Here is a 60,948-nt window from a genome sequence, read left to right as displayed (position 1 = left end):
AAAAGTGACTCTGGGTGGGGTACTCATGGTGCAGACTACACTGTTTGAATCTTTGAAAAGTTTTTTAAATTGTCCTTTGGGGGGGGGGGCAAGTACTTTTTTAGTGGGTGCATCATTGCTCTTTGGTGGTGGCGGGGGGGGGGGGGGTGCACCGCGTTAAATAGTGCTTTTTTATGAATAAAACAATGCCCCATTCAAAGATCAGCACCCTGCCCTTTTTTCCTCTAGAGAACACTACTCTCCTCTATACTGGTGCAAGAGATAATCCTAGTAGCCCTGGTAGGTGCTGTTATACAATATGATTTAGAAAAACTTTTCAATGAAGGCCTATCTAGGAATGGAACTTTAAGTGTGTGTTACTCAAAACTGAAGCTGTCCACTTACATACCTTTGCTCCTCACTGTATCATTTATTTCAGAGAAGAAAAAAATCCTCGCGTGAAGCATTTTGAGTAAAAAAAAAGGGGGACCGGGGGGGGGGGGGGGGTTGAGGAGAAATTTCCATGGCTACTTATGAAATTGCACCAATCAATTACCAGCCACTGGCGAATATAGAATTCCCCCAGTTTTTCCCTTGGTCTGGTCACTCCATTTCACAGTTTCCAAAAATGGTAGAAACATATTCTGCAAATCTCAAAACATATCTAGTCATTAAATTTGAAAGAACTCATGAATTCAACTTTTTCCAGTTCCCACAATGAGGGTAGAGGGGGTAAGCAAGCTCGGCTCATGTATTCATTAACTTTCTTAATGGGCTTTTGTTAATTTTTCTCCTTCAAAAGTCTCACAGACAGGGCAGATTTATAAAAATGTTGAAGAGTTAGTCAAGAATCGCTATTTGCTTTTAACCATTCAACATTTACTGAAAGTGAATATCTTCAGTAATTCACTTATTGTGGTAGAGTCCAGAATAGAGTAACTGCTTTTAACGAGGGTTGACAGTAAACACAAACATAGTGACAACTTCAAGAATTTAGTACAGCTGAACTATGCGCTCAAAATATATTTGTTGGGCACCGATAAATATTTTGAGAGCAGGGTGAAGAGCAGTGCACACCTTCAATAAGTAGAAGAAAAAAGGAAATAAACAAAGAAAATCTTAATTTTCTTTCTTTTTCTTCAATAGTACATTGTAACTTAAAACAATTTTAGTTAGTTAAGGGCCTCTAGGCAATGGCCTAGTTGGTAATCAAGCCCTGGGGGGAAATGGCCATGGCACAAATTGCACCATTAATTTTTAGAGGCATTTATCTTTTCTTTCAGGGAAGATCACCTGTTATCTTCTATACATTAAATACGAGAAAAAGTTACAACTAAGTTGAGAAATGAGCATGGTTACCTCTCCCGTTCCTTTTTACACAACACTGTCTTACATTCTTCTCATTTTTATACAAATCATGATGGTTTTCAAAATGTTATTCTTCTTACCAGAGGCAAAACACTTGGTAAATAATCCCTTTTGATAATTTTAGGTGTGGTAGATATAAGTTGCCATAAAGCAAAAATTTATCTAGAAAATGAAGTCCTGAAAACTTCAAGAAATGGTACAACCAATTAATAATCCTACAAAAAGGACTAATTTTCAAATCCACTTCTTAAGCATAAACCCTATAGCAGAAAATGAGCAAGAACAGTAGTTCAAAATTCAATATAAATGACAGAAAATTAAGTTTGAAAAGACATTTTTATTCTGTTGCATTATTTGAATTTTACATAAAGATTTGACAGTACAATTAATTTCTTGAAATTGGTTGGCTTCTAAAAGGCAACATTATAAAAAAGGTTTTTACATTAGATGGTTAGAATACATACATGGCACATTATTTTTTGAGTGATGGAAGTACAAAATTTAAATGAAAATAAAAATAATTTATATTAAAACTATAACAAAAATTTGAACGAAAAAATGAATAAATAAATAAATAAATTAATTAAGAGAAAGGCTTTCTTCCTAATTCAACAAAAAGATAATTGGAAATAACCACAGGTGGAGAAGAATGGGAGGAGAAATTTGACAGCTGAAAACTTCAGAAGAAAAAAAAAAATTATTAAATTCAAATAAATATTTCCAGTTACTAATGTGCAAATCCCTTGCGAAATTAATGAGATTCAAGGTGAATATGGATCATAAAAATAACTAACTGAAGAATTAAGTCATTTAGGAAAGCATTCTTTATAAAGATATCAATAAGAATTGCTTGTGATACATGCAATATACTGACAGCCCGGTTATCCCATCTAAAGACTGCAGTTTCATCCTTGTTATGGACTCATCAGTCTGGAATAGGGAATAACTGAGCTGGAGGCAGGTGTCATCTCATTGAAGCTGAGTGTGCCAACAAACTGAGAGATTAAAGTAAATTTATCTCACCAGCGAGAGTCTGCGACATATAAGGTTCAACTCGAAAATTGAAGGCAAAGCTTGGGTATTAAGCAGGGTGGTAACTTACTGTTTATTGGTAGTGCTGTTTTATTTTGTTCTAAATAGATTGATAAACAATATATATGTATGTAATTAACAAAACAGGATAAAAGAATTAGGTGCTCAAAGCAGCTTTTCAGATTATATCAAAAAATAATATGTACCGTAAAACCTCGATTATATGCTAATAATTGCATGTGGGACAGACTGCTTTCGGACAACCAAAATTGTCTAATAATCAAGAATGCTTAGATTCTGAAATTATGTACAACCATTTTGTTTTTTATTACTTCTGATTGAAAGTGCTGCACTAAAATAATAAATAAAATTACTCAATGACATTTTATGTTGTCAGTTATGGCAAAGAGTAATTCAATCAACATTTCTTTTACTAATATGGCAACACTGCTACTTCAGTCATTCACAACGTTTGAATCATTCCAGGGCAACCTTATTATAGGAACACACCACTGCCATGGTGTTATGTACACAAAAACGATAATTTTGCACAATTAGGAATATCACAACTTGGTATATGCATCTGGATTTGAATGTTCAAGGGAAGGGCATTTGCACCGGGCCCAGGCTTAAAAAGAAGAAATTTCTTCAAAAATGGATTTCAGCTAACCAAGTTTTTCAATTGCAAAAAAAAAAAAAAAAAAAAAAAGAATTAAAAAATTAAGAGCAATCCTGCTTAAAATTAACTTTGTTTAACTGAGAATTTTGTACAAAAGACACTCAGATAAATGTATGTATCTACATATATAAACATACCAAATGACAGAATGTAGAAAAAATAACATATTTAGAGTATCAATTTCTCGTAATTTAAAATAAACAGTACTGAAAATTTATGGGATTTAAATTTTAATAAGTAAATATTCACATGCATTCCAATTGAAACTTGACAGAAAAAATTATTTTTATCATCTGCTTATGTTGCCCTAAAGCCACAAAAAAAAAAAAAAAAAAAAAACAAATATTCGGAAATTTGAAATGCAACAGAAAATTCGAATGTCACGTACTTAGCCATGTATCCCCAGGGGGACATTATAGGACCAAATCCTTCTCCTCAGATAGAAAGGAAAAAAAGCTAACAATTAAGGTTGAAGTAAAAAGAAAACTTTAATGAATAAGAACTATTTAACATCAAGAAATGAATTACAAATTTAAATTTAGAAAGTATGTATCCAAGCAAATGTTTTGCCACTTTCCCCCCAAAACAAGAAGCCTAGTTATTTCTCGAGTATATTTATTACGATAAACAATTCCAAATATTCAACAAGAAAACAAGATAAATATCAACTAAAAACAATTAATGTTAATAAAAGCTAAAAAAGAAAAATTATGTATATATATATATATATATACATATATATACACACGTTTGCTTTATTTATTTAGCTATGGTTAACTCCAGATTATCTGCGGCACTTGTGCCACTCAATTCCGTCAATAATCAGGAGTTTACTGTATATACATGTATATAATCTTTTTAACATAAAAATAATCCTTTTCTGTAAGGATAGTCAATAAGGTCACAAAAAATATATGTTTTACAGATTTATTACCCACAGTATAATCTCATTACAAACACGAAATACAAATACTCTTTTTTATATTCAATCTTTTATTACTTCAATCAGCAATCTAAAAAGTAATTTTATATTTTATGCAGCTTGAATTGTGGATTGAAGTTTTTAAACTTATGTTCTTACTTTCAAGAAAATATTTTTCAGCTCACAAGAAATGATTATTTATTTTTGAGGAAAGCACCACAAAAGCATTATGATGCTTTTCAAACCTTCACAAATATAAGAACAGGTAAAAGTACATCACAGATAAAACAAAAAATTGATTTTATTTTCAGATTTTTAACAAACATTTTTAAAAAATTGCTGCATATCCTCAGTATATACTTTACTTTTAGATCTTAATGTGATTTAAAAAATCAATATGTTTTTAACTACTTGATTGATAGCAACTTTAACTACATTGAAGTTTTTACACCCAGAACTAGTTTTATGTTTCTTTGGTTGTTTGATTATTAAAAATATTTTCGCTAAAAATCAGTTTTAAAAAATCACATTAAAATGTGAATGAACAAAAATATGTGCTTTTAAAACATGACACAGAAACTTTACTGAATGTATTACTATTCTTGAATATAAAAATAAAAGAATCTTGGCTCGATAAAAAAAATTTCAATATAAAACTGAACCACTTTTTTTAAGGGAAATAAAAATCTCTGTTTAACATTAAAATATTTCTAATACATTTTAACCAACTAACAAAAATCCATAACTCATTGCTTTTGTTTTTCATAATCAAACAAAAACTCAATAGATAAAAAGTAGAATTAGAAAAAAGCAAGATTTGTTCAATATAGAATGGGGGGGGGGGGGGGGGGGGGGGGGCGGGGATGCCAGGAAAAAATAATCAGGAAAATGGCTTACTACCACTAGTGAAAATTAAAATTCACCCACAACATGAGTAGAAAGTATGTATAATTAAGCCCATATAGTTTTATAAAACCAGAATGCAATAACTTAACTACAAATGGGAATATGTTTCTCAGTAAAAAAGTTTTAAATTTCTGAAATACTGTGGAGGAAAAAATAGAAAAAATACAAAAGAGACGATAACATTTCCTAGCAACCAGAAAATATGGAAATAAATAAATTGTGCTTTTATAAACTATTTAGAAATATGAAACAGAAACAAGTGTTTTTGTGAAAATGAATCACAGCAAAATGACCAGTATATATGACTTCTAAATCATCTAATGGTCACAATGATTTGGAACTTAAAGAACATTCATCTATCACATTTACTAAATATCATTTTAACATTTCACCAAAAGAGGAAAACAGCTTACAATTTTTCTAACACATTTGCCTAAAAAATGCAACAAGATTTACAGTGAAACATCCCATGAAAGAATAAAAAATTTACATTATAATAAAAATTAATCTGTTTTCTTTTCTTCAACCGACTTTTCTTCGTTAGCCACACAAACAGTTCCATTTGCTTCAGAACGCTGAGTCTCAATTTCTCCACTAGTCCCAAATTCATTCATTCTTTTTGGATCAACACGATAGATCCATCTTTGGTATAAATAAATGAAGAATACTATATCTGAAATACAATGAAAAATAAATTTAAAATTTTTTTTCTTTCAATTTTAGAATCAGAAATATTTTAAGAATTTTAAGGAAAGATCAGATCAATTGAGAGAAACTATAGTTCTGATAGGATTCAACAAGTTTAATTTTTTCTTTTTGAATTTTGGAATAAAAAATATTTTTCGAAGGAGATCTCCCAAACCCCCCACTCCTCTAACAGTATTTAAAATCGCCTACGATTGGGTTAATTGAATTTCAATTTTGAAAATTTTTCAGGGGAGGACTTCGAATCTCTCCACCCATTAACATTAGCTTATAAAAAATCTTCTAAACCAGCGTTTTCTACAGATCGGAAATTTTTCGAGAGAATGCTCCCCCCCCTCTCTCTCTCTCTCGCGCCAACATCACCGAAAAACGTCTTAAATCTCGTTTTAAGTGCTTCAATTTCGAAACATTTCTGTGCGCGAGTCCCTTCAATACTCCCCCCCCTCCGTCTTGAGTGAAGTGAAGTAAGTTCGGGTAAGCTTAAATTACGTTTTTGGAGCTTCAGTTTCAAGAAACTGGCGGTGCACTCCATTTTAACAAAAAAGTCAACCACATTTTAAAGCTTTCATTTTCAAAAACTTTTGGAGGGATGGCGTTCGCATCTCTATTCTCCTTAATATCACTATAAATCGTCTAAAACAGCATTTTTCGCACTGCAATTTTCAAATTTTTCCCGGGGGAGAGCCCCGGACCTCCCTTTACCTGTCGCAATCAGAAATAATTTACAATTAGGTGCTTGGAGTTTGAAGAAGTTTGAAAATTTATCAGAGGATGACTTCGAGTCTCTTCCTCCTATAACATCACCATAGATCGTCTAAAGCCGAGTTTTTCAACTAAAAATCTTGAAAAATCGCTGGAGGAGAACCCCCGGACCTCCTCTCATAATCAAATACAACGTATGATTGTGTTTTGGGAACCAAAATTTCTGTAAAAATTATTGGATATATTGGACCTTCTCTCTACTTACTTCCTCTCCAACTTAAAATAGATTCTAAAGCTGCGTTTTTATATCTTCAATTTCGAAAAAATTCCAGGAGGTAGCACTTCGACACCCCCTATTTCTGATTGAATATTCTTCTTACAATTAAATTTATATTACTTGTATTAAGGTCCAGTAAAATGACTATCCCTGCTAAACCAGAAGCTAAATCCCTCTCTCTCTCTCTCTGCATATTGGAACATGCGTTTTAAACAATTAAGGGGCAGCCAAATGCGTACGCCCCCTCCCAGTTTTTTGACCTAGCGACGGCCCTGATCAAGAACTGCGTTTTTACGTAAAGCTACAGGTTCGAAAATTTAAGTGAAGCGACACTTTCATCGACATTATTAAAGATCGTCTTAAATTTCATTTTAGGGCTTCAATTTCGAGAAAATTCCGTGAGAGCTTCCGAAAACTTTTTTTCTTAACGTCACAAAGGTCGGCTACAATTGTAATTTTAGAGGATCAATTTCAGAAAACTGCCTGTCCCCTAACCATAGATAGTCTAAAATACGATTTTAAAGACTTTTATCACAAAAATTTTCCGGGGGCGAGCCCCCGAATCTCTTTTTTCCCTAACATTACCACAGATAGTCAAAAACTGCGTTTTTAGAACTACAATTTTGAAACTTATCGGAGGAGAGCCCCCAAACCTGCCTTTCTTCCTAACACAACGGTAGACTATTTACAATTGCGTTTTTGAAGTTTCAATATTGAAAAATTACCGGAAAGAGGCCATCAAACCTTTTATCCCCCAAACATCACCAGAGATCATCTAAAACTGGTTTTAAAAATACATTTTCTAAAATTTTTCGGGGGAGACCCCCCCCCCCCCCCCCGTATTCTCTAGCTAACTGACTATTATATTTCTGTTTCAAGGTTCATATTGCATACATCTAGTAATCACTCCATCCCTAAACAGAAAGTTGAATCCATTCTCCCTGTAACTATTCATATCTTTGGAAAAAAAAAGGGGGCAGCAAAACTCAGGGGCCTCCAAAACTTGTTTACTCAAGGTCCACGTTGCAAATTTTGGGAAGGCGAGGCGGAACAATCCAACAATATTTAAGTTCAAATGGTATTTGTTAGCGCAACCCCCCCCCCCCACGGGAATTCGACTGGAAATTAAATACTTTTAAAATTTATGTTTAACCCGATTCAAAAGCGAGAAAATTTTTGGGGGGGGATGGGGACCCCTGGCTCATTTAATTCCAAGGCATGACCAAAGGTAATTTATTGATTCCAGAAATGCAATACTTGAACGGCCTTCTGGCACCAAATCACCCCTGATGAGTATGTACGAGGGCTGTCTGAAAAGTTTCCCACCTTGATATGAAGATGGCAGCACTAGTAATTCAAAGAGGGGTGTTCTTATTTAGGCGTTTTTCGGTAGCTCGGAACCAAAATTGGTGCCAATTTTAGATCAAATTGTTTGTTCGACAGCTATTTTTTTGAGTTGATACGACAGTTTTTGTGAAAATGGAAAAAATCGAATATCAAGCTGTCATTCGCTACTTGTACTTAAAGGTGAATACGCCTGCCCAGATTAAAGAGGAGTTGGATGGTGTGTATAGGGACTCTGCTCCATCATCTACCATAGTGAAATTTTGGGCAGTAGAATTTAAATGTGGCCGTACAAGCTTGGGTGTTGATGAAAGTTCGGGTCTGCATAAAACTGCTACTACTGATGAAAACATTGCCAAAGTTCATCAGATGGTGCTGGATGACTGTAGTTTGAAGGTTAGGGACATATCAGAAGCCATAAACATCTTCAAGGAACACGCTTGCCACATTTTGAATGAAGAATTGGGCATGCGCAAGCTGGCTGCCGCATTTGCTCCCTTTGAACCAGAAATGGATCCAAATAAACATTTGCAGTGCTCTGTTGGCGCAACAAAACAAAAATTTCCGACGACTGATCACTGTAGATGAAACATGGATCCACCACTACACCCCTCAAACAAAAACACAGTCAAAACAGTGGACTGCAAAGGGAGAACCAGTTCCAAAAAAGGCCAAGACAGTTCCTTCTGCTGGAAAAGTGATGGCAAGTTTTTTGGGATAGCCATGGAATAATATTCATAGACTATCTTGAAAAAGGTAAAACCATTACAGGAGCATACTATGCCACTCTCCTTGAGAAATAAAACCATGAAATTGAGGAAAAACGGCCTCATTTGAAAAAGAAAACTCCTTTTTCATCAAGACAATGCTCCAGCACACACCTCAGCGGTTTTAATGGCTTAAATTCATGAATTAAAATATGAACTGATTGAGCACTCACCGTTCTCACCAAATCTGGCTCCAAGTGACTTTTCTTGTTCCCTAAGTTGAAAGAAGTTCTTGGGGGACAAAGGTTTTCTTCAAATGATAGGTAATCAACTTTGTCAACAGTTATTTCCAGGAAAAAGACTCATCGTACTATTTGGATGGGTTAAAAGAATGGAAGCATTGCTGGATCAAGTGTGTGAACTTACAAGGAGACTATGTTGAAAAGTAACAGTCAGCTTGGATGGTGAATATCATTTTTCTTTGTTAGGTTGGAAACCTTTCAGACAACCCTCGTATATATGCATGTAGTTCTGTGACTTGCTTAGGGCCAAAAGTCATTTGGGCAATTTTCATGAAATTTGGCACAAAATTAGTAAGGAGCCATTGGTGTACCACTTAAGTTTTTTTCTTTTTACTGTATTCTAATTTTTAGAACACTTTTCACCTATATTTGTTCATAAGGCATTTTTGCATATTTTAATACAGTTGAACCTTGTTATCACGACATCTTTCGGACTGTCAACAAAGTGTCATCATAGCCGAAGCGACATCATAACCAGAATAGTTTAAAAATTCATAATTAAACATTAGTTAGCAACAAAATTTGAATTAATGAAGAAATTTATAGTGTTTATATGTTTTTTATTAGATTAAACTAATGCAAATTTGAACTATTGGTAGACATAAGAAAAATTATTATAAAAAGAAAGCTGCATTCTTCTTTTTTTCCCCTCCACAATACTGAAATGCTTTCCAATAAATGTTCGCTAAATTTTCAAATAACATTTTTAACACTCCTCCTTTCCACAAAATTATTTGCAAGAAAGGAACCAATTCAAGACTCTTCACTTTTGTCCGCAATTTAATTAGATTTTGACGGCTAAGCCCCACTTTTCAAAGGTGAAAAAAAAACCTTTGTAATTCTTTTATCCACTTTAGAGTCGTGTGTCCCTTTAAAATCTAATGAGGAGCTCTTATCTCTTTTTCTCTCATGAGAGAAGCTTGTAGTGACCACCTACAGCTTCAGGTAGCTATGGTCTTTCTCTTCTTCTGCTGTTTCCCTCGTCCAGTATCACAATCCACCTGTTTTGAATTCCTTTCTGTTGTCCCTCATCTTGTCAAAATCTGAAACCTGTACCTTTCAGAACTTATATACTGGCCCACCGTCATTCTTGAGGTGAAATGCCTGGTCAAATCTCTTGTCAGAGTCCGAAGTTCTTACAACAAACATTTCCAAGTGTTTTCATTATTTTACTGAAAATTTTTCAGTTGCGAAGAAATATTTGATCCAGTCTCCGCAGCTTGAAGTGTCGTCATAACAGGAGTTGCACCAAAAAACTGTCGTAAAATCCGGAGCCACTTAATGTTAAAATAATATGGCATAAGTTTGGGACTTCGAAAAAATGAAGTGACATCTGAAGTGTCGTGAAATCCTGGTGTTGCGTTAATGAGGTTTGACTGTATTTCAAATAAAAGCTCTGATTTCTCAGTACAAGAGGATATTTGTTCCAAGGTTCCAAGCTAGTTAGTAGAAGAGTTTTATGTGTTTTTAGCTAAATTTTCAAGGCTTTCCTGGATCAAATTCCATCATTACAGTTTTTCTCCCCCCCCCCCCCGTTTTATTACATTCACCAATAAACACAAATTTAACCACTACTTATGTGGGAATTTCAACGTCTTTGATTTTACATTTAAATTCTTCCAATTTTTATATTTATATCAAAGGAAGAATTTTTTTTTGCCCCCTATGAAATTTGTTCTAAGTCTCTAAATTTATAAGAGAGAGTCATAATTGCTTTTAGCTTGATTTCTGATCCAAATGAATACTTTTTTCTTTTACAAATGATTTTTTTTTTTGTATCTTTTTAATTTTTTTCATGTAAATGTCATTTATGAGCATTTTGTTGGAGTATGGAATTGGAACTAAAGTTCGTATGGGCAGTTTAACCAGGAGCAAATACAGGTGGAGGGTCATGGGGGTCACAAACTGTCAATGCTTTTATACATCCACATAATGTTCAAAAAATTAATGAATAAAATGCAGGATTGCAGTATCTTCAATTCATAACAAAATTTTAAATGTAAATATTTGAAATACAATATCCCTTGTTATTCAGATACATCACCCTTTTCCTCTGTCTCCTGAAACATTAAAAATGTGAAAAATACCTTGCTTTAAGCTTGAAACCTTTCATGAAAACATATGGTATTACTCAGAAAAGGTCTCTTTCTTCTTTATTTTGTCAATGAACAAATCAATGAAAATGCTTCTAGTCTGAATTCGCTGGAAAAGCAGCGGCAGAGTTCCTGTTATCTAAATGTACATATCCGCAGAATATTTTAGTTTAAGATATAGTTTGGAAACTACTTTACATTTCTTTTGTGTTGATGCTAAGGCCTTTACAATGAGTGAGAGTAATATAGGCAGGTCGAAGTAGAAGAGAATACACTCCCTGCTTTGGCTGCCTTTCGGTACCGAAAATATTCATATTTTGTTTTGCACAAATCAGAATTTGCATCCAATAAAGGAAGAATGACAGGGAGGGGTGAGGGGCGAAAGAGTTTTCGGGAAACAATACAGTTACTTTTAGTTTTCACATCAGTTCTACAGCAAATCGAAGGGATTAGTAAGTATTTTGGAAATACGAGGGTATTGGAATGTTCACTCTTATCTCACGGTAGCTATAAGAAAGAACATCTTCATTCGCCATTTGATGTTTGTACCTTTCCGACTCTAAAAATTTACTTAAAATTCAATCTTGTTTAAATTTTAATACGTGTGATAATATATTTGTGACGATATATACATCGAAACCATTTGAAAATCATGTCCAAAAGAACAAATGCTAATTTACTTGTATGTTGGATGGATAACTTTTTTAAGGACTTCGGTTATATCACTTTTTCTTTGTCCCCTGAAAAGCGCAATATAACACAGGGTTTTACTGTGCTACTTCTTGACTCATGCTTATGAAATTAATAAGGAACATTTTTGCCCTATAAGGTACATTATTCCAGGCTGATGATTTGGTGCCAACCCTCAAGCAGTTTCCGAAAGTTTTCACATCCAGAACTGTAGGTTCGCTCTTAGGGGGAAGGGGAAGGGTCGCTGCAACACCCCCCCCCCCCAGTTAAACTATAATATCTGATTCTTGTTCAGGAAATATTTCTATAAAACGTTATGACTTATATAGCTGCAATGATGGTACAATTTCAACTTGAAAGAGAGTTGGAACTCATTAGTCAATATTAAGGCAAGAGTAACCTTAGAACAAGCACATAAAAAATTCATTGAACTATAAACCTTTAGCTATGCATACTTTATCTGTTCCACAATATGCCTATCATAACAAAAAATGAATGAGAAAGAAAGGAGAAAAGAGAACATACCATCTCGAAAACAGCCTAATCTGTACATTGTTGGCATTTTAATCACAAATGCGAAGATATCATCAATAAAGGTATTAAGGAACTTATAGGACAACATTCTCCAAGGTAAATGGGCTACAGATTTCAATTTATAATTTATAAACAACTGAGGAGTCATCATGATGAAACCTAAAACACGAGAAACAATTAATTACAAAAATACATGTATGAATTCATTTCTAACATCATATAAATAATTAGCTTAAAACTAATAACTTTTGCAACACCCTACATTTTAGCATGAAGCAATTGCAAGTTTATCATGCACTGCTGCATAGTACTGGAGAAGTGGTCATTTCTTCCCATGCTGAGAATTAATCTCAGGTCTTTTAGGTAAACTACAGAGGTCTTAACCACTAGACTACACCAGACTTCATATTTTGAAACAGGCATGAAAGTGCCAGCTGACAAAAAAAAAGCTGAACTTTTTGCGAACACTAAAAATATCACACCGAACACACATACTATAAAAAATGAGCATACAGACATCAATAAATGCATTTACAAAATTACCTGTGTAAATATAAATCCAATAAGACAAAAAAAAAAAAAAAATGCTTACTTTTATTTCCAGAAATATTCCTCAATTAGAACAAAGTCTTTGGGTTTGAGAACCATTTATTAATGATTATTTCAAAATTTATGTAAAGAAAAATTTGCTAAACATCTTGAATGTATTATAGTCATAAAACACACTAAGTTTCCATATGAATTTTTCCCTTATGTTGTAGAAAGAAAATCTTTAGAATAAAAACACTTAATGAAGACAAAAATTCTTGAATATGAAAAACAACCCATAAATAATGATGGAAGAGATAAATGATACTTGTGAAAATTCATAAAATTAGGGACAATTTATTGTTCTCTGCACAGTTCGCATTTCGCTTTGCCGCTAACATCGATCTTTTGTATGCAGTCCTTCAGAGTAACCTCATATTCTTCATCTTTTACTTTTTTTTTAAATTTATTTTCTAACCAAGAAAATTTAAATTTATTCTTCTCACCACCATCTATTTCACGCGCTTTATGCTCTTCATTAACTGTTAAGATATTCATGATGATGGATAAAGGCACATGCTCGTTACAGCTTCACTTTATGAACAAAAACGAATAATTAATCCCTCCCACGTGCATGTGCACCAACACAAGCTAAGCAATCACAACATCGCACTGAAAGTACAAGTTACAGTTATTTATTTGAATGGACGCTCTTGCTAGACGGCTATCGCCTTCGAGACTTTGCCGACCTCGGCCGGTAGCTACCGGTCGGTTGATCACAAGACAGCTAATGACGTCAGCGCATGCTAGAGCAATACAGCGACGTTATTCAACCGACTGGTAGCCACCGGTCTATAAACGAATGCAAGCCTTCTTCCCCTTTTGAAAATGCGCAACGGGAGAAGATCGTCATTGGACCGCACGAAAGTAACCCCGCCTTTGCTCTGTACGTGAGCTGCACTTATCGCTACGAGATTTACAGCGGTGGCATCCGCGATACACGGAAGTTAGAGATCGTCTTAAGTCGCAGACCCCCCCCCCCCCTATTTCCACTCACGAGTTCTCGACGGATTTGTGTTAGATTTTTAATTTAAACTTTCACAAAACGTGAAAGAATCACTTAATTTGAAAAAAAAAACGTTTTTGCATCATGCAGTATCAATCCTTTTTCGATGTAAACATTGCATCACGTTGTGACGTCATGTGTGCGATCGGTTGCAATGACTCAGTCAAGTGAATGAACTTTTGGGTGAACCGAGTCACCAGTTCATTGTATCTTATAACCGCGAGAATTTTTTTGTAGATTGAGTTACTTTTTGATTGGCAACATATCTTTAACTTTCTTGCATTGGCAACACATCTTGTATTTTGCATATTCTTAATTTGAAAGCCATGTGAAGACCTTTAAATACTTCGAGCGATTTTTTTTCGCTCTCTCTCTCTCTCTCTCACCTCACATAGCCGCAAAATGTGTTGTACGTGATTTCGTGATGTCTGCCAGTGCCCTTTACTCCTGGCAGGGCGTAATACAACGTGATGTCTATTTTAAAGTCTTAAAACGCCTTTAGGCTTATTTTTGTATGTTACGTAAATGCCATATATTCCTAGGAATCAGCATGTTCGTAAAAGCTGAATGTATCGTTGTATTTTAGCGGCTAATCTTTGTCTATTCGTCTAAATGTTTTTTTTATATCAATGAAGATGTTGTTCGTCAACTTAAGTAATCCTTTGTGGATAATAAATACAGATTTTCCATGAGGAAAAATGCTTCACGTGTTTTTCTTTCCAACTTCAGGCTATGGACATTTTTATTTGCAAGTTCACTTCTACTAGCGGTGTAGTAAGCCTAAATTTCACTACACATAATGCTCACAATTTGCATCGATCTCAGAAACAGCGCGGAGAGCTTTCAAAAAAGCGGAATTCCGCGAAAACGCGGGAAACTTTCATGCCTGTTTGAAATGATTCTAACATAAGTATCCTTCAGACAGGCAATCAGCAACTGGTGGACCGCAATTTGGATCTGGACAGCAATTGGTCAGAAATTGGACCATCTAAACTATAACAGACACAAATAAATAATTACTTTTAAATATTTCTCTGTAGATAACAATACCTTCAGGTGCGAAGCGGTCATTTCTTCCCAAGCTGCTAATTGATCCCGGGTCATTTAAGTGAACTACAGAAATCCTAACCACAAGACAACACAAAACATTATATTTTAAATTGATACTAACACAAGAATCCTTCAAACCAGAAATCAGCAACTGGCGGACTGCAATTCGGATCCATGTCGCAATTGGTAAAAAATTGAACCCCCTAAATTATTTTAATAGTATAACTGAACAAATAAATTACTCTAAAATATTTTTCTGCAGATAACAATACCTTCAGGTATTGTTCTATCCCCATCATCTTTTTAAATTTATTAATTCACTGATTTGAGCCATTTACTTTGCTTTTACGTAAGGTCCACCAGGTTTTCGAAACGTATGTGGACTCCACATACGTTTCGAAAATTTTAATGAAAAAATATTACTCAAAATATATGGCATCCACCTTCAACACCACTCCATACATAAACAAACTGCTCCTCTTGCATGAACCTTACTTGCAAAATCTCAAGCCAATAAGTGCAATTTTCTACCGTTGATTTTTGAATACAAATATTTAATTTTAATTTTTGAATGAAAATAAAAATGAAAAAAATTATAAGTCATGCAATTTCCCCCCCCTGAACCTCGATGAAATTTTTAAAAAAAAGTATCCATATTCTACTTCAAATCACTTGTTGACGCCTCCTTTACGCCATATCAGTCAATATCAGTAAATGTAATCGAAGCAAAACATAAATGTGAAAAAGAAGCCAAGTTCAATTGAAATGAGGTTCGGGGTAGACGGTGTCACCAACAAAAAAAAAATTTGGATCTAAACAGTTACCAAGTTCCACAGAAGTTCCTCATAGATGCTGAATTTTCCGATGTTCTTCAAAACATTTAGAAAGCAATTTTTTACTTTCTTTGATAATGAATTTTAAACTTGCGGCAAGTTTTAGTCCTTACTATTTTTTTTTTTCAAGCTAGCCAAGTTTTAAATCTAATATCAAAGAAAGTAAAAAATTGTTTTCTAAATGAATTGTAGAACATGGGGAAAATCCAACATCTATGAGGAACTGCTGTGGAACTTGGTAACCGTTTGGATCTGAAATTTTTTTTGTCAGTGACACTGTCTACCCCGAACCTCATTTCTATTGAACTTGGTTTCTTTTTCACATTTATGTTTTGCTTCAATATCATTACTTTTTGAAAAGCTAAATCAAAGGTTATGTTCTATTTTAGACCTTAAATTTCATAATAAAACCATAAATGCAAAAGCATATGCAAATATATGATTTCCTTTTTCTCCTTGATTTTAGGGTGCACTGGTTTGCGGTTTCTTTTTATTAGAAGTTTTGAAGATATTTCGATAACTGGGGACTTGGCGCTATCTCCAATTTTGGGCAATAATCGTCTGTTTTTCCCATTTATTAGCAAGGCCAAAGTACATTAGCTCTTGGTCTTTGGCGTCCTGAGATTTGCCAAAATTTAGGAAAATAGCTAAGACTCATCTCAAAATCTATACATTCGTTGTACAGATAAATATTGTTCGGGGGGATTATCATAATGTAGATCGTAAATTATGCAGAATTGGCGAAAATATTTCTCAATTGTTGAAATTATTGCTGCCATTTTTGCTCCTCCTGTAAAATTTTGAATTTAATTGAGATCTAAAATTTTATAAAATTTAAAGCTGGTTATTTTTTATTTTAAACGCTTAGCTATAGATTTGCAATTTCAATTATTTGATGATCATTTTTCATTTTATCGGAACTTACAGTACTGTTAAAAGCCTCATTTTGGTTAGAAATTAAATTGTTAATTTTAAAACTAGTAGTTTTTTGCTACTTTAATGTAGTGGTTTTGACTTTTTAGATTTTCCTCTTTATATATGCATGAAAATCTATCTTTATGCCACATTTCAAGTATTTGAGGCACTTGGAAGTTAGTAAACATTTTGATGAGTGAGTCAGTCAGTGAGTCAGTATTAAAAATGACTTTTCAGATCTTAATAGTTCCATAACTATAAGAAGTACATTCATGAAATTTAGGATTATAGGTCTTCTATGCAGCTCTATTAGACATACAAAATTTTAAGCATGTCGATTTAATAGTTTTTGAGATATGAGGGGGTCAATAGTAGCTTGAAATAATTCGTGTAAGATATACTGGCAGATGTGTCGCCTGATTTTCGAACTTGGCTGATACACTGCCGTGTGTCTAAATAGCATTTCTCATAATGAGACACTTTGAATACTTTTTATTCAGACTTGATTGTTAAAACCCTTCTAGTTTCTGTCCATACAAAACCGTTTTCCTGATTTAAATGTTGCCAGGTGCCAAATTTAGGGGAATTCCTGCCAGAAATTTTCAGATTTACTCTTTGAAAATGTCAGTGCAGAACTGCATAAAACTCAGAAGGAAATCTCCCTTGACCATCTCCTCCAGTGACTGAAACTGAAAAAAAATTTAATTTTAGCTCCAGCTTTGAATATTAACTTTGATCAAAAAGTTTAAGGAACATAGCACCATAGTTATTTTTGTGTCCATCAAAAAAAAAAAAAAAAAAGGAAGACTGTTTTCACTGACTCATCATTAAAAAGGAGGTTATGATAAGGTTGAAATTTCTATACTGAAAAGGTTAGAACTCATACTGGTAAATGTAGTTCTGGAGCTGTTCAGAAAGGTCATTTCTAAGAGGCACAATGCAAATCCTATACTTTCTGGGGTATACCAGATTTTTTTTTGTTTCAAATGGGGGGAAAAATGCAAAGGCAAATAATACAATAATACTACAATACATTAAGCACTATACAAATCATGTTCATATGATATTTAGATGTAACAGACTATTTCATTGCACACATATGTAGAAATGTGTGCCTACCATATTGGAAAATTTCAATTGTAAGGTTAGCAAAAAGATATTTACACGTTCTATTTATGCATTAAAAAATAAACATTCATACATTGATTTATTAATAGTAGGTTTATATGGCACAGGTGTTACTAGGTTGTCATGAAAAAATAAAGAACAAAATCAAGTAATTGTAGTTATATTCTTATTAGAATAACTTGATACGTTTAGAGGCACAACAAAACGTGGAAGTTTGATAACCTTAAATTCAAAACCCTCACCATTATTTTACAGCTGTTTTGTCTAATTTTGTACTAACTACTACACTGTCTATTTTTTTATCAAATTTAATAAGAAAGAAAATTAAAAAACCCAATGTTTATAACTGAAGTTGTTTCTAAAATATTTTACTATAACCAAGTATGTTACATATGAAACATTAAATGATTCATACAGACGTTTTGTATTTATGACGTAGTATCAGTAATTTAAATCACGAAACATATTTTATAGCAACTTATCATTATACATTTGAGTCATTCCACGTCAACTGACCTAATTTTTCAAATCGTCCCCACTCGACCATCTCCGATTTGGATGAAATTTTATAGAGGAGTAGAGATGTCTTTGAAACTAATCTATACAAATTTTCAGCTTCCTAGATCCAAATCCTGAGGATCTAGAATCTCCGAAAAATGTGATCCAAGATGGCGGATCAACTTTTTGTGCCAAAGTGCCAAGTTCACACCAATTTTACAGGAAATTTTATTACACTGGAAGCTTGAAATTTTCGGCGCTTAAAGTATAGTTAACCGTTAGTAAATTCAAGTATTTTTGTGAATTTGAGCTCTTTAGATTTTGTGTAGCATGCGCGTGAACTTGTGAAAAAGCGCGATAGGAAAAACATTTCCTGGATTTTAGGTTGTCATAAAATCTAAACAAAAATAATTCAAAAGCTCGTACTGCGTGATTCCATTATAAAAATGCTTGTTTTTAATGGGTTACAGTTACAGAGCTTAAATATGTATTTCCTGGAAGATATTGTGATTCAAATTGGCTCTCATTCAAGTGAAAAATAGCCTTTTTTCACAGCGCTATAGCTCAAGTTTGTCACCTCGCATCTTCTTTTCGTTTATACCATTAGAAAGAACACACTTTTTCCTTTCGAAATAAGTTTTTGCAACTGTTATAAGTCAGAAATAGTTTTTTATTAATCATTTAAAAAGTTCTTTTGTAATTGAAATATGTTAGAATCAGAAAAGTACTTTGTTCAGGAAGAGGACTGATACACTAAAAAGAACAAGGTAATTTTCTTTTTTTCATCATATTTCATTTGCAAAGTATCTTTTTAAATGATTAATAAAAAACTATTTCTGACTTATAACAGTTGCAAAATCCCTATAAGTTGGTTGTCACGGCATTCACCATTCTTTATTTATTTAAGAACGAGATTTTCTCGCTAACGACAAATAGTATATCAGGCTCATTTTTTCCCGTTTATCTGAAAGAACACCATCTAAAAGAAAACCTATTTTTATAGGATAAAATATGTTCTTTCTCATGGTACCAACGAAAGGAAGATGCAAGGTGACAAACTTGAGCTACAGTGCATTAAAAACAGGCTATTCTTCATGTGAATTATTTTGACAGCCACTTTGGATGCCAATATCTCTTAGAAAATCAATATTTACGCTCTGCAACTATAACCCATTAAAAACATGCATATCGACAATAGAATTACAAAGTTCGAGCATTTGAATAATTTTCGTTCAGAATTTATGACATTTTAAAATCCAGGAAAAAGTTTCTCTGCTGCGTTTTGTCAAGACTTTGCATACGTGCTACACAAAAGTTAATGAACTCAAATTCACAAAAATACTAGAACGTGTTGACAACCAAAAGTACTTTAAGATCCTAAAATTTCAGGCTTCCAGTGCTATAAAATGTCCCGTAATCTGAGATTGAACATGGCAATTCGTTACGACTGACATAATTTCAAGCTCGTTTTTTATCCTTATTCGAAAGAACACCATCAAAGAAAAAACTTATTTTAAAAGGAAGAAGTGTGTTCTTTCTAATGGTATAAACGAAAAGAAGATGCGAGGTGACAAACTTGAGCTATAGCGCTTTGAAAATAGGTTAATTTTCACATGAATGGTTTTGATAGCCACTTTGAACCACAATATCTTCCAGAAAATATATATTTAAGCTCTGTAACTGTAACCCATTAAAAACAAGCATTTTTACAATGGAATCACGCAGTACGAGCTTTTGAATTATTTTTGTTCAGATTTTATGATAACCTAAAATCTAGGAGAACAATCTCCCATCGCGCTTTTTCACAAGTTCACGCGCATGCTACACAAAATCTAACGAGCTCAAATTCACAAAAATACTTGAATATACTAACGGTCAGCCATACTTTAAGCGCCTAAAATTTCAGGCTTCCAGTGTAATAAAATTTCCTGTAAAATTGGTGTAAACTTGGCAATTCGGCACAAAAAGCTGATTTGCCATCTTGGATCACATTTTTTGGAGATCCTAGATCCTCAGGATTTGGATCTAGGAAGCTGAAAATATGCATTGATTAGTTTCAAAGGCATCTCTACTCCTCTATAAAATTTCATCCAAATCGGAGATGGTCGAGTGGGGACCCCTAGGTCACTTGACATGGAATGACTCATTTATTAAAAGACGTTTAAAACAATTTGCACATTGATAAAGAACAGAAATTAAATTGAGTATTATAATTACGTACCAAAAGTTAAAAGGAAACCGTATAGCATGCCTAAGACCCATGAATACCATCCTTTATGTTCCAAATAAAGGAGTGAATAGACAGCATAACACCCTATTAGAGGAAACAAGGCCCAAGACAAATAACGGAACGCAAGCTAAAAACAGAAAAAGTAATAAGAAAACTGGATTAAGAAGGAAAAAAAAAAACACTGGAAATATTAATGTTTTTGATAAGTACATATTAAACAATTCGACCATGCAGATAAGAATTTTAAGGAAAGATTAGCTAAATGGAGAGATAAAACACTAAAACAAAGTTCCAACTAAAGATTTTTATAGGTTTTTAAAAGAATTCAGCTGTATGCATAAAGCTTTTAGATTAAAATTCTAGCGATTTTGCATCATTATTCATAGGTTATAGTATTATGAGTTTTAACATTGTGTTAAAGAAAGTAAGGAAGTCATTTTAAGCAAAATATTTTAATTTGATGGTGCTACTTGCAAGTACATTAAATAACACAGTAGCAGCTCATGACATATTTGCTGGAGGATAGCAAAAATGAAATGCATTAAAACACAAAATTTAACCTAGATTACTGAAAATAACAATTAATTTAATGATGAAGTATGTCATACATTCACTTTAAACTTTTTTTAACCATTAGGGTGAATTAAAAAAAAAAAAAAAACAACCCTTCCAAATACTTTTTGAAGATTAGAAATTAATTTAAAAACACTTCTTTTGTGCTTTGGTGAAACAAGGATCTCAAGTTACAGCTTAAACTACAACAAATCCCTCGATTTTGCTACCACAACAAATATTAAAGTGGGGGGGGGGGGGAGGAAACCCTGCTAGGTTCAATGTCTAAAAATGAAATAAAAAAGACTTTCCTGAGTTAGTATGCATTATTTTTTGCTCAATCTATTTGCACGGGGTTTGACATTTTTACTCATATATTGGCACTTTATTACCAGAATTTCGAACTTCGTCTTTTAATTGTGATAGATTCGAATATAAAGAACCATTATGTCTCATAATATGAAGTATCAATTTCTTAAAAACAAATTTTGTACATGAAAAATAATGATTTGTATGTATTGCAGGCATTACTGTACAATCACGCTCGCAACAAATTCAAATGATTATTTTTTAAATACAAGAAAACTTTTTAAAAAGTTGACGCTTCATATTCAGATACATAATGGTTCCTCATATTTGAATCTATGAATATTGAAAGCCGAAGTTCATAACTCCGAGAATGAAGTGTGATGCAATGTGCAAAAAATGTCTCATTTGCGCAATTGGATTGAGCATTATACAACATCAGTGGTCTTAAAATCAAAGGAAGGTTTTAAGCAGTCAAAGAATGAGCATGATATGCAAAAATGAACAATATAAAGAGGGGTGATGGAATGATAGGTTACAGTATTATCTATATTGCTTCAAAAATAAAAATGATAAAGGGTTTTCAAATGAATTTCAAACTAATACCGAATTTTGATTTAAATCATTAACAAACAAGCTACAAGAAAAACTATTTTAAGCCTTACCATATCATACTGCTTTGTAGATGACTGAACATATGATCCTTTGTCTGTCAATTTTATTCTTGGCACAATACCTAGAAATTTGTTCTCTCTGTCAATTTCAACATTGGTTACTTTATGTATCTTCCAAATCTCTATTATCAATCCAATGAACACAGAAAAGCGAACCACCATGTTGGTATCATTGTCTAATACATAAAGAAGAACTACAATTGATTGGAAAACATTGAAAAAGACAGATCGCACAGAAAGTCCTTCTAGAGATTTCCTGTTGTTCCAGAACTGTATCTCTGTAATAAAAAAGTACATTTAAAAAAAAAGTATATAATTATTTATCTTCAAATACTGTTTCCAATCAAAATACCCTGTGAGTAAAGAATTTCATAATTTATTAAATTTCCTTAATGCTTAAAAACAGCAAAATGTTGCAAAACAAGGAAAGAAAGGAAAAGAAATAGAAAAATATATGAAAACAGAATAATAATTATAAAAGACAATTTATGATGTTTTAATTGACTAGAACTACTTAGCAAAGAAATTCCAGCATGGAATTTAATTTAAAATACTGTGCAGCTATTTTGAATAAAATAAATTTGCAATTACTATAGTAGAATTCAAAGACACTCTTAATTACAAACTGAATCAGATGCTGATTCAGTTTTTTTTTTGAAAATAAGCCCTAATCAAACTTATATCCAGAAAATTTGCTGATGAATATTTAGATTTGAACGAAAAAATAAGGAAAAAATATTGGTTAAACAAATAACTGATGACATTGTATACAGGTTAAATGATGACAGTGAAACAGATAAAAGGAATATGTGATTAGTATATGCATATCATACTATTGAATTTTGTTAAGTTCAACAGCAATAATAACTAAATTTTGCGCCATATTGAATTATGTATCAAATCACTTTAGGCAAAGATTTACTGTACAAATGGAAGATAGCTACATAATAATCACTACAACTAAGACCAATAATACTTTATGTTGTAATTGCAATGATACCACAGTTTATAATAAATAGACTAAGATAATACTCTCTGCAAAGTCATTTAAAGCTTTAAAAAAATATTACAGGTTTTCTTTTACTGTTAAATGAAAATAGACTAAAAAATGTTTTGTGCCAAATTATTATTGAAGCAGTGTAAAAAACAACACAGATTGACAAGGAAATGCTGCACACAGCTATTTCAATGCTACAAAGGAGCCTTTTCATCAGTGCAAAAGTGCTGAACAAAAAATTCAAGACTGAACCTGTTAGCTTTAAAAGCTATGCGTAGTATTTTTCCGTGGATCTTGAGTCTTAATAAGTAATGGACATGAACCAATTTTCTGAGTCAAGAGACGACCTCTATTTTATTTCAACATATATATAAAAAGGTAATTTACATAAAATTTAAATAAAGAGTAAAATAGTGTTGCCACTCTTTGGCTATATAACAAATGTAAATTAAATTAGGATGGAGCTGTGAAAATAGTTAGTGGTCTAACATATCCCCCTCATTTTCACAGATCCATACAAGAAAATGATAATTTTTAAACACCAAAACAAAACACTCTTTTACAGAAGTCCATTAACTGTTGCACAGTTAAACATTTTGTCAAGCAATCAGCTAAATTGTTCTTTCCATTAACATGAATTAACTCAAATTTCCCATCTTTTAAATTTTCTTTAACGAAAAAATATTTAATGTCTATATGTTTAGTTCTTTTATTTTCCACAAAATTCTTAGAAAAATAAATAGCACTTTTGCTATCGCAATAAACTGTCGGCTTTTGAATAATAACTCCCAAATTTCTACAATCTTTTAAGATTCGTGAAAGCCAGATTATTTCTTTTACTACATCTGAAATAGCAATAAATTCAGATTCCATGCTGGAAAGAGCAACTGTGGCTTGTTTTGACGATAACCAAGATATTGGAACTCCGTCTAACGTAACTAAAAACCCACTTACTGATTTTCGATCCTCTCGATCTGAAGACCAACTTGCATCTACGTATGCTTCAACATTAGAATTACTAGCTTTAGATAAGTCCAAGCAATACTGTTTAGTATTTATAACATAATTTAAAACTTGACACAACATTTTCCAGTGAATTTTGGAAGGAGAATTACAATACTTAGATAGTAAAGATACATGAAACATAATATCAGGCCTAGTTCTCGTGGCTAAAAACAAAAGACTACCAACTAAAGATCTATAAGGCACATTTTGAATTTCGTCCCCCTCTGCACATTTTTGTACAATTACACCGGGGTTTAACGGAACTTTTACATTTTCCTTTCGAAACTGATTGAAAACAGAATCTAACTTTTCAATGTAAGATTTCTGATGAATCAGTAAATGACCATCATCCATACATTCGAATTCAACCCCTAAGAATTTTGAAATTGCCCCTAAATTTTTTATATCAAACTTTGATTTTATTAAATCAATTGCACGATTCAATAAATCGTCATTTAAAGAAAATACCGCTAAATCATCGACATACAACAAAATTATAACTTTCCAATTTAAATGAAAAACACAATTGCAACTCGACAGCTTTTCGAAATGTAATTCCGAAAATACTCTATTTAATTCATGAAACCACTCGCGCCCTGATTGATGTAGGCCATACAACGCCTTTTTAAGTTTCATAACATGATTTTCTTTACCCCTCGTTACAAAACCTTTTGGTTGTTCCAAATATATGGTTTCTGTTAAATTTCCGTACAGATACGCACATTTAATGTCCAGATGAGCATGTCTCCAACTTTTTAAGGCGACCAGAATTGTAAAGAAAAATCTAACTAATGTAAAGCTAATTACTGGCGAAAAAGTACCAAAAAAATTTATTCCTTCTGTTTGCCTAAAACCGAGTGCAACCAACCTTAAATGATATATCCTAATTGATTTATTAGTATCTGTTTTTAAATTGTACACCCATTTACAACCCAAAACTTTTGTGGCTTCCTTTCTCGGAACCAACTCGTAAACACCGCGAGATTTTAACATATTTATCTCTTCAATCATAGCTTTGAGTCATTCATTTCTTTCTGAACAGTTTTGAGATTCTTCAAATGTTAAAGGAATTTTAACTTCCGCACAATGAATTTCAACCTCGCTATCACTCGAATGTTCAGCATTATCACTACTAAGAATTTCTTCATTTAAATCTTTCTTTGAAAAATCAAAATCTTTGGAATTAAAGGGAATTTCATTATTTTTGCAATAATTTTCGACTTCTTTTAGACTTCTAAGTCTAATTTTAGGCTCAGGATAGTAATAAATGTCTTTTCGACCTTCAGATTTACCTCTATTTCTAGTTTTTACTTTCCTTTCCCAGTTTATTCTTTTTATCCCACTAGTTTCACCTATATCTGGAATATCCAAGGAAATTTGAGTTTCCTCATCCGAGAAATCACTTTCTGAATTTAAAATGGACGCTGTAATAACAGTTTCTTTTCGCTTAGATTCAGTTTCATATCTATGTTTACTTTCGTCAAATTTTACATGCTTAGTTTCAAATACATTTCGCGTACCTGGTTCCCATATCCTATATCCATATGTTTTTACTGCATAACCTACTAATATACCGATTCCAGCATTTGGTTCGAATTTACTTCGTTGTTCTTTTGGAATATGGTAATACGCGGTACTTCCTATAGTTTTCAAGTGTCTTACCGAGAACTTTTTATTGCCCCAAATGTTTAGTGGTGCTACATTTCCTAAACTTTTATGCGGAAACCTATTTTTCAAATAGTTTTGCATATGAGCTAATTCAGCCCACAATGATTTTGGTAAATTAGTTTCACTTAACACTGCTCTAACACCTTCAATAATTGACCTGTTCAGACGTTCCGCTGTCCCGTTCATTTCCGCGGAATAAATATTAGTACGTTCAATTTTAATACCTTCCGACTTTAAATGATCTTCAAAATATTTAGCACAAAACTCAAGCCCATTATCAGTTCTAATGCGCTTAATCCTTTTGTCAAACTGTCTTTCCGCTTCTGCTTGAAATATTTTAAAATATTTAAACGCTTCATTTTTATGCTTAAGGAAATAAATATTGGCATATCGAGAATAATCATCTACAATACTTAAAAAATAACGCGAACCTGCTAAAGATTTTACCGCAGGTTGGGCCAAATAAATCTAAATGAAGTAGTTCCAAAACACTATTAGTAGTAATTTTATTTATACTTTTAAAACTAGCTCTAGTGGACTTTGAAATTTGACAAGTGTCACAAATTTCAATCTTACCACTTAAGTTTTCTAAACCGTAAACATTTTCAGAATTACTGAAGCTCTTTAAAGCTTGAGCATTTTGATGCCCATATCTCTTATGCATTAACATAATTGAGTTTTTCTCAGTAATACAAATTTCAGAAGTTTTTACACTTGAATTTGCTTTTAAAATGTAAAAATTGTTTACCAAAGGTGCTTCAACGAAAAATTGACCGTTCGGTTTTCTTATTACAGCTTTACTGTTTTTAATTTTTAATGAAAAACCAGCTTTGTCAATTAATCTACCAGAAATCAAGTTTTGCGACATATTTGGAGTGTACATTACATTTTTCAGTAAAAGAGTTTTATTACCTGACTTTTGTATAATCTCCAAAGAAATGTCACCCGAACCACAAATTTTCGTTGTTCCTTCCGCAATTACAGCTTTTGAGTTAGGAAAACTTTTAAAGTCTTGAAATAGTTCTAAATCAGCACAGAAATGTTCTGTTGCGGCAGAATCTACCGCAAATTCAACAGTTTTTGTATTTGCTGTCATTGCTCCGGCGAGAAAAGAACTTGCATCTCCGTCCTTCTTTCAGAAATTGGAATTTCGGACTTTCTTTAGTTTTCCGCGATTTTCCGTAACCAGGGGCGTAGCTAGACCCGACTTTCGGGGGGGGGGGGGGGGTTCTTCTTTTACATACATATATATATATATATATATATATATATATATATACATTTTTTTAGCATTAAAGAAATGAGAGGGAGGTGTATCTTACATACTTTGGAAAGGGGTGACCCTATTCCGATACTTGTGTCAAACAAAACAAAAGCAAGGAATTTTTTATTTTTTTAATGTTGTGGAAAATTCAACTTTTTTTTCTTTTTCCTTTAATTTAAAGTGAAATTTTCTAGCATTCTCTTGTCAAAACCAGTCTTTCCAAATCGAGGGGAAATCAAATATCTGATGAGCGTGTTCCGTTCATTTCAGTGTGACTGCTTAATTTAGAGGCTAACACACATCTACAAAAGCTGGCATCCCTGAAAGCTAATAGATACTTCCATTTCTGCCTGTAAATTGGATGTTTGACTTTCAATCTCATCGGTGGTCAGACTATAAAAACTATTTTTACTAACTTGGTTTGCACTAAAAGTATGAAATAAAATAAAAAAAGACTTCTTGAATTATAACCCACAAAAAATAAAATTGCTTTTCATATCGTTATATTTATATGTTGCTTTTTATGTATTCACATTTATACTAAATCTAAAGCAGTTAATAAAACTTGAGTAAAAAAAGTTAGGGAAGAAATATAGGCGGTAGAAAGTTATTCGCTCAAATGCATACCATCTGTTCTCCTCTCAAGTCTTTATTTTTAATTTTATTAGCTGCTTTAGAATTTACATAAATATCTATTTGAGAGTGCAACAGCAATTTTCGAGTTTTATAAACAGAAGTCTTTTTTTTTTTTTTCTACTTTTTAATCCGAACCAAGCTAATAGAAATAATCTAGATTCATCTCGTTTTTAAACATTTTATTCATGTAATGCTATGCAGTTTTTCTTTTGAATTAAAGTAAAATTACCTTCAGAAGGGTCCGATGGGACTGATGTTGCTTTGCAGACTGTACTTCGTTTTCTTCAGACGACGTTAACTTTCTCTTTTTAGAGCAATCCCTTTCGTCATTTTAATTTTTTTTTTTTTTGGTTGAAAAAAGCTTGTTATCGGTCTTGCTCACTTCATTATGCAACAACTTTCACTTAGAATGTACTATTTTAAACAGACTGTACGTTTCCAAAAGAATATGCAGTAAATACTGGATGAAAAATCAATGTGATTGCAATGGATACTCTGGTTAGCAAAGGTCGTTTTGACTATGACCTATGACACACACGAGATCAGACCAACAAAAACCTCTATCATCTCGAATTTCGGTTATGCTATCATTTTCGGATTCAAAGCCCAATGATCTTTAAAGCAGCAAACAAAAACATTTTCTTCAACTCAGAAACAGAGGAATTGTCTTCAAGAGCTGAGGAGGCAGTGGAAAAAAGGGAGAAATGCGTTCCACGAATAGGCTTTCCAGGAAGATTAACCGAAGGACAGTCGTTTCACGCACTTTCTTGGAAGAAGAGTAAAGGGGTGAAATTCACAGGTTTGAAATGTTAAGATGAACATTTCAATTTCATGTTTAAAGATCATTCAAGTTAAAAACCATTTCGCTCTGTTATCCGGATTAGTACTGTTCTTTGGTAGCTCTCTTTCTTAAAATTGTGATTCCTTAGAAAACCGAAATGATAGGAGTGAAAAGAAAGTATAAATTTTTTTCAAGTGATGAAAAAAGGAAAATTGTAGAATACTGACCAAGTTAGATTTGCTGCAATTGCTAACCTCAAGAGCATAAATAATGAATCCAAAAAAAAAAAAAAAAAATAAAAAAAATCAGGGACCAAAAAGCAATAAAAGACTTCTTCTTGAAAAAGATATGCTTAAAGTTTCTTTTACTGTCAAAATGATTCCTTAAACTCTCAATAAAGCACTAAATAATGTAATAATAGAATAAATACCTAACAAAACTAATAAAGAGGAATTTTAATCAAGAGCCCACGTTGTCTTTAGTATCGAATTCAAATTTTCACCATCATATTTCAAATTTCTATAAAAAGTCTCTTAAAGCCCCCGTATTTCAAAACGTCTTTATCTCGATTTTTTTTCTTTAATGTGAAATTCGAAATATACAGATTCGACTGCATGCAATATTCCCACTGCGCGGCTCATAAAATTAAACATATTTAACAATTTGCAGAATCAATGACAAACAAAGGCTGCATATACGTGGATTTAACAAATCAATCTCATTTCTAAAGCGAAGTGTCAACTTTCACTCAATTATCAAAAAATTGTCGCAGCAGAGGAAGGCGTCTTTATGCTTGAGGGTCACACATGGTGCAGATTTTCAATGGCATTTGGGGGGGGGGAGCGAAATGAATTTTTGACCTTTGTTACTCAGGAAAAAGTCGTTTTGATTTTTTTTCTTTTTCTTCTTTTTTTTCTTTCTCTTCCCTCTTTTTCTCTCTTTTTTTTGAGACTAACGTTTTGGGGGGGGGGGGGTTGTCCCCAACCCCCCCCCTAGCTACGCCCCAGTCCGTAACCATATCTTGTTGACCTTTACGTTGTTCACGCTTCCAGTTGTTGTAGTTAGAATTATTTTTCCTTTTCGGACAGTTCCTAGAGTAGTGCCCTTCTTCTCCGCAAGCGAAACACACATTTTTTCTGTGTCTGTCGAAAACAAATGCAGTTTGCGGGAATGTTGAAGTTTCTTTTGGATTCTCCCTATGCTGAAGTCTATCAAATTCAGATATTAAGGCTTTTCGCACATTTTCAGAGGTAAAACTATCATCACTCAGTTGATACAGTTGAATTACAACATTGTCATACTTCGGAGGTAAATTACACAGCATCTGATACGCTATTTCGTCATCTTCCACTTTTCTTCCGGCAGATTCCAAGTCTTTTGCAGCTCGAAAAATGCGGCCGATAAAAGCAGATATATTTTCGTCTTCTTTTAAATTTAGTTTCGTGAATTCCGAATGCAAAGCGGCAATTCTAGCTCGAGTTGTAGGTTCGAACACTTTGCATAACGAGTCCCATGCTTCTTTTGCACTAGTCGAGTCTATGACCAAATTTTTCAGTTCTTCGTCCACAAGCAGGCAAATTGTCGACATTGCTTTAGAATCGCGTCTTTTCCAAGATTTCGTTTCTTTTTCGTCAGCACCTTCTGCCAGAGTCTCCGTACCGTCTACTACGCTAAACACATCATAGTTCGTTAATAACATCTTAACATTGAACTTCCAACTTTTATAGTTGTCTCTGTTTAGCTTCTGAAACTTAAATACGCCACTTTCCTCAGCGTGCGCCATTGTTACCCAGTAATGGATAGAAGTTATTTCTCACTGCGCTATTTCCAAACTCAAACATTTTAGGTTTAAACCACGCTCTGCTACCATTTTGTTAGCTTTAAAAGCTATGCACAGTATTTTTCCGTGGATCTTGAGTCTAATAAGTAATGGACATGAACCAATTTTCTGGAGTCAAGAGACGACCTCTATTTTATTTCAACATATATATAAAAAGGTAATTTACATAAAATTTAAATAAAGAGTAAAATAGTGTTGCCACTCTTTGGCTATATAACAAATGTAAATTAAATTAGGATGGAGCTGTGAAAATAGTTAGTGGTCTAACAGAACCCATGATTTTCTACTTTGAGGTTCACTCTCAATGTTTTTGTCGTACTTAGGCACTTTTGCACTAATGTTGCGAACAAAGATTCATTGTAGCCTTGAGAAAGCTCTTTTCAGCATTTTCTTGACAGTTGGTGCTTTATATACATTGTTTTTTATTTTAATCATCCTTTTATTGTGTTTATATCCAAATAATCAGAACATCACATTGCTCATCGCTGCATAAAGGAACTTGGTTTCATTACTGAACATGAAATGAAAAACAAAAACCACTTACCATTTTTAAATGCTAGAAATTCAAAAATACTGTGAACCATGGTAATGACACCAGTGAGGCCTAAAAGAATTGGCGAAGTTTCCAAGAGAGCTTCTTTCATGTAATCTTGATCTTCATCACTTTCTTCCAGTAAATCTTGCCCAAAGAACGAAGTCCAACGAGATCGCATAGCCTGAGCTGTGTACAGCTGCCAGCGAAACAAAGATAATGGCTGGAAGACCAAATGTAAAGGAAGCATCCTAAGTGTAAACAAGACATTGAAATATGTTATTTAAAATTCAAGCTATGTAAAAAAAAAAAAAAACCTTGGACATACCAGACTTAACATTTTAGGTCTGCAAATTATTTTTTATTGACTTTTAACTTTACATCAGTACTCTATTATTTGTTACTTACTGTATGCAATCAAAGCATTTCATTATAAACTAGAGGCTACTACCAGTGTAACTTGTGGTTAATATTTTAAAGTCACAGCTACAATTGGCAGGTTTGTTTTTTTATGTCATTATATACTAATGCTAACTTTGGACATTTTGTTTCCGTACAGTAAGAACCATTGGTTCACCATAAATCACAATGGGACAGACAAAAAAATATCAACTTTCATAACAGTACAGAAGGTTTGTTCAAAGAGGGAAACCTGCTACACATCTTAAATATGTTTTTCTTTACTTTTACTGAAAATAAATTCACCTAACAGTTGTCGTTTTTCATATATAAATTTAATGTATACTATTCCAACTAAATACTCTTACTGCTGGGACTTGAAAAATGTATGATAGCAAAACGCTTTACTGAATAAATCTTGAGTTTAAATGCAAAAAGAGCGCTTCTTTTGCCATATTCACTTGGCGAAAAAACGGACGTCCCAGTTCTTTCTCCTCTTAGTATTAGAGCTCAAAGCATGCGAGAAGAGTACCTAGAACTAAAACCTATAGATTTGGTTAACAACAGCTCTGATTGCTGTTTTCAATAGCTTATTCAAATTCAAATTAATAAAATTAACAGTAAAAATATAAAAAGCAGATTTAAAGGTAGCAGATGATAAAATATCTTCCAACTTCTTTGAAAAATTTACAAGATATGAAAGCATTGAAATTTTAAACACAGCAGACAACATTGAGAGAACACAGGGTTGGCAAGTTTCAAAGAAAATGTTTTAAAAAAGTAATAAGTTAACAATTGTGAAAATTCAACTAAGTGGAAGTCCTAAATAAGTTAATTCTTTTAGCGCACTAAATTTAATGCCAGTACAAAAAAAAAAAAAAAAAAAAAAAAAAAAACAGATTTTTCTACAACTTTTTTTTTAAAAAAAGGGATTTTTTTTTACTATTCAAATAAATTAGGAGAACCTCAGCAAAAGAAAAAAAAATTTTTTTAATGTCCCTTTTTTAATTACATCACAAATTCTAGGACTGAAGACATATTTTGACATTTTTCAAGGCTTTGAAGCACTCTTTATTTCAAGCAGTTTTCAAAGTTTTTTAAAAGCAAGGGAGTGGCCAGCGAGCAAAAAGGAGAAAATACAAAATTTTCCATAAGATTATGCGGAAGATGGATGATATCCAATGATGCACAATACCCCCCCCCCCCCCAAAAAAAAAAGAAAGGCAAATTTACCAATTTTAAAAGTATAACAAAATTTTGTGGTAGAATAAATTGTGCTTCAAATATTTGGGAAGAACTTAATATCTATGACATATTATTCTTGAAACAGTGTTCTTTCGTTAATCAAATTTCAGTTAACAAAAAAAAAAAAAAAAAAAAAATTTGAATTTTGACATCTTGAATTCAAATTATGTTTTTCGCAGTCACGAGTGTGTATGTGTGGACGTGTGTTTGTGTGCAGGCATGAGTGTGTGCGTATGCATGTGTGTGTGTATGTATGTACGCATGCGTGCGTGTGTAGGACATGGACACAACCTGAAGATGGTTTTCGCTAGAGGAGCAGCATCGTGAGGCCAGTTGACGCTGGTGCTGCAGAGGGAAGCGAGGGGAAAATAAAATCATAGGAATTCAAAAGTCAAGTGAGAACAATAAGCAATATGATTGCTCAAAAAAAAAAAAAAATCAAGAAAATGTCTTGCGCACTAAGCACAATAGATCTGACAAAGACTTTCGTCTGATATCTTTTCATCAATTTTTGCATTGAAAAAGAGGTATCTAGCAACTCTTGAAACATGAGTACGCAGTATTCCTGCTAATTTGTGCTTTATTGCTCTTTTATTTTTCAAGAGCAAAGTAAATTGATTGAATTCTCACGCATGTTTTTACTCATACATATTAATATTTATGATTGTCGCATTCATAACGTATAAAATATAGCACATTTCATTTATTTGCAAAAATAAGTCATACAAGTCGCAGAAATAACTCATAGAAGTTCAATCAGCATAGCTTACTTGACAGAATCATTTATAGGTGTGTAGTCTCTAACCAAATTCCAATAATCATTTGCGTAAAGAATGGGGTAGTAATCACCAGATAATGGATCAAATTCAACAACTGGAATAAAATGTAAATAACGATAAGTTGAAAAACAAACTTTTGTGAAAATACATAACATAAAACAGTGTTAATATAGTTAACCTGATATTGATGTACTTTAGGAAGCACATGTTGAAGCTATCTCAGCTGTAGAATAACAGGATCCTCAAGAAAAACTTAATTGCATTTTAAACTAAATTATTATTGAAATGCTTCTCTTTACAAAAGAAAATTTGGATTTGTCGTCGATAACCTTAAAGCAGATGGAGGGGCAAGTTGGTCTGCTTTTCTACTTTAATAAACTTTGCATAATTTTTATGCAGTGTTAAAGGCTAAATTTCTTTTAAGCTGTAAAAAGCATAAAAAATAGTATCAAAGGCTGGTGAAATCATAACTTTTTATTTTTGAAAAAATTTTATGACAAAATGTGTGCAACATGAAAATTTGTACATTCATTGAACAGAAGAATCATACAGATTGGCAGCTCTGAAAATCCATCATCTATTATTATATCTGTTAATAGTGGTACCCGCACGGCTTTGCCCGTAATAGAAAAATTAAAAGGTCTTTTTGTTCGCTTGAATATTTACAAATAATGTATGGTGAATTTTCTCGCCATCTGGCTTGTACCCATGTTACAGTTCCACATAATGATAATTTTGTATCTCGCCAATTGGCTTGTGCCCATGTTACGTTTCCACGTTATGATAATTTTGTAATTTATTGTCCATCTTATTATAATTTGGTTCTTAAAATTGGAATAGAAAAAGAACCACATCGAATTTTCGAAAAATCGCTTCGAGGTGCACACCGCCATGCTACAAACTAACTTTGTGCCAAATTTCATGAAAATCGGCCGAACGGTCTAGGCGCTATGCGCGTCACAGAGATCCTGTCAGAGAGACTTTCAGCTTTATTATTAGTAAAGATAAAGTAATAATACAAAAAAAAAAAAAAACATGAAATTTGGGAGATAAATAGATGCACAATGAACATGGAAAAAGGTTAAGAGTAACTTAAAAATTCTTACATTCGTCTAAAGGTTGAGGAACACTCCCTTGAACCCAAGCAGTATGATCAACAATAATATTTAAAGTTAAGTTGGGATGCCAGTGAGAGATTATTTCCATAGGTGATTCTTCAGCTTTCTAATCAAAACATACACAAAAAGTTGTTTAGTGCAAATTTTCATTGTATAAACAATCATAGAAAACTAGAACACAATAGGCAAAGAAAATTTTTAACAATAACATTTTGTTGCCCCAGATGATACAAAGGTCATAATGCTATTACTATAGAAAATTAAACTACTGTCAGGGCAAACATAACCAGGCAGCACTGTGAGGGTTGTGCAGATCCTAATCGGCGATACAAGGCTACCAGGTTAGGTTTGCCCCAACTATAGAGACAACACTTAAGGGATTTGGATCATATTTCTAACCGATGACTTTATGTTATACAATTATGTACAAGTGTTTTAAAATAAGTGATTAAAATTCATGCTTATTCAGTGAAAAGTCAAACTCCTGTCAAACTGAGGTTCAAGAGAAAGTTACAAATAAACTTTAAGCAATTTTTCCTTCTGAGTAGGGTGTGGGGGGTGGGGGAGTTTTATTGAGCTCACAATTGTTTTTATTCAAAAATTTATTAAATTGCTTAGTCTTGCAAAACATATATTCTACACTTAGAACTAAGATATTTAAGTTATGAAACTTAATTCACATTGTACAAAATGTGAACAAGTGTGAATGTGAAAGCTTTCATAATACATATAAAAACATTTCATAACAACTAAAACACAAACAAGCGATTTTAAACTTTGAACTTTTGAAAACTGAGTAAACATCATGAATGTACACATCCTCCTGTCTTTCCTAAAAAAGGTGTGGGGGGGGGGCAGAATAAAGATTATAAATTTTTTAAAAAAGGAGTAAAATTACTTATGGCAAGGCACAATATCGTCAGCTGCCTACTATACTTACATTCCTGTACATTTTGCAAATTTAGCAATTTCCATTTGAAATATTTTGTTGAAGAAAGACATCAATACTTCTAATCAGGGTTGAGTTTTGGACTGTCTGAAACTGGTTTAGGACAGAACAGGTGGTCCAAGAGTTGACAACTAGCTTTTGTCAACAAGCTACAACAAACTGGTAGCTTGTTGACAAGAGAGAGAGCCAAACAAGTTACCAGTTTGTTTGGCTCTCTTGGCTCCTTTCAGAGGTTTTTTGCCTCCAGCTCAGTTACTTTCTATTCCGGCCTGATGAGTGCTAAAAAGCACGAAACTGCAGTCCTCGATTGGAATGACTGAGCTGGCAGTGTATTTTATGTACTACTAGCTGCATTGCCCGGCTTTGCACGGTTTACCTCGAAAATAAAAGTTCTGTCAAGTGACGCATGTTCAACAATCAGACTTCAATTAAAGAAAAAAAAATGTGAATTTCTTGTTAAAATAATCATTCTTTAAGAAAGAAAGCAGCAAAGCAAAAATTCCCGAATAAATTCAACAAGACACCTAAAATCCAAAAGAAAAAAGGGAGAAGATAAATCGCAAAATAATAATCAAAAGGGAAAATTTTTATCTTAAAAAAAAAAAAATTATTTCCTCGCAGTAGAGAAAAAATAAAGTGGCAACTTTCTGAAACTTTATTTACGCTAATTTAAAATGAGATCGCGCAAACGATAATTTTCCAACATGAAAATAGAGAAGATGCCTTTTAAATTTTTCCGGCTGATTTAATTTTTTTTTTCAACTCAAAGGAGGTGAGGGAACTCTATGGGTATTTTGTGTAAGCTTTTGAAAGGCGCCAAATTCGAACTAATCGGATAATTATTTCGGGTAGAAAGAGCAGTTTAATGCCATTTTCAGGCTTTAAAATTAAAATTCGAACGGTTCATTTTTTTTTTTTTTTTTTTTGGCATTTGAAAACCCCCCTACGTTTCTTCTCGCGTGCCCAAGTATCTCCCTGCCAAATTTGGTCCAGATCCGATGAAAACAGTGGATTTGTATAGGAAACATATAAACATACACACACACCTATTCTTTGTTTTATTTATATAGATGGTTTTAGTCATACAGCTGTAATTGTTCTGTCCTTCTTATTTCGTTTTATTGAAATCTTTAGCAATTTGTTTTGCTGTCGAACCAACATCATTATTTAAGTTTTTCCTGTATTATCATTATGTAAGTTCTGTTTTTCACTAAATGTTGCAATTAATCTTTGCAATTTTTTCTAACATAAATTTAATGCTAATTTATTCAAAAGTGGTTCCATTTTTATTATCATGGGATTTTTGATGAAATTTATTGCCTAACTCTAAGGGAATCATGTAATAAATTTCAGCTCTCAATTCCATTTTGTCTTGTTTATTTTTTTTTTAGTTTGCTATTTAAACTGTCTACCATTCCTTCTTGTTGCTTTTACAGGATGTCTTTTCATCCAAAACCTCACTATTTGCATTGAAAAAGAGATTCACCTCGAAACATGTGTGCGTGCAGTAATCTGCTAATTTTGTGCATTAAAAACATTGTTGATTACCAGTTACATTTCTGCACAAAGGTATTTATTTATTTCTTATATACTTGAATGCTTAAATAAATGCATACAAATAAGCCATAACTGGCATAATAAAAACAAAGATTTTGTTTAAAATGTCAAGGCATTTGAAAACCCATTTTTGGAATCACACTTATATTTAAAAGCTTACTTACTAAAGAAATGGAAGAAATAGAAACATGTTACCATGATTATCAGTTATCAAATGCTATATCAGGAAAAAAGTGAATAATCCATTTAAGCAGAATTGAGGATAAACATACCAAATTAGCCATTTGCTACAGTAATTTGTTTTTGCTTTTAGAATGATCTTAATTTAATAATAACTAGGGGGCTATCGCCCCCTGCTCGCTAACGCTCGCCAACCCCCGGAACTGCTTACGCAGTTCCTTCGGATCGCTACGCAATCCGAGCTCGTTACGCTCGCTCACCGGTCACCAAATATTGGTCTAGCTTTATCTGTATCAAAAAAAAGTAGTTTTTCTTTTCTTAATATGAATATCATAACACTTATGATTTTCATACATTTAAAAGGGGACAATTACTTTGACATGCAACTCGTGCATTGGATTATTATGAAGCAAAAGTTTGCAATACCATTATCTTTTGAGAGAAGTATGCAAAGGAACATTTTTGTACTAAAATTACAAACATAATATAATCTTTCTTTCCTTCATTTACTGAATGCAAAAGAAATTGCAGCGAAAAAAAAAAAAAAAACCTACGATGTTAACACACTTAAAAACATTTCATAGTCATTAACTATACTATGTTCAGTGTCAAAATATGTGTATATATATGTTTCAAAATTTCTAACAGTTGCAAAGAGCAAGCAACTTCTGACATTCTCTGAAAGCAGTGATTTAGTAAAAAAAAATGTTAGAATGAATGTTTTAAAAGTCAAGAAACCAAATCCAGTGGCACGACAGCTTATGAGGGCCCCAAGGCCTACTGTACCCATCTCACTCCTTCTAACCAAGGGCTCTGGGGTAGGCAGATGTTCCGGTTAAGAGGTCAGCCTAACGCGGAACCCCCGGTGTTTAGTTTCCAAGCATACTTGGAATTTATTTTATCGACCCACTGAAGGAATGAACAGCTGAATCAATCATGCCCAATCCGGAGATCGAACCCGGACCTGCAGTGTGGAAGGGTTACCACTGAGCCTCTGGAATTCAGAGCACTTGAATATAATTTACGAAGAAGAGAGCAGTGGGCTACGGAGTCTTTAGATGAAAGATCTGAACGCAGATTGGTCAGAAATGCTGCCGATATGCTAAGGTGCACAAATTTATACCGTCTTCAAATCGAGAGAATTTTGCAAGTGTTTCCGAATACATTTACGGACTAATCATGCACTTTACTGGAGGAAAAGGGTTGACCTAAGACTGATAATTATAAAACTGCAGAAAAATATTATTGTAGCAAAAAATATATATATATATAACGCTAATATTTCTCATACCTCAGATACCATTTATTTCATTCGATAGCAATATGCCTTTTAAATTCAAACGTAAACAATTTCCTGTTAGATTAGCCTTCCTAATGACTATAAATAAAGCAGATGGTCAGAATGATTTTGTGAAAACATATTAGCAGTAAAATCAGGTTTCCAAATTTGTTGCTTTACTTTGCCACTGTTGCTCAGTTCTTAACATCAATGCCATTGCAAAAGTATGTGAAATGTTTCGCTCTTCAGGTCTTCAGGATTCAATTTGTTGCTTTACTTTGTCATTGTTGTTCAGTTCTTAACTTCAATGCATTGCAAAACTAAGTGACATGTTTTGCAATGAGAATTGTCCAATAAATTCATTTAGTCTATGTGGAATAGCATAATACAGTGAAGCACGGTTCATACGTTTCTCTTCTATTCGTTTTTATCAATTATACGTTTTTTAAATTGTCCCTGGAGGGTCTAATATACATTTTCTTCACAAATTATACATTTTTTCATCGGTACGCTTTTTTCATAGTCCCTTCAAAAACGTATAAGCGGTGCTTCACTGTATATAAAAAAATGTGGTTGCAAAAAAAAAAAAAAAAATCAGTATTTACAGGTTGCAGTTAGTTAAGCTTGACCACGAAAAGAAGGCGGATGACCTAGAACGGAAACATCATTTGACATAGGTAGAATCTTCCAGAAAGCACCAAATAGTAAGAGGCATGGTCTCGCTAATCCTATCTATTCCAAAATAATAACAAACAACCTATTACAAATGATGTTTTTGCATTAAGGTCATCCACCTTCTTTTTGTGGTAAGCTATAGCAGGGCTGTGGAGTCGGACTGGTTTTATGGTAAAGGAGTCAGAGTCGAAGGTTTAAAATTTCAAGAGACGGAGTCAGTAATTTTCTCTCAAAATTCGCAGCTCTCCCAATATTTGAAGAGTCACAGCCAGAGTGAGACTAATTTTGGGTAAAGGAGTCGTAGTCTCTAAAAATTCTGTCGTCAGAGTAAGACATTTTTCCTCCGACTCTGCAGCTCTCGTAAGCAGGGAACTTTAATTTTTGTAAGCACTATGGTTAAGGGAAAACCTTTCGACATCAAGATTAACTTTGCAAATGATTTCAAAAAAAAAAAAAAAAAAGAGAAGAAAATCATAATACTTCTCTGCATACATGATAGAAAATTTCTGGGTTTTCAGATACTATGACTCTTGAATGCCTTACATATCTATCATCTGCCTTACATATAATCTTGAAAAGTGGTTTTGTCAAATCTAAAATTTTTTTTATCAAAAGTTTGACTCTGTGCGTTATTTATAGTTATTAGGGGAAGGCTAATCTAACAGGAAATTGTTCAAGTTTGAATTTAAAAGGCACGTTACTATCGGATAAAATAAGTGGCATTCGAAGATAAGTATCAGTGTTATTATTAGCATTTTTTTAAAAATAAAATAATATTTTTCTCTGGTTTCATTACTATCACTGTCATTTCTACTATATTCACCGGTAAAGAGCATGATTATACTGGAAATATGTTTGATAACAGAACTCACTCGATTTGCAATTCGCTGTTCACGCATGGGCAGATTTATGGGGGGTCAGAGGTGGGCAATGCCCCCCCAGTTTTGGGAAGACTATGTAGTATCAACACATCTTCGAAAAATTAAAAAAAAAAAGTTATTATTTTTTCTTTTTTTCAATAGTTCAGAAGGGCATGGGTGGATTTATAGGGGGGCATAGGGGCAATGCTCCCCCAGTTTTGGGACGACTTCAACACATCTTCCAAAATCTTAAAACAAAAAAATCGTAACTTTTTCTTTTTTGAATAGTTTACTGAAAATGAAGAGAAAAGCGAATGTCATGTTCTGATGGGAGGAAAGAAAAAGGGGGAAAGAACGAACATTAAATACAAATAGTACAGCTATCACTGGGGTGCTGAAAACGTGTCTAAATTCAATATTTTGGACTGAAAACCATTTGGGCAAGTATATGAATGAAAATATAGGCTAAACGAGCTATACATTTCGCGCTAACAGAACGATCTACTTCTTATGATTTGTGTCCAAATTTAAAGTATTATTTGTGCATAATGTGTTTTTTAAAATTTCTCAAAAGGCCAATTAATCTACTAAGAACATAAGTTCTTAGTAGATTAATTGGCCTTTAGAGAAATTCTAAAAAACATAGTTTTTTTTCCTTCTCTCTCTCTTTTTAAAGAGAGAGAGAGAGAAAGAGAAAATAAATATTATCGCAAACTGAATAAATTTCAGTTATCTGAGTGTTCTGATTAAATGAATCTTTTTACTTAGAGGGAGAGTACGCTTTTACTTACTTTATGAATACTGTTTAAAAAGTAAGGTAATAGCATAACCATCTAAGTAAGGATAGTAGCATAGCCATCTAAGTCTAATTGAGTAAGTCCTTGTCATTACTGAAAACTAAATAATTAAGTCAAAGATTTGTAAAATCGTAAAAATCCTTTAACCGTAAAAACTGACAAATTTTCGTAAAAATTACAAAAAATCAAACAAAAATCTGCAATTAAGAGTGAATTACAAACAGGGCCGAATTTGCCTATAAGATAAACAAACTATTGCTTAGGGCCCTTTCTTTGAAGTGGATCCCTAACTCCCAAAAAAAATTCATGATTCGTCCTTAAAAAATGGAAATTTCTTGAAGAAACTAATTTCATTTTTAAGTGCTTGAAAACCTTGAATATTTGAAAACGTGTGGCTACAAACCTTAAATTTTAAATTTTCTAACAAATGGTAGAGGGGGAGGAATGCCAAAATACATCAAATTCAGCTCCTTGCCACATCCTGTATTAAAAATGTAAAAATCATGGTTCTCACGTTTGCAACATATTATTTTAAATAAATTTTTGTGACTCTCTTGTTTCAGATTTTGCTATTTATTCAATCCCGAATGCAGTATTTTGGAAAATTTTTTGTATTGATTGCTTTTATCTTACTTCTTCTGCATATTGCCTATCTGTTTAGCACGGAAAAAAAATACACACTACTTCGATTTCTTTTCGTTTTCTGCCCTACTTGCAACTGAAGAAAAGTTGTTGTCATGAGAAATCTATGGTTTCTTTTTTCTTTTAAATTTAAAATAGCTATTTCTTACAAAGTTAGAACAGGATTGTAAAAATTTCCAATCAAGTACTAAAATATCGGACTGGAAAGTGCAAATGAAGTGCGTTTAATAATTTTATTTATTCTAGAGTGCTTGAAAATAATATTAGATAAGTCTTTGAAAATCCTTAGCAAAGTGGGCTCCAATTACTTCTACACCATATTGTTAATCTGTTTAGCCAGGAAAAAAAAATGATACACTACCTCTATTCCTTTTCATTTTCTGCACTACTTATAATTAACTAGTATGTTGTGGCCATCACGAAACTTTCTTCTATATTTTTCTTTTTTTTTTATGATCCCTCCCCATGCTTGACGAGGAAGCAATATTCCCAACAAAAAACAAAATTACACATGCAAAAACTTGAGGACCATCCCAATGTCTGAACTATTGCAAAAGCAAAGCAAAGAGCAAACACTGAAAGTTATTTTAAAAGCCTTGCTTGAATTAATTACAAATATTTTATTTATTAACAATTATAAGATGGCAACAGTTAAAAATTTTAAATCATTGAGATAATATTTCCGATCATTTCCATACAATTAAAATCACGAGAAATACGCAGACAACAATCTATTACGATTTATCTTTCTTATTGTTGCAATAATAAAGCTATTTTTATTCGGGGGAAAAAAAAAAAAAACATCGCCTCTTGGCGCGATTGGCGTCAAAATTGAACCAAAAACTTGAAATATGGATTCACATATATTCCAAATTTCAACCAGAACGTAGCGTTACTTCTTGAGATAGGGCACTCACAATGGAAAAAAAGAACGGACGATTGCGCTACCCCCCTTTTTAGCTGTTGACACCAAAATAAAATCAGCTCTTAAACCCACTAAGGGCTACTTGCCGATAAATTTTTCTTTCATTCCGTTCATTATTTCTTAAAACACAGCAGTCACAATTGACGACAAAAAACGTTCTATAGCTCAACCCCCGATTCAGTTATTGTCACCAAAATTGAATCAGCACCTGTTCCTGTTAATGGCAACATATGGACTAAATTTTGTTTGATTCCTCCAGTTACTTCCTGAGGAATAGCAAGCACGCGTAACTCAAAAAACGCCCCATTGCTCCACTCCCCTTTGCGCCAAATTCGCGCCAAAAACCAATGGGCACAAGTTCACATAGGGGCACATACGTGTACCAAATTTTGTTAGATTTCATGCGGTAGTTTTTGCTGTAGAGCGGCCACAAAAAACTGGTCACACACAGACGTGACACACACACGGACACACACACACAGAGACAGACAGACATTTTCCAAAAATAGTCGAAATGGACTCAGCACACACACCTCAAAACGTTCGAATCCGTCAAAATTCGAAATTCGAAAATTTGCACGAATCCAATACTTTCTTCTATATATTAGATACAGAAGAAAGTAAAAAAAGGTTGTTGTAATGAGAAATCTATAGTTTACTTTTTCTTTCAAACTTAAAATGGCTGTTTCTTACAAAGTTTGAACAATACTGTACAACTGTATAATCTAGTTATTAATTTCTATGTCTATCCAATTAACCTTTATAAGGCTTCAAAATGCAGAATTTTATATCCATTTTACAAAATTTCCTTCGGGGGAGAAACCCCCGGCTCCGTAAAATTGGATATATTCTATTTCCCACTTAAAAGCGAGCTCTGTGTCACTCACTTGATACCAGCTCCCTCTCTTAAGGTCAATTCAAAAAGGACAGCATGAAAACACACATTAAATGAAAACGACACACAAAAAAGTAAAGCATGGATTTATGCATCACAGGAAACAGACAAAAGGATGGGAGTGGGGGGCAATAAAAATGTTGCTCAAAAAAAAAAAGAAAAAAGTCCTGCCCCCCCAGGAACTCAGTCCTAAATCCGCCTATGTGTTCACGGCGTGCGTTTGCGCGCCTAATCCTATCGGCAGCATTTCTTACCGATCAGCGTTTAAATCTTTCATCTAAAGACTCCCAAGCACACTGCTCTTTTCTTTTTAAATTATATTCAAGTGATCGAAAACACTCATTCAAAAATCGAAATTCTAACGCTAAACATCTAACGCTAGAAGCGAGTCTGCAGCACTTGTAAACAGCGATCGTAAACAAAGCGGATCGTTGCCAACGGAGAGAAAGAAATAAAGGCTCGTTTTGCGCCACGCATAAGCGTTTTATATATATAGATACTCAATAATAACGATACATTTACAATGTTAAAGGAAAATGAATTTACATTTTTCAAAATATATTAAAATTTTGTATTTGAAATTGGCATAAAATTCAAATATGCGGTGGAATATTCAGTTCGAATTTTAACTGAATATTCGGTACTTGGTAAAACCCCAAATACCGAAATAAAAATTTTGGTATTCAGGGCATCTCTATTGTTAGCATCATAATTTCTTTCATATGAAACACAATAATATAACTTTAGAATATGTTGACACTTTATTATTAATATTGAAATCTGAACTATAAGTTTTATATAAATCTAAAATTTTGAAAGTTAAGTTCTGACTGTCCATGTTTTGCCTATCATTTAATTAGAAGATTTATACAGAATTCTTAAAATATAGCAGATAGATAAATGAATCAATGACTAAAAATATTTGTGGTAGATTTAATATACCTTGAAAAAACTAAAAATACAATTTAAAACTATACTAAAATAATAGCAAAAAGGATCAAGATTTATCATACTTTAATATCTTCAGCACTTGCTGTTGTTTCTCCGGTTAACAAGTTATGTGTACGTCTATACCTTATCTTCTTGTACTTATTCATTCCTGAAAATAAAACACAAGGATTAATGTTGTGTTTTGTTGCCCTAAACTGTCAAAAAATATTTTCACCCAGATATTTTAGATTGGACCTAAATAGTAATATAATTTTTCATACCTACATAATTGTAGTGACTAGAAATAGGTACAACATAGAAAACCAAATGTTAACATCTCGTGGAATAGAAACATAATGAAACTTGTACGACTTTTTTTTCTTTTTAAACAAACTACAAAAACTTTTTGACAAAGATATTTTGTATAAATATATATATAAGCTCCATTTTTACACAAGGATGAAAAAATAAAACTTGAAAAAATATATATGTACACAATGAATTCTTAATAGGTAGGGGGAGGGGGTATGATCAAAGTGCTTTATGTTTTAACTTACTTTTACTTTTGCAAACAACATCTTGTCTGGAATACTTTCTCTTATCTCGAGGATTTGGTGATTTGCCATGCTTTACAACGCAACTATGCAACCATATGCTGCTGTTTCTTTGCATACTCTGAAATAAACAGCGAAACAAATATTAAAAAAAACACAAACTATAATAATCTAATTAATGTTTTGGGGAATAGACTGTTTGGATGAAAATTTTTTAGAAGAATTCAGTAGGGAGTTCAGGAGAAGGCATAAAAATTCAGGAGTCTCATATAAGAAATTATATGCTCCAAGTGGTTAGATTTGTAATGCTTGAAAGACGATACCATAAATAAAGTCTTTTTCCGCATGTTGAGTGCTGCCATCTAGTGATACGTTAACAAGTTAACTTTTACATTGTTACAGTTGACTGCGAAATTAACGAAAAATTATTGACGGAAATTTTGCTGTAACTGTTTTTTGAATACGAAAATTGAGGAAGAAAGCTTTTTCTTTTTTTTGCTAGAATAAAAATAAGGACTCTGCTATAAAAAATATCAAACGTTGTAAATGATCAACAAAAATCCATAACACAATAAGAATTTATTTCTTGATGATTCAAACATTTCTTATTACACTACTCAAAAATTGACATTAGTAACACCCCCCCCCCCCTTTTTTTAGGAAAAGACGGTGGAAAATAAATGAATAAATCAGTTTTACTAAAAAACATAACTTTTAGTAATGTTATGCTTTTATCATGAAAATAAAAAGTTTGACACTTTTTCCTGAAAGCGAAAATGAATAAAGTAATAAATATAAAAAGATATAAATTTGCAAAAGCTTGTACGGATGTATTTCGGGGTTACAAGGAACCCCATGTGAGCTTGCGGATTTTAAAACTCTACATCAGTCGATTGTCTCAGCTCACATCTTTTCTGCAATGAAATAATAAAAAAAGTATTCCCCGTGAGTTCAAAACGCGTGTCAGCGAGTTTTTGCAAATTTATTCTTGAAAAAAAAAAGAAACAAACTTTTACATGTACACTTTAGTCCTTATTTTCCACTTAACTATTAGTGAGCTGAAAGTGAATGAAAATGTCTCAGTATCAAAATAAATAATAGAAATAATAACGCATTGAAAAGAAGAAAAATACCTGAAATGTAACTAAACAAATAAATTTTGCTAAAAAACATAACTTTCAGTAATGTGTTATGAAAAATAAACAGTTTGAAAATCAGCCTTGAAGCAAAAACGAAAACAAATGAATAAATAAATACAAAATGACAAAACATTGCATAAACTCGTTGGAACGTGTTTCGGGGTTACAAGGAACTCCTTTTTCCTTTCAAAACAGATGTGAGCTTGAGGATTTAAAAACTTCGCCCCAGTGGATTGTCTGTACATAAACAAGCTAACATCTTTTCTGCATTGAAAAAAGAGCTCCCTATGACTCCATAACACGTGTCGGCGTGATTTTGCAAATTTATACTTGGGAAAAAAAACTTCGTACTTTTAAGTATTTATTTTACACTAAACTATTAGTGAGCTCAAAGAGAATGAAGGAGTGCCACAGTATCGAAAATAAGTAAGAGAAATAATAACACACTGAAAAGAAAAAATGCCTGAAATATAATTAAACAAATAAGTTTTGCTAAAAAGCATTACGTTCGGATATGCAAATATCATAACGAAGCAAAGTTTGAATATTTTCTGAAAAGAAAAGCAATTAAGCAAAGTAAAAAAATAAATAAATAAATAAAAATAAATCTACTAAAGCTTTCGGACACGTGTTTCGGAGTTACGAGGAATATTCCCGCTAAAGTAAAGTTCAGCAGAAATGCACTGTGCTGATTGGTCAAAGGGCAATGCGCGCCACGAAACCATAAGGGGGAAAAAATAGCGCAGATAAAACTAATAATACAAAGAAAAAGAAAACATTGTAGGTGATTATTCATTTAAAAACAAAAATAGAAGAAAAAACAACGATTTTCAACAATAAACTTCAGGGAAAGGGGGTGGGTTTGGGATACATCGAAGGGAAAGAATATTTGCATTGAATGATCTCTTCAGGAATTTTTCAATGATTATGTAAGGTGATTGAAGAAAATGATTTAAATGAAAAGGGAACCCTTGAAACATGCGAAAAGAAAATTGTGTTTTTTGGTTTTTGAATGATGCACAGAGAAGGGAACGGGGAGGGGGAATCAGGCAAAAGGAACTTCAGCTAAACTTACAAAAAAAAGGGGGGGGGGGATCGCTTTTTGGCCACGAGTCTAAATTCATGGGCTCATATCTGTTTTGCAAGGAAAAAGCGGTTCCTTGTAACCCCGAAACACGTGCCCGAGAGTTTTAGTAGATTTATGCTTTTTCTCTTACTTTGCTTAATTATTTTTACTTTGCAGAAAATTTTGAAACTTTGCTTCGTTATAATATTTACATGTCTAAAAGTAATACTTATTAGCAAAACTTATTTGTTTAATTATGTTTCAGGCATTTTTTTCATTTCGGTGTGTTATAATTTCTATTATTTATTTTTGATACTGAGGTATTATTTGTGCTCACTGATGGTTTAGTGGAAAATAAGAACTTACTAAAATGTATCAACAAAAGATTTTTTTTTCCAAGTATAAATTGGTAAAAACTCGCTGACACATGTTTGGAAGTTATGGGGGAACTTTTTTATTATTATTTTACTGCAGAAAAGAAGTGAGCAGAGACAATGGACTAAGGTAGAGTTTTTTAATCTGCAAGCTGACATTTTTCTTGAAATAAAAAAGGAGTTACTTGTAACCCCGAAACACTTCCATACGAGTTTAGCAAATTTGCTATTTTATATTTAATTCATCCATTTTCTGTTTTGCTTTCAGGAAAAATATCAAACTTTTTATTTTCTATGATATTTTCATTACTAAAAGTTATGCTTTTTAGTAAAACTTATTTGTTCATTTAAATTTTTGCCGTATTTTCCTTATAGGATTATTAATATTAATTTTTGGATCACTGTAGTGAGAAAATTTTGAATTATCATGAAATTAATTTTTGTTGTGCTATTGATTTTTTTTTCTTTTCTTTTTTTGATCATTTTACAACGTTTGATAATTTTTATACCTGTGTCATTGTTTTAATTTTAGTCCACGAACAATCGAAAATATAATTGTTTTCATTTTAATGATTTGTTTCAAAAATTTCTAATTGTAAAAGAGAAGTGAAAAGGCAAAAAAAAAAAAAATCCTTTATTTTCATTTTACATTTCTTTTCAATCTCGTTAATCCCCCCCTCCAGTCTCAGCTGAAAAAAAAAATAATTTGGATCGCAAGCTTTATTTTATCTATTACATCTTTTTAGGGCTCTTCAAATGATCTATACAACTGCTTTAAATGTCATATTTTTTACATTACTTTTGTAATGACTTATAAAAATCTCTAACGAACTTGTGCAGTTAGCAAATTTCATTGATTTTAACAGAATTAATCCCCTCTTTGCTGCAGAAAGGATAAAAAGTTTTCATCCTTAATTAACCACTTTCGTGCTCGAAAAATAGTTTTAACAAAATTCCAGTCAATATTTTTTCCGCTAATTTTGCAATCAACTATAATAAGCTAGAACTTAACTTGTTGTTCTATTACTAGATGGCAGCACAAGTATTTGTCGCGGAAAAAGACTTTATTTATGGTATCGTCTTGAAAGGGATCCCATGATTTATAATTGGGACCTCCATTGCGCAATGGGGCTTTTTACGATTGCGCAGAGGCAGAGAGCACCTGAGATCATATGGCTGTAGTCCATCCTCAAGGGGGGGGGGGACTCCGGACCGAATAGCATTTATAGACCGAATAGCAAAAAGTAAGTATATTATTTAATACTTATTTTTTGACTGCTATTCGGGAGAAAGGGCAAATTGGCTGCCCATCATGTAAACTGTGTCAGTGTGTAGAAAATAAATTAGTTTGCGTGTGTTGATTATGGTCAATTCAATTCTCTCCTAAAATTAAGTTTATGAATATGGAAAATGTGAATAAAAAGAAGTGGCGAAGTTCCTCTTCGTCATCTACCGAATGAATCAGCAGAGTACAATTAAATTGTTGCAGGAGCATTATCCGAAACCATTCTGGAGCATCAAAAAATTTCAAACCTGCTTGAAATATTAAAGAAAAATAGATTGCAAAGTTTCCTATTAAACAAAAAATGATATGTTACCTCAGTTGCTGTTATTTCGGTTTCAAAATTATAGGTTCCATCTGCATTAGGACCACCATACCAGTCACCATATACTATATTTGGTTGCATCCAAATCAAAGATTCTTCTTTAAATGATAACTTCTTATCTTCGGATAAATATACATATAAGTCCTGAAAATAATTTCAATCTTAATGTCAAATAATTAATTTCTAATAACTTGGAATTATTAAAGAACATTACACTCATTGTGCTGCAAGCTTCGAAATCTCAAGGGTACTTTTCCGTTACAGGCGTATTTTTAACTTACAAGACTAAAAATTCCATAAAAAGGAACAATAATCCTCCAAATCATTAAGTTGAACCATTAAGAGTAAAATAATATTCCAAATAAAAAACAAGCTAATAAATTACATAAAAATCCAATAAAATAATTCTTCAAACCAACTTTAAATGCTCCATTAACATGCAAAATAATCAGCCAAATAAATGTAGTGAGCTCATAAATAAGCATTAGTGGTGCGATTTAAAATGTAAAATTTGAAACAGAGGAGCAAAGGTGGCAACGATCTAAATATAATTTTTCAATTTTCGCAATGACAATGAGTGGCCAAGTCAAGTGACTTATAACAGAAAAGTACGCACTTTAAGACAAATGAAGCATCTAAAAGTTATATGAAGAAAAATTCTAATGAAACGTTTGAATTTAGTATTTGAAATTGATTTCAAACTCATTTATATTCTACTGCGGAAATCTCTAGTTTTGTTTCCATAATATACCTACCATCTATTATATAACAAATTGCAATGCACCTATATGTGTCATTCTTCAAAAAGTAACTTTTCTGTCATATGCCTTTTACAGTAAAAACGTTAAGGAACAATGATTTTAACAATGCTTTTTAATTTCATCCAAAATGTGTATATTTAAACTTGCCAACAATTTTTATTTTAGTATATTTTTGGTCCACAGCACAAAATGGGAATACTGAATAAAAGTTTTGTTCAACAATAGTCTGATCAGCAATGAATTTCCACTTGAAGGCTCACCTAAATTTTGGCATGAAATTAGATAAAAACAATTACATTTCATGTTCTAATTACCTTGGAACATTGGAACAAATTTTTTCTGATGCAGAAAAATTAAAGGATTTTGTAGATATTTTTAAATAATATTTGCGAGCATTTTTTAATGTATTTTTTTTAATTTTTCCTTTTTCACATTGTTGGATTTATGCTGAAATATTGATTAAAATTGGAGGAAAATAACAATTAAAAGAGTTAATTAATTTGATTATTGAATATTGCATTGTCATAGGGTCTGAGGTCGCGTGCCAAATTTCATAAGAATCCGATCGCAGGAAGTGGGCGAAATTTGAGCTGCAAGATTCTGTTACAAGATACATACATACATACATACATACAGGTGAAGCTAATAAAAGTGTGTTAAAAACTCTTTCAGGGGTGACTAAAATAGAAATTCATACTGAAATTTAAGTAAACAACTTTATATGAAAACAATAAATCCCTTTACTTTGTATGAAAAAGCAAAACAAAGGTCATTTTTTTCAAAAACATTGGTCAATTCCATCGGCTTTTCAATGTTTTTTAAGGCCGACAGGCCGATGTTTCCTGCAAGCTAGCATTGCCGCCGATGCCGATGGTTAAATTGTTGAACCATCGTTCCGATGCATTGGTCGAGTCCTAATTATGAGTCAATATGTTTCATACGAGGGCAAATCAAAAAGTCTTTGCGCCTATTTTTTATTTGCCAAAAAAAGATACCTACAGGTATTTACAAATACACGTAGTAAACTATGTCACATACACTATTTCTCCACATAATCACCACACTGGTTCAGACATTTGTCCCATCGCAGGACTAAGTTAGAGATCCCCCTGTGACAGAATTTTTCCGGCTCTCTCTGGAACCATGCACTTTATGAACACGTTCTTGAATTTTTCATCACATATGAATTTCTGTCCTGCTAGAAACTTCTTTAGTGGAGTGAAAATCACTAGGACAAGGTCTGAACTGTAGGTGCATTTCCCTGTGAATTGCTGTGGGCTTTTGTCCCTTGCTATGTACAAAACGAATAACACTTCGCTGCTCATAAGCTGTGGACGTCAGAAGAACAACAATCATCTTAAATGACTGATAGCAGCTCCGGTATTCCGAGAAAAAGCAGATATGGCTGGTAGTTAAAGGAACTGTATATGTTTGCTTTGTATTCACAGCCGTATTTTGGCTAAATAAAATAGACGAGAAGACTTTTTGATTTGCCCTTGCATTATCAAGTTATACAAACAATTATTTAGTTTATGCTAAGAGTTGACAATTTTTATTTATTTTTCAATATGCATAACTTCAGTATCATATGATTAAAAAAATTAATGCAAATTTTTTGAAGAATGTTTTTTTTCTTTAAGTGTTTATGTTGTAAGTATGCTAAATAAGATAAATCAATTAAAAATTCATATTTCATCAACACTTTTTGAAAAACTGCTGTCCTTTTCATTTAGAAACCTCCCCTCTCCATATTTCAAAACAAAACATTTGAGGGGGAAGGTTTTTAAATAGGAGATCTAAAGTTAGAATGCTGTTGTAAATTGAGAATGAATGATTACTGTTCCTGAAAACTGATTTTAATATAAATGAAGATGAGAACTATTTATGTTTAGAACTTCAAGCACAAACAGTTTTAACCTTAATTAACTTTTAAAAAGTTCACAGAAATGGCAAACTAAAAAATGTCATGCATTTATTTCCCTTTAAGATGGTAAAAACCATGCAGAAAACAGATTTTCCAAAACTGGTTAAAACCACAGTAAAAAAACAGTAAATACAACACCAATCTTGTATGGGGGAAAAGAATAAGACTTTTTAAAGAAATATTTTAGAGCAAGCCTACGATTTGAACTCTTATAAGAGTGTGGAATGAGAAAAAGTGTCTCCCCCATGCAAGTTTAGGAGGACACGGTGCCTTGCTCCTGAAAAAGAGGGTGCATTGCAGAGCACCCTTTGAAAGCTATAACACTTGTTTACAAAAGCAAATAGTCTCTCTTGAAAGGCAGAAATCCATGCAAAAGGATCGAAATGGGACACCCTTGTTTCCCTAATCTACTAGAATATTATGGCGAAAAAAATTCATTAAAATATGTATTTTATACATGTTACATATTTTTCAGATGTTAACTCATGTACTCATAACGTAATACCAACTACAGGGGTGCCTCCCTTCCCCCTCCACCCAAGGACAAGGGCGCATCTTCCCCCAATATCAAAGCCCCTCCCCATAAAGGAGAAAAATACCCCTCAACCCCCCCCCCACCCCTAAAAATTTCAATGGCTCAGTCATTCCAGCCGACTTTCCTTGCTTACTAGTTTTTCAAACAAGGATCAACTTTCAAATGCACATTTTACAACTGCAAAATACTGATCTTTTCATTGATAGATTTGAATTTAATTCAATAATGAACTCGAATTTGTGGAGTTGCTTACGTAAACTTATCAAATCAAACATTAAAAATAATGAGTACTGAAAAATAACATGTGGATTGTATGCATTTTGTTTACAGATAATAACAATTGAAAACTTATTATGCAACAAAATTATTTTGATAAAGAATCCTTTTAATTGAACAGAAGTGCCTGTTGATCCGGAAGCACCCTGCCCCTTTTTTTGATTGGGGGAAACACTAATATAATTTCACAGATCACAGAAAAATGAATTATTTGAAATTTATAAAGTAATTTTCACATAAAAATTACTCATCTCAACAAGCAGAGAGATCTTACCATCACAGTTCCAGTTGGAAAAAGATTCATAGAGGTTTTGGAAGGCATTCCAGTGCTAGGAGCATTGCTAGGCTGCTGTGGTCTTCTAAAAAAACTTGTAATGAAATAAATTATGACGGCTCGTAATACGATGCCTTTAAGAATCGACCAGATGGAATGTTGAGGCTGTTGCTGTTGTGGTGCAGACTGAGGTGCTTGTTGATTAGCGGGCTAAAATAAAATAAAATTTTGATTATATATAATAGTGATTGAATTTACCGATAAACACGTCGTTTAAAAATGCACTAAAAAGGCACAGCTATCACATTCGATGGAAGGATAATCATTAATGCTACGTCAATATTTTGTCAATTGATTTTTTTTTTTTAATCAAGACGATTAAGAAGCAAAAAAAACATTTTACAGAAAACTTAAATTTAACTGTGAAATAAGAATTAGTTTTTAAAAAGATAAGTTTATATATCATTCAGACTTAACCTAGTTTTAGGAGAATTTAACTGATTGAGCAATACTATACATATGTAAACATGCAACACAATGAAACTACCTGTGACTCAGTATTAGCAGTGGATTCAGATACTTGATCAGCCACAGCAACATTTTCTTCTGAACTCATTATACTAGAATTTTATGTTTCAGTTCAGTTTCTTTTATTTCAAGATAATCAAAGTATTACTAATATTCATCTATACCATGAACACTGAATGAAGATTGAAGAGAAATAACTAAGCGGTTACAGCTACACAGTCAAAAAAATTGAGGTTAAGCCTAAAATCATTTTCAAAAAAAACTTTTTTTATAAAGAAAAAAACGTAACGGGAGAGCCATGTTGTATTTTTTTCTTTGAAACATAAAAGATACAAGACAAATTTAAATAATTTATATTTTAAAAATTCACAAAATCGAAATGACATATTAAAGTTACAGTTAGTACAAAAGTTAGTAAAATTTTTAAAGGACACTTCGTGCTGAAGTGCTGATCAAGAGTATAAGCTACGAATTTGTCTTTTTGTGTAAAATATTCCATGATGAACGCTCTAAGGGTAATTCATTGTTAATTGAAAGTGTTTGATTCTGTTAACTTTGTTATTATTCAGGTTGAACTTTTGTTGAATCAACCCTTTTATTATTAATTCTGTGCTCTCTCTTTTCCCGGTTTACAATAATTTTTTAGTCTCTAAACTGGACCGTAGTGCATATTTACGTACATAGAGCTATCCGATGTCAGTTTAATTTGAATTAAAGCCTTAGCATTTCCCTAACACATTAATAAAAACTGTAATGAGAAAGTTGCTGTCTAGAAGGTCAAATTGTATTCTGTGACGAAAATTTAGATTGTTCGTCTTTTCACTAACAATTAGGTTTTAGTCGGGTTAGTTAGGTTTAGGTCGTAAGTTTCACTAACAATTAGATGGGAATAATTAGATACTAATTTATCATTCTAATAAAACTTGAGCAGAGTAGTTAGGAAAGTCAGAGTAGTTTGTCGGATGTCTTTTCATCCATAAGCTCATTATTTTTTGCATTGAAAAAGGCGTTCCCTGTAACGCCGAAACACGTGTCTGCTGTAATTTACAAATTTGTGCTTCTACTTACGTTGTTTGTTCTGACTTTACTATTCAGCACAAAGGTATTTATTTATCTTATCTTTATCTTAGAGTAGTTAGGGTTTAGTCGGTTTAGTTAGGTTTAGGTCGTAAGTTTCACTAACAATTAGATGGGAATAATTAGATACTAATTTATCATTCTAATAAAACTTGAGCAGAGTAGCCCAATTCGAGTCTGGATGTACTTCTTTTAGCAGATCTTTAAAAAAAATGTATCATCTTAAGAGGATAGTCTGACCATCTCTTTTCTTGTTTGTAATGTGTATTAATAATAAACTAACTCTGAAATCGGCTTGTCTAGGAATTTCTCAAAAGCTGCATTCATAACGCACTTTTCGACCCTGTAAATCCCTGCTCTGGCTCCACAAAAAACCGATTGAAAAATTCCCCATTGCCATGTAAAAAGAGGTTCTCCCATTATTATACCAGAAAGAGCGGTTTTTACCCAGCATCCTTAGCGGCTAGTAGACAAACTTGTTTCGCGTAATGAATTCTGGGTAAAAACACCGCTTTCACTCCAGAAGCTAGCAGGAGTAGAAAGATTCCACATAAACCCCGCAAATAACCGGAATGCGGTGAAAAGAGGTTTTTTCCAGGGTCGAAAGTGTCCATGGAAACGGCTTAATGAGACTGTCTTGACTTAAAATTGCCAGCTCTGATACTGACCAGGGAATCACAGGAATAGTAGGTAGTAATTGAAGGAGCATATTGATCCTTTTTTTTTTTGACGCACAAATTTTTTGCCCTTGTGCCCCTGGCCCCTGTTTTTTCAGAATTAGGTCTTGAAGTTGGTCGAAATTTTAAGAAAAGTCTCTATTGACAAAAAATTTGAGGTAAACTGTTTGACCACAGATTTGATGGAAAGGCAAACTTCCAGTTCAGAGGCGGTGCAGATGTATGTTAGCCTCTAAATTAAGCAGAGAAACGTTCAAATGAGCGGAACACTCACATCATATTTTTCCCCCTAATTCAGATAAGACCCCTCTTAAGTGAACGTTTGCCAATTCCATACAATCTGTGGTCAAATTATCACACAACTTCATTGTTTGCACGATGCAGGACATCTATCTGCAAATTAACATGTGTAAAAGATGTCTTCATTTCCCCCTGAAATTCACTAAATTTGGCCATTTTTCTTAAGATTTCGGTGTAGCTTTTTAAACTACATATTTCGATAAGAGGAGACATAAAAGTTCAAATTATATTGAACATTCGTTTTTTTATGATTTAAAGTTGATTTTTAAAAACATAATATGCCTCTTTAATCTGATGAAATGGATAGGTAAAAAATGAATAAACAAAGAAATAAAGTAGTAGCACTTTTCAAACAATGCAGCTAATATATTTTTTCTTATCAAAAGGTTCTTTAATCATTTCAAAACTGGAAATGAATATTAAAAAGCATGTCAAAATCAGTGGCATACATAAATTATAGTTTGGGGGGGGCGGCAAACTAAAACAAATTGGTGTGGTCAAAAAATATTGATTGTATTGGTCAAAAAATTGGTATGACAAGCGAGCTAGTGAAGAGTATTTAACAGTTCTCAAACATCAGCCTTTTTCTTTCAATAAATATAGTGTCATAAAGTTCTAAATAACAATATGAATTCACTAAATAAGTTTACCTATTAATCAGGGCTTATCTTCAACCAAAAACAGTGCAGGAGTCCTATATTTTTCAGAATAAAGATTTATTTGTTATTGGTATTTGCTAGTTAGAATTCTTGTATAATGCTTAAAATTTGTAAAAAAAAAGAAAAAATCAGAAGGCAAAAAAGAAGAAAGAGACAGATTTTAAAAGCGTAACCATGGAAACACGAAATAAAATAAGTTTAAGAAATTAAACGCAAAATAAGGAAATAAACAATGGATTCAAAAAGCGTAACTGAAACGAGAAAATAAAATGATTGACAACCAGAATCAAAATGAAAATTTTCGAACTCTATTTAAAAACACTTATAAATTTTTTTCCTTTGAAGATAGAAGCTAAGTTTTCCGATCATAGGTCGAGAGACCTATCAAACTAGTCAAACAGTAAATGCTAATCAAACTATTGCTAATCAAACAGTAAATTAAATAGTTATGGGAAAAAAGTGTCATGTTGTGGACTCTACATTTGGACAAAATTTGAAGCTTTTTGCCTTACAGTTATCAAGTAATTTTCGAATTTAGTATTTTATTCTCAAGCATTCCACAAGGTGTTAAAAAGAAAAAAAAAATGTTATGGCCTATCTATCCCTGTTAAACAAGCCTACAGTTTTGGGTAAGAAAGATTTCTGAAACTGTGTGTGTGCTTGAGGGTCAAAAAAAAAAAAAAAATCAGCCAGGAATAAGGAGGCCCTTAATTGAGGATAATCATTGCAAATTAATTTTATAAGCAATGAATTAAATGGTAGATCAAATCTATACAATTACATTCAAAAATAATCATTGAAAATATATTGCAATTGTTTACATTTTATGCATAAAGTGTTTGAACATAATATGGATAAATACTGTTGTCGACGGTTTAGGGGGGGGGGGACCCTCTCTTTGTATCTGTCGCTGCTCCTCACCGTGCTGCTGGTTCCTCACATGGTTTTTTAAATGTCAAAATTATCTTAAAATTTCAATTAATTCATATTCAGGTTATGAAGAAAAGTGGTTTGAGCGATTTTTATGTTTTTGTGCATCATTTAGAGAGATTCTGGTGAATGTGGTGATAGATTAACTAAAAACTGTAAATGTGGGGAATAAATAATATGTGGGGTTAGATTTTCATTAAAATGGTTCCCTTTTAGTAAAGAGAAAAGTTTGTCATTGGAGGAAGAATTAATGTAGTCTTGAAGATTTTGTCTAAGATGCTGTTTTATTGTTATTAAATAAATATTATTCTAATATTTTTAATTTAATTATTTAAGGGCCTTTCAAAGCTTAAGCAGTTGTCTCGTGGCACATCCATTCCAGCACGATCAAGTTCAGATTTAGGTTATTTGCCAAAATTAAAAGAACTTCAGAGACAATATCAGGTAAATATTTTTATAAATAATTTTCATTTGTATTTAGAAAGTTTAGCTTGTTAAAGTAATATCAATCTCCTAATTGTGGTGATTTTGAGAAGCATTTTGAAATATTGCGTAACAGCTCCGTAGTTTGTATAAAAATCAATATAAATAAACTTAAATGTATCTAAAATTGTTTTTGAGCTTTGATAATCATTTTAGCATTGGCATAAAAATAATTATTTTTAAATTAATAAAACAGCTTTAAACACTATGTCATGCAGGTATAAGCATCTTTAATTTCTCATATGTACATGCCTGTCCTAATAAACTAGCAAAATATGATAAAAATGAATTTCATGTTATTAAAATCTTTGGTAAGCCTGATCAGAATTAAGACTGAACGGAAAGCACGGAGAAAAAATATTTCTTTGGGGAGTTTTGCTATTTTTGGGGAGCAGTTGACAACCCTGTATGTATGTAATAGTGATAGCTACTGGAAAGATTGGAAATAATCTTTTGCATTTCATTCGGCATAAATGCCGCACTGACCCATTCCTGCCGATGAAATTACACTTCTTTACAATAATAAAAAAAAAATTTGGTTTTCCCTTCCTTTATCTTTCGTTTTTTTTTTTTTTTTTTTGATGAATGCCAAAAAAAAAGCAAAATAATACAAAAAGAATAATACAAACCTTGTATCAATAGGAAGAATTAATATTAAGAAAATTTAAGACCCATAGGACCGACTTCATACTAGGATAAATCTAGTGGGTCATAACACGCATTGCTAACAAATGGAAACTGGCAGCAGATAGAAATTTTAAGTCATTGAGTTTTTTTTCCTTTTCTTCCAACAATGAAATTGTTACCTATTGTGTGTATAAAGGTTTAGAATTGTATTTAAAATTTTCTTTAAAAGATAAAAACTGTATTAGGGCTGGGCGATGTGGGAATTTCTTCACCGTGATGCATTGCCAATTTTACATCGCAATGTAGCGATGCATCACCATGTAGCAATGCATCACGATGTTTTTTTAATTTTTTTAACAAACTTCTTTAAATTTTACAAAATATATACCAAGTATAAAAAATGCATAACATGCCAGATATAAATTAACAGATTCCAGCACCAGAAAGAAATTATTTTGTATTATAAAGCAGTGCTAAAAGTGCAAGTTTGTGAAAAATATTAAAGACAACTTTCGAGATTACAATAAGCCTGTTTTTTCAATGTGAAAATATGTGTGTGAATGAATGCAAAGTCATGTATTCCATTCAAAAGATTCTTTTATGATGGGGCTATACCTAATTCTCCAGCATATTGCATGAGTAGTAATAGCCCAAGTTTTGCAAAGAATACTAATAATGCAAAGCTAATAGATTAGCGAAGTGTGATGCTGCGTAAGTAGAGTAACCAAACTATCGGTTAGAAATTCATTTTCTATTGCGTGAATCATTATAAACTAAGTGATGAAAAAGTCCTATTATAAATAATAACAAGTTTATTAAGGATTAACAATTGTATAAATTAAAATCAAAGAAAAAGTTACTAGCTCAAAGCCATATTCAAAATTAAGCTTCATCTAAAAATATATCAAAATTCAATCTTATTTCAGTTTACTAATCCTAATTTACTATTACCGAAGATTGTAACGAAAAACATTTCATGATATGAATTTCTAGATACTTGATACATCAATTCAAGATATTCAACGAACACTAAGTTCGGACAATGCTTGAAGATTTAATCAGATCTTATCTATCGACGTTAAAAAAAATAAAATCTCAATTAATACTTTCTGATAAATGCGACCAGAAACTCAATATCTTAATAATGCCAGAGATTCAAATATCCTTACTGCAATCTACCAGCAGGTAAACTAAAAACAGAAAGCTAGAAGGAAAGAATGACCCAATGGCTGAATCACTATAAGTACAGCATGCCCTGATTAGCATTAAGTGTCGTCATATGTCCGCCACGTCAGAAAGAGACGAGTGCAAATCATTCTAGACCATCATAGAATCATCGATGTTTAAATGATTTCAGTTTGTAAATTATGAGATGCATATGCTAAATTACTGATAATATACTTAGGATAAACTTAGTGTTTTATCAACATATTCTTGCATTTTTAAAGGATTCTTGTAACCAGTGGAGGGGGGGGGGACTCCGCACCGGGTGGCATTCAAAGAGGATTTCATAGTTTATAAAAAATATACAGTCGGACCTCCATATATCGAAGTAGCAAATTGTCGGAAACAAATTCGATATATTAGAAATTTCGATATATAGACACAATCTTATTTTATCCTAAAAGTCTCTTAAAACATTAAAATTAAAGCTAATTTACATGTATGAAACCCAATTTCTAATTAATATGAAGCATCAGATTAAATAAAAGGTAATAATTAAAAAAATAACAGAAAGTACATTTTTTTGCCTTCATAAATCTTCATTCTTCTTCAAATCAACTTGATCCGCAACATTAGAGGATTTTCATTTTGACAATGTAATTGGAAGAAAAGTAAACCAGTCTACTTAACTTGAATGATTTTTACTGCAGCTAAATAGACTAGGAATGATAATCAACAGACAAAAGGGAGAACTTGAAACTGATTTTACAATGTTACTGGTTACAACTAAGATTGAAATAAACTTGAGGGAATTTAAGAACTCTAGAACGAAACAACGACCTATCTACACACCCCTCAAACCCAGATTTCTTATGAGTTTCTTAGCAACCTTTAGTAAACATAATTTTCTCCCCTAACCTTCATTTTTCATGAGACAAACAATCTCAAGTGGAAAAAAAATCTACGAATGTCTCGAAAAAAATTTCGATGTATAGAAACAATTTTTCTATGTAATGAACATAGAAAATTTGCTGGGTTTTGATGTATGGAAAATTTTGATATGTGGAAGTTCGATATATAGAGATTTGACTGTACTTCAATTCTGAAAATGTCCACCAATAAATCCTAAATTATATTTAATCTAACAAATTTAACAAAAATAGAGTTACCAATATTCCAGAGGAAGGAAGGTTACGTAAGGCGTCTATGGGGAAAATTTTGTATAAATTGGATTCAGTTTGTATTTGTCTTCCAGACTTTTAAAACGGCACAAAAATAGGAACGAGTTTTGTCTGAAAATTGTATAAATTTCATATTTCCATAAAGCATTTAAAGTCTTTTTTTTGGAGGGGGGGGGGGGATGGGTTCGGTGTCATTTCGAGGTGCCGATCCGTGTGGCACCTGTGCTAGGAACTCCACTTCTTGTAACACAAAAATATGTCTGCATTTTTTGTTTCTATTTTTCTCTTTATTTATTTATTTATTTTCTGGCAAGTGGGTTACATGATAAACTTACTTCATCAATAAATCTTTTGTCAGTAACTAAAAAACGTGTGCATTGCTTGCATGTTTTTGGGGAGAAACGAAGGTCTAACTCTTTGCACTTTCATTGTTAAGTCAGATTGGGATTGATACACTGTTAATTTAATTAACATTAGTGTGAAAAAAATTAGAAATTAAAACAGCAGCAACCCTGGACCGGTGTCTGTACATTGGAGAAGAATCAATGCATTGGTTTAGAGAGAAAAGATCTAAACCGGTTAAACAATGTGGGATGCACACCGGTTTTTGGCGATGCATCGTCCGAGACCTACGCTGTATATAACTTGGAAAGTTCCAAAAAAGTATTTAACACAGAAAAATTCGTTCTTTTGATTGGTGTCAATATTTTTAACTTACTAGAAAACTTTTACTACCAAAATTACGAAAAACGCTAATTCATTTTTTAATAAATATCGCCAGTAAAATTAAAGATCTACAAAGACGATACTAAGCTGGAACTACGATGCCACAAACAGAT

General features: G+C 32.6%; 1 protein-coding gene across 1 annotated transcript; it reads right to left on the bottom strand.

The window, feature by feature from the left end:
* Positions 1–1,670: 1,670 nt before the first annotated feature.
* On the bottom strand, positions 1,671–53,202 carry LOC129221388 (putative lipid scramblase CLPTM1). The gene is made up of 12 exons (XM_054855860.1): positions 53,031–53,202; positions 52,484–52,693; positions 48,705–48,857; positions 44,531–44,648; positions 44,057–44,142; positions 34,273–34,390; positions 33,158–33,260; positions 30,756–30,994; positions 22,012–22,298; positions 20,480–20,615; positions 12,232–12,399; positions 1,671–5,559 (listed from the first exon to the last, which is right to left on the bottom strand). Exons 1-12 carry the CDS (start codon positions 53,097–53,099, stop codon positions 5,390–5,392), a joined length of 1,857 nt encoding a protein of 618 aa, XP_054711835.1. The 5' UTR covers positions 53,100–53,202; the 3' UTR covers positions 1,671–5,389.
* Between the last annotated feature and the right edge of the window lie 7,746 nt (positions 53,203–60,948).

The sequence above is a fragment of the Uloborus diversus genome, chromosome 4 (assembly GCF_026930045.1).
Source record: "Uloborus diversus isolate 005 chromosome 4, Udiv.v.3.1, whole genome shotgun sequence".
In the NCBI taxonomy this organism is placed as follows: domain Eukaryota; kingdom Metazoa; phylum Arthropoda; class Arachnida; order Araneae; family Uloboridae; genus Uloborus; species Uloborus diversus.
Note: the sequence above shows the minus strand (reverse complement) of the source record. Positions and strands in the feature narration are given on the sequence as shown.

Bases quoted from the DNA above. Each gene is read 5' to 3' on its own strand.
- LOC129221388 (XM_054855860.1), bottom strand. From the start codon at position 53,099: ATGAGTTCAGAAGAAAATGTTGCTGTGGCTGATCAAGTATCTGAATCC. The intron at 52,694-53,030 runs GTAGTTTCATTG...ATTTTATTTTAG, and splicing joins CTGCTAATACTGAGTCACAG to CCCGCTAATCAACAAGCACC. The intron at 5,560-12,231 runs GTATGTTCTCTT...ATTGTATTTCAG, and splicing joins ATTAGGCTGTTTTCGAGATG to ATATAGTATTCTTCATTTAT.